At 41.4% G+C, this 72,089-nt stretch overlaps 1 protein-coding gene and 1 long non-coding RNA gene across 2 annotated transcripts; both read left to right on the forward strand.

Moving 5' to 3' along the window:
- The first annotated feature begins 17,572 nt into the window (after positions 1 to 17,572).
- DACT1 (dishevelled binding antagonist of beta catenin 1) lies at positions 17,573 to 28,274 on the forward strand. Its single transcript, XM_027554227.1, has 4 exons — positions 17,573 to 18,010; positions 20,207 to 20,339; positions 21,428 to 21,583; positions 25,291 to 28,274. The coding sequence occupies exons 1-4, from the start codon at positions 17,666 to 17,668 to the stop codon at positions 27,069 to 27,071; spliced, it is 2,415 nt and encodes an 804-aa protein (XP_027410028.1). The 5' UTR covers positions 17,573 to 17,665; the 3' UTR covers positions 27,072 to 28,274.
- Positions 28,275 to 39,688: 11,414 nt separating this feature from the next.
- LOC113900441 lies at positions 39,689 to 46,410 on the forward strand. The gene is made up of 3 exons (XR_003513139.1): positions 39,689 to 41,014; positions 43,110 to 43,242; positions 44,872 to 46,410. It is a non-coding gene; the product is annotated as an uncharacterized LOC113900441 (long non-coding RNA).
- The last annotated feature ends 25,679 nt before the right edge of the window (positions 46,411 to 72,089 follow it).

Here is a 72,089-nt window from a genome sequence, read left to right on the forward strand (position 1 = left end):
GGTTGGATCTCCTTGCAGTCCAAGGGACTCTCAAGAGTCTTCTCCAACACCACAGTTTAAAGGCATCAATTCTTCGGCGCTCAGCCTTCTTCCTATGATCGTTAATCACGTGTTAAAAGTAAAGAGACCAAGGAACCAGGAACAAAATTAAGAAGCTTGCTCAAGGTCGTGTTTTAGTCGCTCAGTCATCTCTGACTGTTTGTGACCTAATGGACTGGAGCCCCCCAGGCTTCTCTGTCCATGGTATTCTACAGGCAAGAACACTAGAGTGGGTGGGCATGCCCTTCTCCGGGGGATCTTCCTGACCCAGGAATTGAACCCAGGTCTCCTGCATTGCAGGCAGATTCTTAACCATTTGAGCTAGCTGGGAATTTTTATTCACTTGCTCAAGATTGTGCAGCAAGTAAATAAGCAACCCAGGATTCAGCCCTGGTTATTTGGTTCTTAATCCCTGCTCTAAGCCACTAAACTTGACTGCTTGACTCACGACTGAGGTTAGAGCCAATCTTCTTTTATTTATTTATTTTCCTTTGTAAACAATAGAAGCCTCCCTCTTTTTAAAAATGAACTTCGGGACATCCCTGGCAGTGCAGGGGTTAAGACTTTGTGCTTCCAGTGCAGGGGGCGCCGGTTCAATTCCCGGTCATGGAACTAAGATCCCACATGCTGTGCAGCACAGCCAAAAACAAGAACAAACCAAAACAAAAAAATGCGCTTTCTTGTGGAGTGCCAAAAATATCTTGTCCTGGAGTTTGCTCTTACTGGACAGCAGGAGCTGATCAATAACTGCCTGCTTTTAGAGAGCCTCTGCTCCTCCTGGGTCCCTAGCCCATTAGACCCAGCATCCTGCACAAAGGCTTTAGAAAGAGGAAGAGTAGAGGTACGGAAAATAGGAAGATTGACTTGTCTACGTCAGTTCTGGGAGGTTAGAGGTATTGTCCTATTAGTGTCAACAGAATAACTCAGGATTTTCCAATCTGTACCTCCGCGGTGTGTGTTTTGGGGACCCTCTCCCATCCTTTGAGAATAGCTGATGCTGTGGTGCTCTTCTGTGACTGATGAGAGAGGGTCTTATTAGGGGAACAGTGGGAGGTTGAAGGCACATTGAAAACCCAGGGATGCGTGACTTCTCATAAGACCTTCTTTTGCCTCCTGCCTTGACTGTCTGTGGCCTTCATGATGTCCGTCTGGAGCCACAGACAATGCCAAAAAGAGGCCTCACAGTCCTCAGGCTGTGGATCCCTTTGAGCATCCACCGAGGTCAAGTTTTATAGACCTCTAAGGGCTACTGTGACAGTGTTGAGGAAGTTGCCTTCCAGCAGCACCATTATTACACCATCTCTTAAAAGAGTAGAATAAATATTACTACTTCTCTTCCCAAAGAACCTGCCTGAAGTTGCCAGATTCAAAGGGCAGTACCTGGGGTATTTTGTTTCAGAAAGTCCTGGAACGGAGCAGTTTATAAAGTCATTTTGCCAAACCTTTCTTTTGCAGCCTCTCCCATTCCCAGCCCTCAGTAATAAGCTGGAGGTTTGGAGATCATTTGCTCAGGCCAGCCTGGAGGTAGCTTTTCCCCAGTGACTCCTCCAGGTTCCTTCTCACTGGGGTCTGCTTTGAATTGTTAATTTCCTCTCTGAGGGCACTTTCTGACTTTGTTAGCAGGTCTGACACTGTCTGGCTGCTTGCAAAGAGCAACCAGTGCCAATTAGGTGCCAGCACTGTTCTGGAAGTGGGAGACATAAAGGGGAAAAGATCCTGTTTCTAACCTCAAGGTGTCCGCAGTTCAGTGGGTAGACAGCCAGGCAAACATGAGATTACACTATGGTGTGATATCATATTATAATTGTCAAAGGAAGGCTATAGTGGAAATGAGGCAGAAGGATGCCTCATTTACTTGGGAGAAGCAGGGCTTTTTGAGAGAGGAAACCTACAGCTAAGACTTGGAAAGAAAGAACTTCAGGGATATATGTGTTAAGTTGGAAGAAAACCATTGCCAAGGATTTTGTGGCATCATGCCATACGTGGTATCTAAGGCGCTGAGCTGTGGTACCTAAAGAGAGAAACACTGGGTTCCTATACCTGCTTCTCCACTATCAGGGCAATCACATATTAGTTTAGAAATTGATCATTACTTCCTTTGAACTCTCACCAGAACCTCCTTGAGAACTGGTGCTTTTTAAAAAATTTCTCTCTTTCCTGTCCCACCTCACCCCCAGGAATAAGTATAATAATTTTGTCAATTAGCACTAAATAATGGGAGCCGAGTTAAACAATGCAAGAATAAAATGGGAAATAAAAGATGGAAATTAGCTGGCCAGGTTGTGGGACGCCTTCCATATCAGTAAAGCTAAGGAATGTGGGTTTTACTTGGAAGCAGACAGAAGACTGATGAGGACTAGAATGAAGGAGGGACAGGTTAGCGCTAGAGATCAGGTTTAGGCCATCATCAGTATGCAGTGAAGAATCCGTTGAAAGCAGCCAAATGGTAAAAATTCTCAGAGTAGAGAGAACCAGAAAAAAAAAAGAAATGAGAACTGCAAATATAATCTTGAGGACACCACAATTAGAGAGCAGACTCAGGAAAACCTGTCTTAAAGTATTGGCTTCCACGTATGTAGATATTAATAGCACCACCCAGTCTGTCTGCTCCAAGGATTTATTGAAATAATACAAGAAAAGTGCTTAGCATAGTGCCTGGTGTAGAGCACTTAATAAATATTACTCTTCATTTTTATTATAAAAGAGTGATTTCTTTTTTACATTGAGATTAGTTCGACTGATGTACAAATACTAATTGTTAATATATGCATTGATGATTTGTTGCCCGGTAACTATGATTTTTGAAGTGACAAACTCATTTCAATATTTGCCTTTTAATTAAAATGGGTATTTTGGCATTTTAAAATTCATTTTTGAAGGAACCCCCTACTGAGCTGCAGCATCTCAGGCACAGCAGGCGTATACTACCATTTTTAAAAAGCCAGCTAACGATTAGTGTCATAATTTTGTATTTATCCTGCTAATTACGGCAGAGACAAACCCCAGTTTGTCCACGACTGTGCAAACAAACAAAGAAGTCTCAGCACCAAGAGGCAAGTTACTTGTAAATTTGCATATTAATTACTGTTTACCGCCTCTGCCCCTGTGGCTGATTACTTCTAACAAAGAGCAGACTATACAGTGACTTGGATTGTCTGAGACCACCTGAAATGCAGCCACTCTAAGCAGGACTGGAGAAGGACACCATGTTTACTAATGGTGACATGAACAGAAGGGAACAGGTCCACACCCCTGTCTTAAGGGATCTTTATGTGAAGAGTCATCAATTTCTAAGACTCTTTTTCTTTTTTTTAAAATGTATTTGGTTGTGCCAGGTCTTAGCTGAAGCATTCAGGACCTAGTTCCCTGGCCAGGGATCGAACTGGGCCCCCCCTGGATTGGGAGCACAGAGTGTTAACCACTGGACCACCAAGGTAGTGCCCCTGAGATTCATTTTAATAAAGACAATAGACAATAAAAGTGGTTCTACAGATTCTCACTCAAGTAAGACCATCTTTGCTAAGGACTTCAGAGCAGTATTATTCTTGATGCATGCCATACAATGTGAAATATAATATCTACTAATTTTTGTGCTTTGAAATATTACTCATACATTATAATTAAACTCTGGTCACAGGACCTTGGAATAAAAGATTTCCTAAGGCTCTGGCACCAACTGTCAGGAGGACAGGGTGCTCTGGGGGGAGCCACCCAAAATCCAGTCCTGTTTTCCCCTAACGGTGTTGAATGGATCGGGACACGTTCATGTCTAACATGGGAATGGGAGTTTAGTGTGTACTGTAGAATTTAAACTTGGTTGTAATTGGAAACAAAAGCCACATTAGTTGATTTAAAGACACTAAAAGCCTGAAAGAAATTCTTTGTGCTCACAATTCGGAAAAAGCGAAAGTATCCTCCTCTTGAGACGAAGGCCCGTCCAACAAAGCCCTTGATGGAGGCAGGAGAAAAATCAATGGAAAAATTTTAATCCTTACATAAGCATAATACATTATGCATGATAATCTTCAGAATTTGAAATCCACTTATAGGCAATCATCTGAAAAAGCAGGGGCTGGTTTACAAGGTGACTTCATTTTTCCTGTAGTTGCGTGAAAAGTGTTCAAAGTGTAAGAACAGAAAAACTCCTTTCTGTTTTTAATCTCTGAAAGAAGAAAACAGATGCTTTTATGTGTAATGTCTCAATAGCCACCCCTTAGGAAAGTCAAAATAATATAACAGTAATAATAACGATAATGATAGCTAACAGTTATTAAGTGCTTACTCTGTTCCAGGCACTTAATATGCATGATCTCCCTTAATCCTCACAATGAGGAGGGTTTTGATTTTTCATCCCCGTGAAAACAGCTGAAGAGACTGAAGCTCAGAGAGATTAAGAAACTTGCCAGAGATCACAAAAGTAGAACTTGGAAGAGCTGGGATTTGAACCCAGGCAGACTGACTCCACGGCTGCCATGCTATGTGGTTCTCATTTTATGTATTAGGAGACTGCTGTTTATTTTCCTAAGGCCTCAAGTTTTGTTGTAAAGTTGGAATTCCATTCTAGTTTTCTGAACTCCAAAACCCATTGTCTGATACTTTCTCTAATTAAAACCATTAGATTTGAAATATCCCAATATCTTACAGTAGAGATCAGTGACTAACTGACAATCTGCCTACTATCTGATTTTGTAGATAAAGTTTTTCTTGGAACACAGCCATGCCCAGTTGTCTAAGTGTTGTCTGTGGCTGCTTTTGTGTTACAGTTGAGTTGTTGTAATAGCGTAAGGTCCACAGGTTAAAATGTTTCCTATCTGGCTGTTCACAGAAAAAGTTTGTTGACTCATATAAGAAACGTTTCTTTTCTTTTTCCTAACTAACCTATGGTCCACGTCTTCAGCAGTAGCAGCTTTGAGTAAGAGAGTAGGTATAGTGATGACTAGCCTGGCTAACTGTGCTTATTTAAAATCTGAGATTGTCTGTTGTTCAGTAGCTAAGTTGTGTCCGACTCTTTGAGACCCCGTGGATTGCAGCACACCAACCTTTCCTGTCCTTCACTACCGCCTGCAGTTTGCCCAAACATGTCCACTGAGTCAGTGATGCCATCAAGCCATCTCATCCTCTGTTGCCCCCTTCTCCTCTTGCCCTCAATCTTTCCCAGCATTAGGATCTGGGGCCAAGTAAATGCAAGGACAGAGGCTTTGTTATAACAAAGTGTATCTGGTCTTTGGTGCTTTCTCTCAACCTGCCATAGAATTGAAGAAAAACAATTCCCTTTTGTATACCCAGCACCTTCAACACTGCCAGAGCTATCATAGACAATTGGTCTGATTGATAGTCAGAAATATCTTGCAATAGACCACAAATTCTGTCTCCAGTCAGTCTCCAGGATGGAGTTCAAGTTCAGTAGCCTGACAGTTGTGATCCTCTCCCCTCCCCCTACATATCCTAGCTCATTTGCCTATGCAACAATTTCTATTTCTTCAAGACTTAACTCCTGACCATTTGACCACTCAGAAAGGCCAGATTTGCTAGGCTGGCCAGATCACAGCTGGCTTTGGAAGAGGACTGATGTGATCAAAATGATGCTTATGATGTGCAAAAGAACCTGTAGGGGGGAGAGACTGGAGGCTAAGGGGTCAATTAGGAACCTATTTGAGGTGATAATTGTGTAGACAGGGGCAATGAGAGTAGAGAGGAAGGGACAAATTGGAGAGAGATTTGAAAGGAAGCATCTTCAGGAATCTGATGACTTAGTGATCTGAGGGATGAAGAAGATAGAAGTGTAACAGTAAGAATTTTAGTGTTAGTGACTAGTAGATGGTGTTGTCATTGACAAAAAATAGATATTCTCAGAAGAAAAGCAGGGTAAAGGGGGTGAAACAAAGTGTATCTGGAATTAAGATTGGGATTATCCTCCTGATAGTTGTGTGGAATAGGAAATTAGTGACACTTTTGAATTGAGGCCTAGAGATTTTAACCTAATAAGAACTGCCAAACAACACTGTAAATCAATTATACTCCAATAAACCTACAATTTTTTTTTTTAAATTGACAGAGGGACTCATGCATTCATTCACTCAGCAAATATTTATTTGAGCCACCACAGTGTGCCAGACATAGTTCTAAGCCCTTGGGATGTATCAGAGAACAAAACAAAGATTCTTGCTTTTATGGAGCATCAATTCAGTTCAGTCGTTCAGTCGTGTCCGACTCTTTGCAACCCCATGAATCGCAGCACGCCAGGCCTCCCTGTCCATCACCAACTCCCGGAGTTCACTCAAACTCATGTCCATCGAGTCAGTGATGCCATCCAGCCATCTCATCCTCTGTCGTCCCCTTCTCCTCCTGCATACATTCTAGCAAAAGAGACAAGCAATAAATAATGAATATCATAAATAAGTATATAGTATAATAATGTGTTAAGTGTATGATTAGGCCGGGTAAAGATTAGGCAGGGTAAAGTGTCTGGAGGCTCCTGGAGCAGGTGAGGGCCTTTGCAACTTTTAAAGTGTTCCCAGACAACACCTAGAGCTCTTTTTCTATGATCTGTGGTTTGTTATTTGTCTTCTGACTGAAGGAACAGAAGAAAAAATGGTAGGGAATTGGCTACTGTGTGATGTTTTAATAAAGATTCTTTGTGTGCCACATCTGGAGGCAATTTTAAAAAAGGGAAACTTCTTATGGTTCCCATTTCCTGAATGAGTAGCACTGCGATGAAATTTAGGTGAGTTGAGGCTGATAATTTTCAGCAATTTAAATGTCGTTGCCTTTCCTAGAAGGAAGACCTTTGTTTATAAACAGCTGGGTCAATAGAAGTTGTAGCTTCGTTATTCACATTCTTCTGATAGGCTCCCAGTCGGGACACAGAGTGCAGAAGGGACATACAGGGGTTTGAAGCATCATTATTTAGCTTCGGGGTTTTGTTCTTTGTGATGAGGGGGGAAAGGTACAGAACTAATTTCTCTCTTTCTTAGTAGACAAATTAGATGGGATGACAAACTTTTCATAAAGACTGAGAATTTAAGCAATTACCTAGTGATGCGTAGGAACATTATCTGCATTCTTCCCTTCTTGGATTATTAACAAAGTCCCCACTTGGGTCACATGCTAAACAGCTCTCAGTTTTCTGTGTTTCTTCAATAGGATATGATGTGCCAAAGAGCCACTTTGATTTCTACTGCTTTCCATTGCCAAGATGCTTATTTAGGGTCCGCAGAGGAGAGGGGATATTTAAAAAGGAAGGAGAGAGAAAAGAGAGGGTGACATGGTTTTTGGACAGTGTCTGAAGACACCATTGGTACAGATTAAGAGAGAGGTATGCACTGTAATTCTAAAATGGCCTCAGTTCTATTGAAAATAGAGAAACTTGATTCTTTGATGTGGAAATGAACTAAAATGGGAAAGGAAAAGGTCTAATTGTAAACTCTGGGTCTTTTTTTATGTGTTGCTTTTCCTGAGCCAGTGAAATTCCCCAGGTGCAGGGGGCAGCCTGATGCTTGAAGGGACACCCATCGAGCAGACCCAGGTTTCCCTCCCTTTGTGTTGACAGAAGCAGCTGCAGCCACAGCAGTTGGCAAGGTAAGATCCTGTCTGCCTTGGAAGAATCCTGGGAAGAGCCCAGCATCAGTTTGCATCTTTTCAGCTGCAGGTTGAGTAGGACAGAAGGGGTGGGTACTGGAATAGTTTTTAATGTAAAACCTTCTGCACTCAGAGAACTGGGCTCACATACAGCCATCCTTGGAAAGGAGTCATTTTTTAAAAAATTTTTACTGAAATATAGTTTACTTACAATGTTGTGTTAGTTTTAGGTGTATAGCAAATGACTCAGTTATATGTATATATGTGTATATATATATATATATACATATATATACACACACACGTACATAATAACATTCTCTTCCAAATTAGGTTACAAAACATTGAGTAGAGTTTTCTGTGCTATATAGTAGGTCCTTGTTGGTTAACTATTTTATGTGTAGTAGTGTATAGATTTTAATCCCAAACTCCTAATTTATCCCTCCCCTGCTCCCTTTGGTAACCATAGTTCATTTTCTATGTCTGTGAGTCTATTTCTGTTTTTTAAATAAATTCATTTGTGTCATTTTTTTTTTAGATTCCACACATAAGCTATATCATAGGAAAGGAACTATTTTCAGTTAGAAGAGCCCTCACCAAAGAATGTCTTCAGTGGAAATGCATTTGTTTAATATTGCATTAGCGATTTCTACCCCTTGCACCTATCCAATTCAACGTTTATTAAACTCCTCATGGGTGCTTAGGACTTTGTGTGGTGCTGCAGACTAAAAGGAAAGAGTAAACTTGAATTAATGACAAAGTAAAGTGAAACGATTTTTTTTTTAGCAATCTTCGTAGGAATTCCATTACAAGGAAGCAATGAGAAAGCATGGACCCCACACTAGTGATAGCCCCTGGCATTCCTTATCCTTTCACACACACATACAAACACCCAGAGATGTGCTCAGGTAGGAATGCTCTTTGGGTAAGAATACCCAGGGCTTTTTACACAGTGCCACTTGTCCTAGCTGGGCTACCCCATGGTGTCATCTCATTGATGAAATGCTGATTAAGTTGCTTTGTGCTCCATCATGGACCAATGGGTCATTCTCTGCTTCTTGTCAACTTCAAACAGGCTGGGCAGTCTGAGTTTGTTTTAACTCTACTGACCCCAAATGCCTTTTGTCTTTATCAGACTTTATTCTTATCTTTTCAGAAATGGAATAGTTTCTCTTTTTCCTGTTTCCTCAATATTTGCCTAAAAGATGCAAACTTACAAAAGATGTTTCTGAAAGTGAAGCCGACTGAAAAAGTACCCAATTTTGTTTCTAAATAACTATAGAATTTTCCAAAGACAGTCTGTCACAGATGGGGGATTCCATCTCAGTCTACCTTGAAAAGCAATCAAATTAAACAAACATTTGGTGAGTATCTGCTTTGTATCTGACTTTGTTCTAGGGGAGTTAGAAAGGAAAAAGGATTTATCCCTGCCCTTGAGGAGTTTAAAGTCAAATTGAATTAAGAGGCAACATTAATTAAGCCAAGAATTTACTTCTGAGTTCTTGAATTTGCATTCTTGGCTTCAGTGTTTCTGAATGGCCAAAAGGGTCCATTAAGTTTAATCTATGCAACATAGTAGATTTAGTTGTTCATGAAAAAGAGCTCTCTAACCCAAATAAAGGAAACTCAGTCTAGACACTGGGGATGCTTTAACTAATTTTCAAGCTAATTTGGCTTAACTAGTTCTTTTCCTAATAGTACTTCCTTCCAGACTCTATGAGCATTAAGCACTCACGCAGTCCGGCCACTTTCCCTGGAGAGGTAAAGCTGAATCAGGCATGAATCCAGCTCTCAAGAAGCTCACTGCCAAGCTCAGCAGGTGAGACAGAGCACGAGGGAAAAAGTCGCTGGTGCACAAGGACAAGAACCACGGGACCAGTAACTGGGGTTGAGAGGTTGAGAGAATCACTCCTCTGCTTTTTCTTCAGAGTAACTTCATCTCCCCATGTCAAAGTGTAGTGTAAGGACTGTGGGGAATTCTTTGTGCTTTTGGATGCAAGGTGTATTATATAAGGTCTGTAAAAAGTTTTGGGGTACATTTAGAAAAAAGTGATAACAGTGATAATAATATCTAATATGTATTGAGTGCTTATTATATGCCTGGCATTAACCTAAAGATGGGAATATAGCTCTAATCTGTAACTCTATTTTATATCTGTTGACCCCTGAATTATCTAAATATTAATTTCTAAAAGTGCGTTTTTCATAATCTTTTTATAATTGTTAACCTGGGTGACATTTTCATGAGAATTCATTAATTCTCTCTACTTTTGTGTCTTTAAATTTTTCATAATCAGAGGCCACGCTAAAAAAGGAAGGGGCCAAATAAACTTCATTACCTAAATAATACCTCTGACAAATGATGAAGGCTAAGAAGTCAACAGTTTTCAGTATTTACTATGAGCCAATCCTTCACATACTATCTGTGAACTAACTGTGATTGCATTTTACAGTTGAGGCAATTGAGGCTCAGAGAGGTTAAAGGACTTCTTAAGGAGTTGAAGGAAAAGGCAATGGCTCCCCACTCCAGTACTCTTGCCTGGAAAATCCCATGGATGGAGGAGCCTGGTGGGCTGCAGTCCATTGGGTCGCTAAGAGTCGGACACGACTGAGCGACTTCACTTTCACTTTTCACTTTGCATGCATTGGAGAAGGAAATGGCAACCCACTCCAGTGTTCTTGCCTGGAGAATCCCAGGGATGGTGGAGCCTGGTGGGCTGCCGTCTATGGGGTCGCACAGAGTCGGACATGACTGAAGCGACTTAGCAGCAGCAGCAGCAAGGAGTTGAATGCTGGTCAAAACTTATGTATGCTCTTTCCAGCATACCATCTTGCTCTCCTGGTCCATATGGTTTCTAAGGACAGGATCCCTGTGTTTAATCTTGGCAGCCCCAAGTGCCAGTGGGTAAAATCATACTGCTACACTTCAAAAGTCTCTCTCTGACCTAGTTCAAAACCAGATAAAATGTTCTAAAAACAATATGACATGTATGCTTTAGGAAACATTTCAAAGAAAGATAGAGAAAACTGGCAAAGCAATGGTTAATGATAATTTGTCTCTGAGCGGAATGTCCTTAAATGTCCCTTCACTGTGTGGGTGTGAATATGGAAGCATAACATTTGGGACTTTGGGGTAACCAACATTTATTTCCAGACATTTCACAACCTCTCTTTAAGGTTATATATAAGGCCCATTTTACAGATGAGAGAAAGGAGGTTGAGAGGTCCAAGTTGGCAACACCAAGTGTCCGCTGAGCATTACCATGCCATGGAGTGTGGTGCAGCTGGAGTTCAAATCTGGCCGTCCTGTCCCTCGGTGAACATCCTCTCACCACAACAGTTAAGTGCTATGGTAGAATCAGATGCTTTCTTCTGTGCAAACACCATCTATTAAAGGCTACAGAGGGTCAACCAAATTCCTCTATGTGGCCTGGGAGCGGGGAAGCATTGGGTGTAACAAAATGGCAGCATTTCTTTGTCATGAGGCAAAACTTCCCCCACTCTGTTTGGATTTATTTGGTCTGCATGGACCAAACTGAACAGAAGTGAATTATCCCATCTGTTGTCAAAACCATCCTCCCTGACTTCAAAGAGTCCCAGCCCCCGGAGGGAGAGCCCCCCAGGGTGCAGAGAGAGATGGAAGCCCCTAGGCCTCCTGTCGCCGCTTCAGTCTCTGGGGGCTGGAGCTACTGCCTGTCATCCCAGCTGACTTCACTTTGAATCTGCAGCTCCTCACCACCCCCAGCCTTCCCCTCAGCTCAAACAGACGAGGCCCGATTTCTGTTTGAAGTAGATGTGCTACTCTTCACACGGTGGGCTCTCCACGGAGGTGCAGCGGGATTAGAGGAAACGGCTCCCCGTGGGGCGAGGCCACCTAAGCCTCCAGCGGCAGTGGCGACAGTCAGAGCTTTCAGCCGCTCAGGGGGCAATAATGGCATTCCGGGCTTTTCCACAGGGGTCCCCAGGCCACCGAGGGATCTTAATTAAAGTGGCTTTGTGGGCCTTGGAGGCAAACACAGGCCCAGAACTCAGAGGGGGTTCTTGTTGTGAGTTCTGGTCTCAGAGGGACCTAGTTCATAGGAGCAAAGGAAATGAAACAACTTGGGCCTACTGTCTAAATTCTAAAGCAAAAGTCTTGTTCACCTGAATAACCCAGAGCGGTCCCCGCAGAGCATCACCTGGTATTTCCTTTGCTGGTGTAGAAATGGTTGGGAAACCAAACTGGAAATTGCTCAAAGTAGAGCTTTCCTGGTGGCTCACTGGTAAAGAACCTGCCTGCCAATGCAGGAGATGCAGGTTTGATTCCCTGGGTTAGGAAGATCCTCTGGAGGAAGGCATGGCAACCCATTTCAACATTTTTGCCTGGAGAATCCTGTGGACAGAGGAGCCTGGTGGGCTATAGTCCATGGGGTCGCAAAGAGTTGAACGCAACTGAAGCAACTTAGCAGGCACACACCATGCATTGGAATGATGCTTTCTCCTCCCTCAGATTATTCTGAGGAAAAGGTAATAAATAGATCTGTAAGGAAATTAGTTATCTTAAAGTTTAATTACATGCGTTAGTTATTACCTTTTCATGATGATAGATGAAAATTTTGAGTTATTTTGCTATAGGGCAAGTATCTCCCCATAGATATTTTAAATGTAGCTCTAAGCAAATATTTTTTAAAAAGATAATACAAAGTTAAATATAAAATTATCTTCTCTGTAAAAATATTTTTTATGAAGATCAATTTTGTGTGTGTGTGTTTGATTTAATTTGAGTATTACTCTCTGGATAGAATCATAGAATATATTTGTTTTGAAAATGTTATTTAAAAAGGAAAAATGAAGTCTGGGTGCCATTTTTAAATAGAATATCAATAATTATATTTTCTCATTAAGATGATACAATTAGATAGGATTAAAAGAAATATTAGTATCCAAGGATAATTTATATTGATGCCTTCCCCTCTGTTCTTAAAGTATGAAATTATTTACACATCCCTCTAATTGGCAGTTGTTTCACAATTTGGAGATATATATACATATATGTGTGTATATATATACATATATATATCACAAATGTGTGCAATTGTTTAATTAGTGCCAATTTTCCTCCTAGACCTTAAGCTCCAAGAAGGTAGGGACTATATCTGATTTGTTTACCATTGTATGCCCAGTGCCAGACATGTCTTAGCTGCTCAAATATCTGTTGAAATACATAAGTAATCACTCAAAGAGATGTAATGTAATAATGATGGTATTTATTTGTTTTTATAAGAGTGCCTGCTTTGAATTTTTTCTCTTAATCAAGAGAATCAGGTAATAAATTTGGACTTTATGATTTTAAGAAAGCACTAATGTTTATCTACAAAAAATTATGACTGAAAATAGTCTATGGATTGTCACATCAGGTATGCAATGGTTTACCAGTTCATACAATTGAGACTTTCAAAAATTGGTGACTGGTCCCAACAAATCAGAGTAAGGGTAAAATTTACTCAATATAATTGTTTAAAGAGTCTACTTGTAGCTGAAACACGTTTAAATTTTGCCTGGAGATGAAGTAGTCTTATTTCATGGTGTTAGTACCAGAGCAGGTAGTTCTAGGGAATTTGCACAATTGCTGTGCTACGCATTTCATCTATAAAGATGACTAGCTGACATGGCAGAGCTAAGGGACTGAAGTTCAAAGTTGGTGTAGACATCTGTGATTGACTGTAGGGAATGCCAGGCACTGCCAGACAGATGTGTTGGGAATTCACCCCCAACCTTCATGGAATCACCTTGTGCTCACTCCTTCAAGAGAAATCTGGTGAAGGGGAACTTTAACAATGCTGAAAAAGAGCTAAACGATAACCTTTTCTTCCAGGAATAAGGATGCCTCTGGTTGTGCACGAGTCAGTGAGAGTAGGAGCTGTCTCATAGCCTTGCAGACAAGACCTGCATTGTCCAAGGTTGCTGTTTCCGCTGCCATTCCCTGGTTCCCCTCTGCCCTCAAAAGATTTGTAAAGTGGTCAGGGCCATGATGTTGCCCAGTTTTGCTACCAACTTTCTTTTCTCTTGATCTTTTGTTTCAATGTCTGCTTTCTTTCGTCTATGTGCTCACTGAAGCCTAATTGTGGGGGTCAAGCTATAATTAGTTTATATATGAAGTTTAATTCACTGTGGCTCTTCTGGCATTAGACTCAAATGGGCTTTGATGTCTGGCTGGAGCTTTGATCCCTGTCCCTCGAATGGTGGTCATCACCCCAACTCAAAAGACTGCCTTTTATTTTTTTCCCTCCTATTAGGAGACAGCTTTTCCCAATTACATCATTTGTGTTTGTTTGGCCATAAAAGCTGGAAGGCATCATTTTGTTGCATTGCTCTATAGCTAAACGTGCAATTGATGCTCCTTACTTTGCTGGGCTGCAAAAAAATGTTCACTGCTGGATAAGGCATTTGTACAATGATGCTCAGACTTTGTGGGGGGTGCTGTTGGGAGTCGTTCTGCCCAAGGGCAAAGCGTCAGACTGTGTCATCTGAGGGACCTTTCCTGGCTTTGCCCAGGAAATGTCTTTAAGTGTAAGCCACATGACTGTGATATATTCAGTCAAGATTCTTTTTCATGCTGGCAACTTTATCTTACTCTCTAGATCCTCCGGGTGGCAGATCCACCCCGTCTTTAATGTCACACATTCTGAGTGTCGATTAGCAGCCTTTCTGAGAAGACAGAAGCCTCCAGGGAAAGCAAAAGAACTAAAGAGAGCTGAGCAATACTAGAAAAGAGATAACAAAGTAGCATTGGTGGAGGAAGAAGCACCAGTACTTGCTTTAAAAAGAAAAGGAAAGAAAAATCAAAACAGTAGGGCAAAGTGAGATCCTGTAGCTGACAGGAAGGAGCAGCAAACAGTGGGTGATTACCTTCAACTGCTTCCCAAATACCTGCAACCAAAACAAAGACTCAAAGAGGAAAGAAAGCCTAAGAAAGAAAGACTAAATTGGAGAGGAGAAATAGGCTGTTGGGTTAAAAAGAGAATAGGGGCAACCCAACCAGGCACACTTAATCTGACAACATTAGTTTTCCTGGAAAAACAATTACAGCGTTGAGCTCCTTGGTTCTAACTTCACTTGACAGCCTGAGTTTGTTTTAATTGGTGCATGAATGAACAGCATTATTTATTAATGTGTAATGGATACTTTGGAAAGCATAACCTCTTTTCCTATTTGTGACCATTTTATTGGTGGAGCCGTTTGAATAGATTAGTTTTAATATTTAAACTTGCTGGGAACACTTTTTCATGGACATGTACAAGCTGTTATGGCAAATGGTTTGCTTTGGGCTAATGAGTCAGCTCGAAGCTGCATTTGGTGAGGAGGGGGCTGGGGAGGTATAGAGGTTTGGAGACACAGTGACTTGTCTGTCTACTTTAACAAGATTTATTAGTAGTGTGTAAAAACATGTTTCGGCTTTTTTCCCCCCTCTCGACTATATAAATATAGTTGTCAATGTGTGACATAACACAGGCCCCAATAATAGACTCCACCCAGCCAGAAGGAATCTAATTCAGAACTAGAAAGCAAGAAACTTGCCTATAAATGAATGGCACAAGACAATGACAGAGGACAAAGGGGTGTGGCATTTGGCAAAGAGGACCAGTCATTATTCTTTAGTGCTTTACTAAAATAGGAAGGAAAATTTGGTTCCTTTATTATCAAGTACTGTGTTTGGCACACAGTAGGCATAAAGCTTAGATGAGCTGAAGAGAATTAATTTTGTATGCTGATGAGCACCCAAGCATAATTCCATTTTTACATTTTTAGATTTAATATACAATCTAGTTAATGGTGAATCATGGTTGTAGTTATAGTTCCAATTATGACTGTGAGGGCAGCAATGGGGAGGTCAATGGAGAGTGGCTAGAGAATTCTTATTTTTGCTTTTTGGTAAATGTGAAATTGTTTTTTGCAGAAATTAAGTTAGTTAGACACTGTGTTAATGAAAAAACAATTTACAACCAACCTGAAGTTTCTTGAATGATTGCAAAGGCATTGTCCTGACTATAGTAATACTTATTGTTAGGTCACTCAATCGTGTCTGACTCTTTGCGACCCCATGGACTGCAGCAGGGCAGGCTTCCCTGTCCTTCACCATCTCCCAGAGTTTGCTCAAACTTATGTCCATTGAGTCGGTGATGCCATCCAACCATCGCGTCCTCTGTCGTCCCCTTCTCCTCCTGCCTTCTGTCTTTCCCAGCATCAAGGTGTCTTCTAATGAGTCTTTTCCAATAGTAACATTAAGAGAAAAATAATCACTGCCTTCGAGGAATCCTAATAATGTAATTGGAGAGAACAGATACACATAAATACCTATGTACATAGTTATGTGTGTGCATAACCGGATAAATAACCATGCAAAGAGCATTTGGTAAGAATCAAATATTCATGCAGTTGACTGGAATTCAGAGGAGAGAAGTGAACTGATCTTGGAGGGAAGAAGGTTGGCCCACACAGAGGGGAGAAAGGAAGAATTCTTAACAGGGGTAAGAAGCTTAAGAAAGGTCTAAGAGTCTTAAATAATGATATAGAATGCATACAACATTGTGCCTGAACTTCAGCAAACTGCAACTGGCTGAATTCAATTTCTGAGTACATCTCTTGGACGTACTGCTTTTAAAACAGATATGGTACTTTTCCATGGACAAGCCGACGAGAGGCATTTCCAGACCCCATCTCACTGAAATGCCCTGAGACCTGTGTCCCAAGCATAGATGACAATATTACAAATGCAACCGCAGGGGGAAAGTTTATTAAGTCCTTCTGGAGGAAGAAAAGAAAGATACAACTTAACTCACATAACCTTTACTCTCTCTGTGCCTGTGCCACTGTAAACACACTATATATATATATTATATACTGTATATTATTATAATTCTTACAACAGGCACCTTGTTAGTAGTTCCATTTTACCCTTGGGGAAACGGAGGCACAGAGAGGTGAAGTTACTTGCCTGCGCAGCTAGTCTTGGCAGGAAAGGGGATTCAAATTCAGGCAATCCGGTTTCAGAGCTCTTGTGCTTGCAGACTAAATAACAACAATAAAAAACTCTTAACAAAAAACCCCAAAGCGCGCAAGCGCACGCGCACCCCCTAAGCCCGGAGCTTGTAGAAGAATTGATGCAACCGCTGGCTGTACAGCGACATCCTCCTGCCTAATTTTAAATGCCTTCCATGAAAAGATTAAAACAACAGCAGCAAAACCAAGAGCTCAACAGTTTTCGGACAACGCTGCACTGTGCCTTGTAGGGCTTGCCTTTACAACTTGGAATCACAAAAGCCAACTCCAAGAAAAAGTCTTTGAATACACTCGCAGTACCTTACTTGGTAAGGTGGAAGAAACCTAAACCAGCCTGAGTGGATACGAACAGTGGACGTGTGGGGAAAGGGTTAACATGGTGGGCTGCAACTCGGTCGAGTTTCAGAAAGTTCTCTGGGGAGCCCAACTGCTGCGTCCCTTGGCGGACCCTGCCAGCGAAGCCGGCTGTAACAGGATGCTGGGGCTCGGGGTGCTCGCCCCTGGCTTTGTGCGATTGTAAAGAACCAATAAGAAGCGAGGCAAAAACTGGGTGCCGTAAACCCGAAAAGGGGGCGAGGAGGCCCGCGGGGAAGAGCGGGGGAGGAGAGAGGGAGGAGCGTGGAGGGCCAGGCGAGCAGGAGGCCGGCGCCGAGCGCGAGCGGCGCCCCTGACACTAGAGGGGGAAGCCGAGGGGGAGCGGGCCTCGCAGCCGAGGGGCCGGCGCGGGGAGGGGGTTCGCCTGGCCGCCGCGCGTGACGTAGCGCCGGGCAGGGCGTTATCAGCTGCGGGGCCGCGGAGAGGGACGCGCGGCGACAGCGGACGGCGCCGCCCGGGGCCCGGACGGCTGCAGCCCGGGGCCGCGCGCGGGTCCTGAGCGCTCCGGGTCCCCGCCCCCGCCGCCGCGCCCTGCCGCCGGGAGGCATGAGCCCGAGGCCGCAGCCCTAGCGCCCGCTCCTCCGCCCGGGCGGCCCGGCTGCGGGGACGGGTGCGCGCGGCCGGGTTGGGGGCCATGAAGCCGAGTCCGACTGGGACGGCTAAGGAGCAGGAGCCGCCGGCGCCGGCCCGGGGAGAGCAGCGCACGGCGGAGCCTGAGGGACGCTGGCGGGAGAAGGGCGAGGCGGACACGGAGCGGCAGCGCACCCGCGAGCGGCAGGAGGCCACGCTGGCCGGGCTGGCGGAGCTGGAGTACCTGCGCCAGCGCCAGGAGCTGCTGGTCCGGGGCGCCCTGCGCGGCACGGGGGGTGCGGGGGCCGCTGCAGCCCGCGCTGGGGAGCTGCCGGGGGAGGCGGCGCAGCGCAACCGCCTGGAGGAGAAGTTCTTGGAGGAGAACATCTTGCTGCTGCGGAAGCAATTGGTAGGTCGTGTCCGGAGGTGGGGGCACGGCTGTCCCTGCAGACGGGCCGGGGGTCGGGCAGGTGGTCCGTGGTGGGTGCCTCTAGCTAGGAGCAACCCTCTGGCTTCCCGGGACCCCCGCCCGGCTCTTCCCTGACCTGGGTTCCTGCGGGTCCCCGGGGGCGCGTGAGTTGTCGACGCCCACGCGATCCCGGCGTGTGCCCGCTTTGTGTCAGGTGAGGGGCCGGAGACCCCGCGCGGACTGCCCGGGAGAGGGTGGCCGCTCTCTCCTCCGGCTCTGCCTTCGGGATTCTTGGAGTAGTCTGGTCGGAACCTGCAATCGCTCTAGTTAGACGAATGCCTGCCCTCTCCCCGAAGGTTTGCAAACCCTCATTTAAAACAGCATTTCTTTGGAGGGCTTCTTGGCTTCAGGTCCTCCCGCCGAGAGGGGACAAAAGCCGAGGAGGGGACTTTGGGGCGCGATTGACTGTCCAGTGCCGAATTTTACTATTACACGGAAGCGGCCGCGGGGAGCCCTGCCTGCCCCTCCCTGGGCTCCCCACCTCCAGCCTGCCAGCTTTTGCCTACTCTGCTGCTTAATTTCAGATAGAAGCCCTTTGTATAAGACGGCTAAAACAGATGCACATGATGGAAATTTGGCTGGAGAAAGTGCCCCCTCCTCTCATAGGTACTGCTCGTTGTGACTTGAGGTGGAGGTGGGCGGAAGGGAAAACCTCCTCTCAGGGAGCATTTATCTTATTGGATTTGTGTCAGCATCTCAGACATTCTCTACCGTCTTCATTAACGGGGAAGAAAAAGAACTTTGACGCTTAATGTATTGATGAACAGCTTTGACCCAGCCTCAGAGAAATGGCGGCAGCTTTGTTTCCATGACCTCAAAAATGTAGTTTTGAAAACAGAAAAAAAAAAAAAAAAATCCTTATCTGACCATGTGATACTATCTGAAACTAGACATATACTAGATAATGTCTCTCCTGCTAACAGAGTGATGCCTTGTGGTTGTTGAGTGTTTTCTTGGATTATCTTTTTTCAGATAATTTGTCTCTTTTTTGAGCATCAAAGTGATTTTACTTGTTTGGTTCATTTTTTTTCCTGAAGAAACTCGTTCTAACAAACAAGCATGTTATGTGTCCAAGCTTTTTAAGTTCAAGGACAGACAAGAGGAACAGATACTCATATGCATCTGTTTTGTAAGGCTGTGTGGAAGTAGTAGTTTGTGCAATACCTCAGGTTTGGCATTTTGCTGTGGTTTTTGGTAGCAGACTGATTTGAGTCAATTGTTGCTGGTTGTGCCTGGTCATTGACATTCTGTGCATTGTGTTATACAATAGCACCTTCTTGTCTTCATGAATCTCACAATTGTGCGTGGCACATTCCTGTTGTTCCCTGGAGAGGGGCAAGACAGCATGTCAGGAGAATTCCTGTCCAGTCAGTGTTTGTGGTACTATTTTCATTTGTAGACTTGGCATTTGTGATTTGAACCAGATGCCTTTGAGTTTTCTTTTCTTTTTTTTTTTTTTTGCTTTCCCAGCAATAGGAAGCACTAGGTGGCGGTGTGACTTAGCACTACAATCTGTCACCTTTGGAAACCCGAGTTGAGTTCAAATCTTGATGGACCTTCCCTTGAGGGTTTTGGATTCTGCCAGCTCACATTATACTTGGCACTGGCTATTAGTATTAGTTTCTCACTTTCAAAGGCCCTAAGACTGATTAAACCCCACAAAGTGACTAATAGAAATCAAAACTCTGCAGGACATTTGGCCAGAAAATCTCACCTAAGAAAGATTATAGTGTATTGTAGGAAATCTGTTACACTCTGACTTCAAATTAAAGAGTTTACTGTGAAGTACTGTTTTGTAATAAATTGGCTGTACACAGAGGTGTTTTTTTTTTTTTTAATCTCAGTGGGTTTTTCATATCCCTACCTATAAAAAGTAAGTCTATATATATATTAGCTGAAACTAAAACCAAGTTTTGTTTTTATGAAGAAAATTTATATCACTGCAAAATGTGAGAAAGTGGAATTAAACAGGACATATTCTTGAAGTTTTTCTTCGCTTCAGATCATCCAGTAAAATTTTGGTTTTGAAAAATTTAGGGAACTCTTCAGATGGTAATTTGAATACTTAGAGCCAACTTTGTAGTTCTTTGTCACCAGAATTTTTTTTTTTTCCTTTCTCTGTTTCTTCCTCATCAGAATTGTTTGAGGAGAAGAGATGCTGGTTTGTTGAACCAGTTGCAGGAACTCGACAAGCAGATAAGTGACCTCAGACTGGATGTGGAAAAGACATCTGAAGAGCGCCTGGAGACAGACAGCCGCCCCAGCTCAGGTGAGTGTGGGGGCACGAGGAGAAACTCTGCTGTCATGAGTTCTGTCTCGGCTCCCTGTGCTTAGCATTCTCAGACCTGCAAAGGACAATGGAGTTTGTTTCCAGTACAGAGAGACTACAGCAAAACAAGACAAGAAAAGTCTGTTATTCAGTTGCATGACAGGGAAACAAAATCAGGCAATAAATTTATTGAAATATAGTTGATTTACAGTGTTGTGTTAATTTCTGCTGTACAACAAGTGATTCAGTTACTTGTATATATATTCTTATCTATCATGGTTTATCACAGGATGTAGTTTCCTGTGCTGCACAGTAAGATCTTGTTGTTTATCCATTTTCTTTTTTTTTTTAATTGATTTTTAATTGGGAGAAAATTGCCATCCATTTTCTACGTAATGATTTGTATCAGCCGATGCCAGATTCCCAATCTATCCCTGCCCACCATTCCCCAGCAACCACAAGTCTGTTCTTTTATATCTGTGAGTCTATTTCTGTTTCATAGATGAGTTCATTAGATAACAAAATTTTTAATAATGAGACTCATCTGACTGAAGTCCCCTGAGTTTAAAAATAAAAGCTTCTATGCAAATTTCTGGAAGCGTGATCCTCCTTTGAAACTTGAGAAAGTCAGAACAGGGCTAGAAAATTAGTCACACTTCAACTTCCTGAGACCACTTCAAAAGTTTTCTTTTTTCCTTTTAAACCATTTGGCTTCTTACATAGATTTGTTTTTCTCTTCAGGTTATTTTTTTCTGAAATGTTTGTGAAAAAGTTGACACTCTCACAGATCTGAGTCTCTTTCCTTGCCCATCTTTAAAGGTGGGGTCAAGGAGGAAGGTCAGTTTGAGAGTGAGAGTACTCTCAACTTTGAAACATACTTGTAGTTATGGGCTTTTTGCCTTTTTCTGAGGATTGCTGGAAACGAAACCCTAAAGTCAAGACACTATATCTCATGAACCAAAATTGCCATCCCTCCCTCCATATTCTCTTTTCTGTCTTTTGTACATGATTACCCCTTTTCCTTTTAAGCACAAATGTGTGTTTTTGCTTGACATGATCTTAATTTCAAATGATGTTTTGATTTGTAGGGTTTTATGAACTGAGTGATGGGGCTTCGGGATCCCTGTCCAATTCCTCGAACTCGGTCTTCAGTGAGTGTTTATCCAGTTGTCATTCCAGCACCTGCTTCTGCAGCCCCTTGGAGGCAACCTTGACTATCTCAGATGGTTGCCCCAAATCTGCAGGTAAGACTTTTTAGAATTGACATTTAAAAAATTTATTTTCAGTTGGAGGATAATTGCTTTACAGCATTGTCTTGGCTTCTGTCATATAACAGTTTGAATCAGGCATAAACATACATATGTCCCCTCTCTCTTGAACCTACCCCCACTGCACACCATCCCACCCTTCTAAGTTGTCACAGAGCACTGCATTGAGCTCCCTGTGTTATATAGAAATTTCCCATTAGCTATCTCTTTTACATATGGTAATATATATATTTCAATGCTACTCTCTCAATTGGTTCCACCCTCTCCTTCCCTCTGTATCCAAAGTCTGTTCTCTATATCTGCTTCACTATTCCTGTCCTGCAAATAGGTTCATCGGTACCATTTTTCTAGATTCCATATATATACATTAATATATGATATTTGTTTTTCTCTTTCTGACTTACTTCACTATATAACAGGCTCTAGGTTCATCTACCTTCCTAGAACTGACTCAAATGAGTTCCTTTTTATGGCTGAGTAGTTTTCCATTGTGTATATGTACCACAACTTCTTCATCTACAGAATTGATAGACATTTTTAATTGGAAGGGGTCAAAGGTCCTTAAAAGTTGTCTAGCTTCAGCCCCTTCTACTGATGAAAAACAAAGACAGAGAACTTCATCTGCTTTTTGCCTTTAGTGCCATAGCTACCTCTAGGATCAAGATCACCACTATTCCCAGTCCTTTTTGGGTGTTACCTGGCTTTATATCCTGATGGTAGCAAGATAGCTTATCTTTAGAAATCCTGTCCCAATATTATAGATCTTGAGCTCTGTTTCTGAATCTTTGCTGTTAACTTGTTTCCGTTTTCAAGATTACTTTAGATCTGCTTTCTTCTTCCTTTAATCATTTAAAGTTAAGGCTTCTCTGGTAACTCAGTCAGTGAAGAATCCTCCTGCAATACAGGAGACCCAGGTTTGATTCCTGGGTCAGGAAGATCCCCTGGAGAAGGATATGGCAATCCACTCCAGTATTCTTGCCTGGGAGATCCCATGGACAGAGGAGCCTGGCAGGCTACAGTCCATGGGATCATAGGAGTTGGACATGACTAAACCACCACCACCAAAGCTTACATCAAATTAAATATATCTGTCAGCTTGCTTAAGAGCTGCTTGGCTCTTCTGGTGGCAGTGGCGCTGCGTGTTCTCCAGAATGCCTTGTGTGATGGCAGCTCTCTCTTCTTTTAGAAGGTGGATGGGGTTAGATCCCCTCGACCATTTCCCCCTTTGGGGCTATTATTGCAGTGATCTCTAGAGAGAATCATGCCATTGTTGGTTCTGGAAGAGTTTCTCCATTTCCACTATGTGTCTCACACACTGCTGTATGCTCCGCGTACATTTCTCTGCTTTGAATCCTCCATACAGTTCTGCAAGGTGCAAGTGTTGTCAGCAACTATTTTATGTATCAGAAAATGGAGGCCCAGTGAGGTTAAGTTTGGTAAGTTGCTTAAGACTATATATAGTGAGTAAGTGGCAGAAGCAGGGTTCAAGCTTAGGACTAACTGCTAGATCCTTGTTTTTCCACCACACTAAGGGAATTCAGAAAGTGTTGTGTTCAACCTTCTCATCAAACAGGAGGAATTTGGTTTTACATGCCTTTTTTCAGAGACTCCTGGTTTGCTGAATGGCAGAGTTGTTGCTGAAATTTGGGACATCTTCCTTAGTTCAGATTTAGTGTGATTCCTCAGAAGAGCAGAGAAAATACAGAGATTAAAGGAGGCGATAGGTTCTGGCACAAGTCACTATACCCTTGGTTTTATGTATTGTCCACTTAGGTATAAGGCTGAATTTCTGAGGTCTAGGCAGTGCAAACATAACACCAAACAACTGAGGCTGCTAATCAGCTGGTGTCTCTGTAGTGTGTGTTGTTAGCAGCAATCATTTGGGGAAGCACAGATCTGTGTTATCTAGAGTGTCTGGGTCTCAAGTTCATTGGTAATTGCTGCCTTTCATTCTGCAGATTTGGTTTCAGAGGGAAATTTTATAAACCCATTAAAGGTACTTTGGTATAGGTTTTCCTTAAGGACAGACTCCTCTATCCCAAATGTCACATCTTCTCATAATTGAGACAGTTGGGTTGGCCTTTGGGGGCTGGGATGTCTGTCTTGTTCCTTAACTCTAGAAAAGAGGGAACAGGGACGAGAGGTGTCATGTAGGTAAATGTGGCTTTGAGTAAGATAAGGATAGGCCTTGGGGTAGTGAGGAAGAATGAGCACAGATATTACCTAGAGAGATTTCCCCTTCTTACAACGAACTGTTTATTGGGAGTGGAAGTGGAAATGGGGACATGACACATTTATTTTATAATAAACTTTTGTTTACAAATGAGTATCATTTCTGGGTCTAGACTGGCCCTGCCACCCAGACTGCTAATAATCATAGAAATTCACAGGGTTTTTCTTTAAACAATTAACATATAATCTAGCACATAGTAGGTTTTCAATATTTGAGTGAATAAATATAATTATAATGGAAAGCAGATTAAATAGGGACAAAAACTTTGATCTTCTGTAACTAAATGTCACACAGAGGACTTGATATTTATAATATATACCAGGATAAGAGAGCAGAATAATCTAATTAAGCAAGAAAGCTTAATTTCATTGTATTTTGGCATCTATGTTTTTAAGATGTGGAAATTTTATTCATTAGTACTACTCCTCAATCTTTTAAAGCCTTATCAAAAGTTCCTTCATAAAATATTGTGCTTTATTTTTTAGTATAACTATTAAAAACATAAGGTGATTATTATTTAAATTTAGTTTTGATTGAAATTAGTTTCCCTGACCTTTCAATTGACAGTTATATTCAAACACATGTCATTAAGAATTAGGTCTAAAAAAAAATTCAAAATCAGGAGAAAGCCCATGAAAGTATAGTTTATCTCAAGTACTTAAAGGGAAACCAGGAATAGAACACAGAAGGGAAAGTGGCCCAGAGAAAGAATGGCTCAAAAAACGTTTATTTTTCCAGTTATAAATGCAGTACATATGTGAAAGTGAAGTGGCTCAGTCGTGTCTGACTCTTTGTGACCCCATGGACTGTAGCCTACCAGACTCCTCAGTCCATGGAATTTTCCAGGCAAGAGTACTGGAGTGGGTTGCCATTTCCTTCTCCAGCATACTTTTATTGAAAAGTTAGAAAATAGAAAAAGAAGAACGTACCATTACTTGCTTTCCCAGCACTTTGAGATGCTACTATTAGCATGTTCACATGCTTCATTTCAGACGTTTTTCTTTGACTATATCCAGTCTTAGTAAAATTATAAAATTATGATTTTCACTCCACTTTAAAGTGTTTTCCATATATTATTCAATAGTTTGAAAGCATTTTTAATGGCTGAATATTTTTCATTCAGAGTTATATCTTGTTAAAAATTCCTTTGTTGATTATTTTTTTCCTCATCTAGTAGTATGAACTGTATATGAAATACTACTAGAGTAGTATTGTCTTATATTTGTTGATTCTTTGTTATTCTCTCACTACCTCTGAAATTGTCTTCATAGAAACTGGCCTGATCAAGCTGGTGCTGACCAGTTCATTTCTTCAGAGTGTACCTTTAAATGTTTTTCAGATCTCATAGGATGGCTGGAATATAAAGAAGGCCATTGTGAAGACCAGGCCTCAAGGGCAGTTGACTGTTCCCCCTCCACACCACAATCTAATTCCCTTGCTGTCATTGCAGATGTGAATCCCAAGTACCAGTGCGATCTGGTGTCTAAAAATGGGAATGATGTGTATCGCTACCCCAGTCCACTTCATGCCGTGGCCGTGCAGAGCCCAATGTTCCTCCTTTGCCTGACTGGCAACCCACTGAGGGAAGAGGAGCGGCTTGGTAACCATGCCAACGACGTTTGTGCTGGATCTGAGCTGGACGCCGTCAAGACAGACACTAACTCACCATCTCCAAGCAGTTTGTGGTCTGCTCCCCATCCTTCATCCAGCAAGAAGATGGATGGTTACATTCTGAGCCTGGTCCAGAAAAAAACCCACCCAGTAAGGACCAACAAACCGAGGACCAGTGTGAACGCTGACCCCACGAAGGGGCTTCTGAGGAATGGGAGCGTTTGTGTCAGAGTGACTGGGGGTGTCTCACAGGGCAACAATGGGAACCTTAAGAATTCGAAACAGGTGCCTTTGCCCTCCGGAGGCATCCCTTCTTTGGACAGTGGGGGCTTCTCCCCACCAAAACAGTGGTCAAAAGAATCAAAGCCAGAACCTCTGGAAAGCAAGAGGTTGCCCGCGCCTGAAGGCTGTTCTCCAGGCACTGCTACCGAACTTCAAGGTAAGCATTTGCCCAAAAATGCCAAGCCCGTCTCCCAGGAACATGCGAGGTGTCCCCCCGCTGGGACAGGGGAGTCCTCTAAGGAAAGCGGGCAGATCCCAGCTGCCTCTCCGAAAGAGAGCCCTGGGAGGGTCCTCGCACCGCTGCAAGAGAACAAAGTGGTCCAGCCACTGAAAAAGGTGCCACAGAAAAACAGCCCGCAGGCAGGCACTCTGGCGCCCCCTCCCGCCGCCTCAGCCCTGCTGCCCCCCACTTTCCCGGCGGAAGAGCGGCCGGCCCTGGATTTCAGAAGCGAGGGCTCTTCTTCTCAGAGCCTGGAGGAAGGGCCGCCGGGGAAGGCGCCGCCCGTCCTGGCGCCGCCTCCGGGGGTCAGGCCACCCCGGGGTGCGCGCCCCGCGGCCGCCCCGAGGGGCTCCGGCGTGAAGCACCGGGCGCTGGCCGTCCACGGGCCGGAAAGTGCTCTGCCCCCCGTGAGGGAGAAGGCCCGGGTGGCCGGCAAGAAGTGTCGGTTCCCCGACGACACGGATACAAATAAGAAACTGCGGCGAGCCCCGGCTAAGGCGCGGCGGGGCGGGGGCGGCCAGCCGGACGCGGGGCTCCCCAGCCGGCCTCTGGGGGCGGGCCACCGCGCAGGGAGCCGGGCGCACGGCCACGGCCACGGCCGGGAGGCGGTGGTGGCCAAGCCCAAGCACAAGCGCACCGACTCGCGGCGGTGGAGGTCGGCCGCCGAGGTGTCGTACGAGGAGGCGCTGCGGCGCGCGCGGCGGGGCCGACGGGAGCCCGCGGGGCTGTTTGCGGCCGGGCCTTACGCCAGCCCCTACGCGTACGCGGCCAGCGACTCCGAGTACTCGGCCGAGTGCGAGTCCCTGTTCCACTCCACTGTGCTGGACACCAGCGAGGACGAGCGCAGCAACTACACCACCAACTGCTTCGGCGACAGCGAGTCCAGCGTGAGCGAGGGCGACTTCGTGGGCGACAGCACGAGCACCAGCGACTCGGAGGAGAGCGGGGGCTTGATATGGTCCCAGTTCGTGCAGACGCTCCCCCTGCAGCCGGTCCCGGCCTCCGACCTTCGCCACAACCCCACCAAAACCTTCGTCAAGATTAAGGCCTCGCACAACCTCAAGAAGAAGATCCTCCGCTTTCGATCGGGCTCTTTGAAACTGATGACGACGGTCTGAGGCACATCCTCCGTGTAGAGTGGGGCTTTCTAGTTCCCCGCCAGTCGGTGGTGTCTTCCTTTTTTGTGTGTAATAATTTCACGGAGTGCTTTCCTTTGGTTAAAAGAAAACCGAGGTGAATTTTTGTCTCATCTTCGTCACGTATGGACACTAGTGCCTTTAATGGAAGGTAAAGAATGTTTTTTTTTTGCTGGTTAGAAGTGAATATTGAGTTTCTTATGGTGGTGACAGTGAGTGGATTTTGTGGTATCAGATGATTTTTCTTTGAAACGGTCTGAGCATCTGTGAAGGCACAGGTTTTGATGTTCAGGTGTTAAGTGGCTGAGACCTTTTGATCTGGAGGTCAGGTGGATGGCATTTGAGGACATGCATTTGCTACTTTTGGTTCTTCAGGGCAGCGTCGCCATGAGGGTTTTCCTGTTGGGGGTATCACATACAGTTGTGTGAAGCAGATACAAGGGGCAGTCATGGTTTTCTGTCATTTTTTATATATTCTGCTTTTCTCAGATGTAGCCCCATTCTGTTTTCTTCTCAGAACTGTTTGGTTTACTGGACTCAGAACTTGAAGACCACACCCTACATCCAGAAAGGTGATCTGGGTAGGGAGGCTGGTAATACCTTAAAAGGATTCGCTAAAACCTTTGCCACCCTTGGTGCCTAGGCCCTGGTTACAGTAACCCCTTCTAGGGCCATTTACCCAACATTGATGCCTTTTTCCCCCCTCTCTAATTTACAGCAGATCCAACCATTTCTCCCTTGGAGACTTGCCTTTGGTATAACTTTTCGTCATTGGGTGCAGAGAAATTCACTCCTAATGAAATAACTCTTGGGTGCGACTCCAAGCTCAGAACTGCTCACAGAGCACTGTGCCATCTAAACATTAGCCCAAACATATTAGTGCAATCCAGTCCAGATTGGACCACTGACCCTGTCTTGGAAGGGCTTTTTTTTAAAAAAATTTTTTTGGTAAACAGTATTGTGTAAAATTGCTTTTTTATACCAATATATGCATGTTTTGTGCATGAGTAGTATTTGTTTTGATATTCCTGTTGATGTTAAATGACTGTATGATATAAACAGTATGTGTTTTTATATATCTTTGTGTAAATTTAATATAACACATTATATGCTGTAATAAACGATTTGTTTTCCTGCTGTTAAGTTTGTTATTTGGGTATAAAACCAGATGTTTACACCTATAAATCTTGTGCTGATTATTGTGGGATTTATATTAGGCCTATTCTAGCATTTGAAATATTATTTACAATAATTAAGGCAGATTTTAAGAGTATTTGAATGGATGGTACATAAACAAATGAGGACAAGCAATTCACTTGTTGAGAATGGTTAAGGTGCTTCTTTAAAATTGAAGGTATGTTTAATAGAGCTCTTCTAAGGAAAATATTTCTGTGAAAACCTCCTCTCTCCCCCAACTTCTAAGTATGCACAATTTTCAACATGCAAAAGTTGAAAGGATAGTACAATAAACACCTGTGTAGCCACCACCTAGATTCAACAATTGTTAAGATTTTGCCATGCATGGTTTAACACTCTATATAAATAGATTAGATTAAACCATATTGCTGGTTTTGTGGGTTGAAAATAGATTTTGGTAATCTTCCCTCTCCCTACTACACTACTACATTATTTTAGAGTAAATTTCAGGCATCATGATGTTTCATTTATAAAAACCAGGTATTTCCTAAGAACAAGGCGATTCTCCTATGTAACCACAACACCATGATCACACCTAATGAAAATTGACAATAATTCTTAATATCAAATGTTTAATCTCTGTTCAATAGCTTTCCAATTTGTTTCAGGATTTTTAAATAGCAGCTTCACTTCTCCGTCCAACCAGGATTCAGTCAGTTATACTCTGCATTTGGTTATAGATCCCTAGTCTTAGAATTTGTTGTTGTTCAGTTGCTCAGTCATGTCCGACTCTTTGCAGCTCCACGGACTGCAGAACACCAGGCTTCCTGGTCCTTCACCATCTCCTGGAGTTTCCTCAAACTCACGTCGATTGAGTTGGTGATGCCATCCAACCATCTCGTCCTCTGTTGCCCCTTCTCCTGCCTTCAGTCTTTCCCAGCGTCAGTATCTTAATCTTAGAATAGCCTCTCCATGTTTTTTTACAATGACATTTAGTTGTTAAAGTCAGCACAGTTGTCTTGTAGAAGAGCCCCATTCTGGATTTGGTTGTTTCTTTGTGTGTGTATGTGTTTTTTTTTTTTTTTTTTTTTAACATCTTCTAGTCCCTCTATTTCCTGTAAACTGTGAGGGCTTGATTGGGTTTAAGTTAAACATTCTTGGAAAGAAAATTTCACTAGTGACCTTGCTGCTTTTATTGCTTCACATCAAGAAACAGAATATCAGGTTACCTACTATTACTGAATTTAAGAGTGATCCCTTGGTCAAGTTAGTGAGCAGAGCTTTCTCCACTGTAAAGGTTTTGTTTTTCCTCTTTGCAGATGGTTAATATTTGTGAGTGATTCTTTGGTACAGTGTGTATGTATATCCTATTCTTCATAACTTTGGACTTAATGGCTTGAGTTTACTTTGCTGATACTTGCCTGAATCAGTTATTGCCTTGGGGATGCAACATGGTGGTTTTCTAAATATCTTTCCTTCTACTTTTATTGGGTGACATGATACAAAAAGGAACTTTCCTTATTTTTTTCCCTTTCTCTCTTTAAACGAGCATGGTGAATTCGTGGATTTTTACTCATTTAATACTTTATAATCACTTATGTGTATTGTTCTTTTTGATGCTCAACATGTCCCAAATTTGGCCAGTGAGAGGATAAATTTCATTAAAAGACTGTGGAGTCAGCTCAGTCTCATATATTTGAAATATGAGAAATTGTACTCTATTAAAATGATTTTTCAGATGCTAAATTTCAATGTAACAAAGATCTGGTAACTATCCATTTTTTATTCTGTCTTGGAAATGGTCTCTTTTTCTGTATTTCTCTCTTATCTCTAAGAAGGCTTTTAACTTTGAAACTATAGCAAATTATTTCTCTGAGGCTTATAAAGATAAGGCTTTTTTTTTTTTTTTTTCCCAACAAGACTTCTTTTTTTAACAAGACACCTCAGACAATTTTTGAAAATGTAGAGTTGCTAGTCTTTTCATATTTGTATGTTTTTACATGTAGTCATTCTTCTTTGACTAGAATTTCTTTGGTTGCCTGATTAAATCTAAGCCAAGGACAAACAAGCAGATGATCTGATCATCTTTTCTAATGCTATGTGTGATCCAATCTTTTGGGGGGCAAGTTATAAAGTTTATTGTGTAAGGCAGCTGTGACCTACAGTCAGTTCTTGAATCATGTCCAGGTTGTTCTCAATAAGCACAGAAGGGGGACTCTTTCTAAAAACCAGCTTCTGAATCATTAAATTTTAGGTGACAGAACACCAAAGAAAGAGAAGTGAGAAAAACAGGATTTTCAAAGAACCTTGGGTTTGTCCACTTCTGTCTGTTGCTTGACTTGTCTGTAGCTAACAGTTGTACTACTCAGTTCAGTTCAGTTCAGTCGCTCAGTCATGTCCGACTCTTTGCGACCCCATGAATCTCAGCACGCCAGGCCTCCTTGTCCATCACCAACTCCCGGTTGTAGTACTAGAAAATTGGAAAATTGGATTTTAGAAAATTGGATTTTGTCCATTATTTTCAATGACAAGTATACCTTGTTATACTTGTTATTTCAGACAAAAGAACTCTTTAAAATACTTTTCTTTATTTAAATAAATTACAAATTCTCATTGTCAGAAGGAAAAACTGTCAGTTTATGTACATATGTTTGCACTCTTAATCTTCCTCAAATCCTACCCTTTAATAATGTTGGTGTGTATATTTCCATACTGTGTTATGTGTACAAACAAATATATTATCGTTATATTTTTTCTTCAAAACCAGGTCCCGGTCTATATTTATCATTCTGTAACTTATTCTTTCATGAATATAATTCTCTGCTTCTAATGGGGTTCCAAGTACTTCCTCACTGAAGAAAAAGGCACCAGATTTTATGGGGCTACTTATTTGCCCTACTTAGAAAAATTCTAATATTTAGCAATAAAAGTGTTACCCAAGTGCTGTACACTTGCAGACCTACTGCCTTTTTAGTTTTCTCATGTGTTATTGTTCAGTGTCCTACTCTTTGCAGCCCCATGGACTGCAGCACGCCAGGCTTCTCCATCCTTCACTATCTCTCAGAGTTTGCTCAGATTCTTGTCCATTGAGTCCATGATGCCATCCAACCATCTCATCCTCTGTCACCCCCTTCTCATGTCCTCAATCTTTCCCATCATCGAGATCTTTTCCAATGAGTTGGCTCTTCGCATAAGGTGGCCAAAGTATTGCAGCTTCAGCTTCAGCATCAGTCCTTCCTATGAATATTCAGGGTTGATTTCCTTTAGGATTGACCGGTTTGATCTCTTTGCTGTCGAAGGGACTCTCAGGAGTCTTCTCCAGCACCACAGTTTGAAAACATGAATTCTTTGTCATTCAGCCTTCTTTACAGTCCAACTCTCACATCCATACCTGACTGTTAGAGGAACCATGGCTTTGACCATATGGACCTTTGTTGGCAAAGTGATATCTCTGCTTTTTAATATGCTGTCTAGGTTTGTCATAGCTTTTCTTCCAAGGAGCAAGCATCTTTTAATTTCATGGCTGCAGTCACCTTCCTCAGTGATTCTGGAGCCCAAGAAAATAAAGTCTGTTACTGTTTCCATTGTTTTCCCCATTTATTTGCAATGAAATGAAGGGACTGGATGCCATGCTCTTTGTTTTTTGAACGTTGTGTTTTAAGCCAGCCTTTTCACTCTCCTCTTTCACTTTCATCAAGAGGCTCTTTAGTTCCTCTTTGCTTTCTGCCATAAGGGTGGTGTCATCTGCATGTCTGAGGTTATCGATATTTCTCCTGGCAGTCTTGATTCCAGCTTGTGCTTCATCCAGCCTGGCATTTTGTTCACTGTATTTTATTATTTTTTACTGTGAGGTCACTTCAGTGGGCTATTATTGGGGGAAATCTTGTGAGGCTTGACTAAGGATTTTGCCATACCGAGGAGCTTTGTCTTTTTTTCTCCTAGGTGCCTTAGGGACATATCCACGCTGGACCACTTTTAAGTTCATTTCTCTGTGTTGGGGTTACCTGCCCACAGAGGTAGTACAAGTGCAAATCCTAAACCCACATGGAAGTACGCTGGTTACGTGTTCTCAGAGGAGACATTTCCCATGGCAGAAGAGCTTCTTTATTTTCATCCTGGGCCAGGAAGTGAAATTTTTTTCTTGGACCAACCCTTCGCTGAGGGTGTATCCCTTCTGTGCCTGTAGAAAATATGAAGAGGGCTCAGTCCCAAATGCTACAAGTCCTTGTCCTCATGTGCCTTGCTTCAGGGACCAGAAACTTCTCCCTCTACTCTCCAGAGGTAGACCGAACTTGGGTGCATTTGTAGTGAAGTCAATACACACGTATGAGGATGTTTGTTAATAGTTTACCCATCATTTCTAAGTGTTTTACAGTGAAATGATTAGGTTATCTAGCCCATCAAAGGGCTGGAAATAAAATCCATACAGGCACCCATTCATTGCCTTTGCCAATAAGTTGCATTCTCATTTCCTTCTCTCATTTTGGTACAGTATTATCAAGGTACAACTGAAGTATGGTAAAATGCACATACTTGAACTTTACAATTTGATCAGTTTTGACATACTTATATAATTATGTAATCATCACAATCAAAACAATGAAACTTCCATCATTCTCAAAAGTTTCCTTGAGATCTTTGTGTCCTGTCTCTCTCTCTTGCCCTCCACCCCTTTCCCCAGAAAATCACTGATCTGCTTTCTGTCACTATAGAATACTTTGTGTTGTCTAGCATTCTGTATAAATGAAATTAAACAGTGTGTACCCTCTTTTGCCTGAATTTTTCATTCTTCATAATGAGTTTTAGGTTTATGTATATTGCTTCATGTCTAAATAGTTCTTTTCTGCTTTATTGCTGAGTTGTATTCTTCTATACAGATAAATAATGATTTGTTTATCCCGTTTACTTGTTGATGGACATTTGGGTTATTTCCAGTTTGGGGATATTATAAATAAATCTGTGAAGAACATTCATGTACAGGTCTTTGTGTGGACAGATGTCTTTGTTTCCTTTGGGTAAATGAAATGTGTTGGTCTTATGGTAGGTGAATGTTGTAGAAATTGCAAAAATGTATTCCAAACGAGTTGTACTATTTTACATTCTTATAAGTGACATAATGAGAGTTTCAGTTGCTTCATATCCCTACTATCATTTGGTGTGCTCCATCTTTTTAGTTTTAGCCAATTTAATGGATGTGTAGTGGTATCCTATTGTGGTCTTAATTTGAACTTCCTTGATGACTAAGAATGTTGAACACCTTTTAATGTGTTTATTGGCCATCTACCTATCTTCTTTGACAAAGTGTCTGTTCACATAGTTTGTCTATGGGTTGTTGGGCTTCTCATAATGCATTGTGAGAGTTTTTCTTTTTTAAAAATTTAATATAAAAGTCCTCTGATGAGTATTGTGAGTATTTTCTCCTAGTCCATGGCTTGCCTTTTCACTTTAATGGTGTCTTATGAGGAACAGACATCTGTAATATTAATCAAGTCCAGCTTTTTATTTTTTCTTTTATGGTTTGTGATTTTAGCATCCCATCTAAGAAATGTTTTCCTAATCCAAGGTTGTGAAGATCTTCTCCTATGCTTTCTTCTAGAAATATTATGGTTTTAGGTTTCCATGTAGATCAAATGACATATTCTGAGTTAATTTTTGGGATATAATGGGAGGTAAGGACAGATGTTCAATTTTCCAAACACATACTTTCAGTCTAGTACTATTCATTGAAATGATTTTCACTTCTGACTTGGCACCTTTGTAAAAAAATTGAAATATATATACATATATATATACACACACACACACACACACACACACACATATATGTTTGGATTCTATTCTAGTTCATTTATCTGTATGCCTATTTTTTCACCAGTATCAACTGCCTTGATTTTTGTAGCTTTACAGTAATTGCTGAAATCAGGTAGGGCAAGTCCTCTCAACTTTGCTTTGTCATTTTCATTCTTTTAAAATCCTTTGATTATTCTTAATCCTTTTCATTATTATTTAAATTTTATAATCAGCTTATCAATTTCTACCAAACAACAAAACCCTGCCAAAATTTTTATTGGTATCACATGGAATGTAGTTCACCATAGATGTATTACCATCTTAAAAATAGCCTTTCCATCCATAAATTTGCAGTATTTATCCATTTATTTAGGTCTTTTAAATTTTCTGAAGCAATGTTTTATAGTTTTTAGTATAAAGGTCTTAGTCATCTGTTGTTAGATTAATTCTATGCATTCTATGATTTTTGGTGATACTGTAAATAGAAGTGTGAAAATTTTATTTTCTAATTGTCTGCTGGTGATATATATATATAAGAATACAATTGGTATTCTATATTGACTGTAAGGGCTTCCCAGCTGGCGCAGTGGAAAAAGTGCCTAACAACGCAGGAGATGCAAGAGATGCTGGTTCAATCCCTGGGTCGGGAAGATCCCCTGGAGAAGGAAATGGCATCCCACTTCAGTATTCTTGCCTGGAAAATTCCATGGACAGAGGAGCCTGGCAGGCTGCAGTCCGTGGGGTTGCAAAGAGTCAGAATGATTGAGCACAACAATAACATTATTGACCTTAAACCCTGCTAAATTCATTTATTAGGTTTAGTAATTGCTTTGTAGAATTCCAATCTTAGACTTTTTGATATTGTCCTAAAGATCTGGAGTGTTGGAGAAGACTCTTGAGAGTCCCTTGGACTGCAAGGAGATCCAACCAGTCCATTCTAAAGGAGATCAGTCCTGGGTGTTCTTTGGAAGGAATGATGCTAAAGCTGAAACTCCAGTACTTTGGCCACCTCATGCGAAGAGTTACTCATTGGAAAAGACTGATGCTGGGAGGGACTGGGGGCAGGAGGAGAAGGGAAAGACAGAGGATGAGATGTCTGGATGGCATCACCGACTCGATGGATGTGAGTCTGAGTGACCTCCGGGAGTTGGTGATGGACAGGAAGGCCTGGCGTGCTGCAATTCATTGGGTCGCAAAGAGTCAGACACGACTGAGCCACTGAACTGAAAGATCTGGAAACCTTGTTCATTTTTCCAATACTTTCTGTTTTTCAGTTTAGATGATTTCTATTGATCTATTTTCATTTTCCCTTGTTACCTATCTATTTTCTGCTATTTGGCCCATCTAGTGAATTCTAAAAAAAATTGGATATTGTATTTTTCAGTTTTAAAGTTTCCAGTTGGATTTTTTGTTTGTTTGCTTTTTTTTTTTTTTTCTTTTTTTGTACTTTCTGTTTCTTTACTGAGAATCTCTATCCATTCATTTCAAATGTATTTTCCTCATGGAGCATAGTTACAGTAGTTACTTGAAAGTCTCTGATCGTTTCAACATTTAACTGATCTTGAGGTTGGCATCTGTTGATTGTTTTCCCCTTGAGATCCGGTCATATTTTCCCGTTTCTTTGGTTGTCAAGTAATTTCAGATTGTATCCTGAACTTGTCAGAGTAATATTGCATAGGTTCGGAGTCTGTTTATAATCCTCAGGGGAATGTTGATGTTTTTGCTTTACCAGGCAGTTAATCTTGTTAGGCTCTGACCCTAAGTTCTTCTCACCTTTGTGGGCAGTGGTTTAACTCTCACTCATTTATATAAACCTTTGCTGTGGTGCTTTGGGTCTGTTGGGTACCTGCACAGTTCAAGGGTTAGTCTGACACTTAGGTTGGTGGTTCCTATCTCATTTAAATTCTCAGAGCCTTTGCTGATGTTGGTTTGAGTCGGTACCTTGCATACTTGACTCAAATGTTAGATTGAGCCAAGGGTTTCATACACAGAAGTGGGGGACCCCCTTTCTCTAGCTTTTTTCTCCTCTGAGGTTTCTCCTACTCACTTCACACCACAGGGTGATCATTTCCTGGTTTCTCTGGCTAGAAAGACGTTTTCTATTGGAATTTTAGCTGCCTATTCCACACATTGCTTTGAAACTGGGACCAATTCTTAGGATGAAGCTGCATGAGAAAAGGAAAAAATGGAAAGCACACCCATCCCCCCATCCAGCTGCTTTTGTTTACTTTCACAGTCCTCAGGTAGTTTTTTCTCCCCGTATTTTTGTCAGAGTTTTTAGTTGTAATTAGTAGGTGGACTCGGAGAAGGCAATGGCAACCCACTCCAGTGTTCTTGCCTGGAGAATCCCAGGGACAGAGGAGCCTGGTGGGCTGCCGTCTATGGGGTCGCACAGAGTCGGACTGAAGTGACAGCAGCAGCAGCAGCAGCAGTAGGTGGACTAGCTGCCATGGTAGAACCAGAATCCACTGACCTATTTATTTTTAATATGGATAGATTTCAAAGATGCAGCAGAATCCTGAAGGAAAGCCAATCATATGCTTCCCCCAAATTCCCCACCCGACTCTGAAAAACACACAAGGCTTTCTGTGTTCTGGTTTTTAAATCTCATGACATAGTAAAAGTCATTAAAAGCAAGGAAATACTTTACCTGGAAGAAGGTGTATTTAGGATTGGTATGGTCAGTTTTATTTTACTTTTTTCTAGGTGCAGACCTTTAATTTGTAGGATAGAAGGGAGCTATATAATTGTTTATTTCTTTGATTCTTTCCTTTGGGGCTGAGTGAAAAATAATTTTCTCTACACATGTGTATATTGCTTCAAAGGTAGCATAAAAGTGCCTTTTGTTTCCTTGAGTCATTTTGTTTAGTTTCAGACCTGTCACTTTTATTTATTTACCTGATCATCATATCTCTGACTATAATATAAATATAGTATATAATTACATTTTTGAAAATGGTTATTTACTTGTTGGCCCACAGTGGTTTTTTTGGAGCTGTTACAACCTATCTGTTAAACATAAGGAGTAGCAGCATGAAGCCCAGAGCTGATTCAGGTAATTATTTTAAGTTGAGGACCATTGCCCAGGTAAATAACAGCTGCTTTGGAATCATTACTGCTCAAGTGGTCAATGAATAATTTACCTTTCCTTTTAACTATAACAGATGAATATTTCAAGGTTACCAAAATATGAAAAAAGTCTTAAATATCACTAGTTCATCTAGCTGTTATATTTTAAGGGAATGTTATGCATAGATACTCGGAGAAGGCGATGGCACCCCACTCCAGTACTCTTGCCTGGAAAATCCCATGGATGGAGGAGCCTGGTGGGCTGCAGTCCATGGGGTCTCGAAGAGTCAGACATGACTGAGCAACTCCACTTTCACTTTTCACTTTCATGCATTGGAGAAGGACATGGCAACCCACTCCAGTGTTCTTGCCTGGAGAATCCCAGGGACGGGGGAGCCTGGTGGGCTGCCGTCTATGGGGTCGCACAGAGTTGGACACGACTGAAGCGACTTAGCAGCAGCAGTAGCAACATCAAAATGATCAGAGTGTGAACTTGGTTTTGGTAAACAACCCTAAAATCTATTTATGTATCAAAAAACTATGCAAAATGTGTTAAGGCTTTACACTGGCAACTTGGGCAGGGAATCTTGCAAAAGCAACTTTTCCCCATGGGATTTTCTTTCTGAATGTATGTTCTTTACTTAAAAGAATGCTTCCCACATTTCTGGCTTTCTATAGGTTCTGACATTTAGTTCTGAGTATTGTATGTAGCCAGGACCAGGATAATGCAGAGGTCTATTTTTAAAACTGAAGGGGGCTTTTTTTCCATTGAAAATATTCTTTTATTATTACAAACACAGTGTATGTGTATTATAGAAAGTCTAAAAAATACAAATAAGCAAAAAGATAAGGCTATAAAAACATGATTTTTGTTATCCAGAGATGATTCCTGCCAACTCTTCATTGCATATCCGTCCAAATCCCCTTCCAGTTACGCTTCTATGTATTTTTGTCCCTCTGTTGTTCAGTTACTAAGTTGTGTCTGATTCTTCAGAATGAGATTATACCTTTCATACTGTTTTGCCACTTGATTTTTAAAGACAAGGATCTCTACCTTCCCACGTGCAATAAATGCACTTTTATTTTGTCTAATATCCAGTTCACATTCATATTTCCCCAATTGTTTAAGGGAACTTTAAAAATTTTTAAAAATTCAAAAATCAATCTTTTATTTCTAGGGGTGTTATTCTAAATATTTGCCTCAATTTGTTGGATTCAGATGATTCATGGGAGGTCTATGGCAGGCCTGATAGTTGGCATTGATAATCATGTGGTCAATTTGGCTATAGATTAATTGATTCTGCTCACAGCTCTAGAGTTACCAAAACCAAAGATCAACCTGTGCTCTGGTGAATTGAGGGACTAAAATGACTCCCATTCTGTCAAGAAGTTCTTAATAAAATTGAGAAAATATACAATGTGAAAAATATAATAGTACTTTATATTTGTAGCATTTCACTTTCTTTTGTATTACTTTATATGATGCCTGATTAGGGTTTACCACGGGAGCAAGTTAGAACCTTTGGAAAGGACCCAGGTAATTGCTGACCATTAGAATGTATCCCATAAACAAGTTTTTTTTTTTTTTTTTTTTTTTTGAGTTTTGTCCCCTCAATGATATCACATGTCAGGAAAGAGTTACAGTTATTCCCAAAGAGCCAAAAGTAGTCCAAGGGAGGAACATTCTTTCACTGGAATCTCATCAGTTGATATTTAGAGGAAAGGATTTAGGAGGCTGAAAATATGGCTTGTTGCCTAAGATACACATATTTTACTCTTCAGAAACAAATTTCTGGAAGAGTATCACTGTAACATTTAGATAAATGTGCCTAATTTTCTTTTTGTCCTTACATCCAAGTTTTTAAATATAAAAGTTGAAAATCTACAAATTAAATGAAATTGAGAAAATAGAGAAAAAAGGAAAATTATCATTACTTTATCTTCCTACTCAATTATTAGTGTTTTGATGTTTCCTCCAAATATTTTTCCTATGCATATACCATAGCTACTACCATATACATGTATACATATGTATACATATACACATATTTATATGAAAGTGCATACCATGCATGTATTTATGTAAGTACTTGCATGTTCATTTTATATACATATAGTGTGTACTTATATTTTTATATACAAATAGATATATAAGTGGAGAAGGCAATGGCACCCAACTCCAGTACTCTTGCCTGGAAAACCCCATGGACAGAGGAGCCTGGTGGGCTGCAGTCCATGGGGTTGCTAAGAGTCGGACATGACTGAGTGACTTCACTTTCACTTTTCACTGTCATGCGTTGGAGAAGGAAATGGCAACCCACTCCAGTGTTCTTGCCTGGAGAATCCCAGGGACAGGGGAGCCTAGTGGGCTGCCGTCTGTGGGGTCACACAGAGTCGGACATGACTGAAGTGACTTAGCAGCAGGAGCAGCAGCAGATATATAAGTATACATTATATGTGGGCTTCCCTGGTGACTCAGTGGTAAAGAACCCACCTACCAACGCAGAAGCCACTGGTTCAATCCCTGGGTGGGGAAGATCTCCTGGAGAAGAAAATGGCAACTCAGTCTAGTATTCTTATCTGGGAGATCCCATGGACAGACAGAAGGGGCATGCAGTCTATGGGGTCGCAAAAGTCCGACATGACTCAGTGACTAAACAAGAACAAATACATTTTATGTACTAAGTACATAAACATATGTACTCAGCAATAGTGGAGCACTGTTCTCTGATTACTACAGCCTTTCTAATCAGCATTTGGTAACGGTTACATAGTGTCTTCTTCCAGTGTTCAATAATTTATTTAGCCCTTCCACTCATGATGGAAATATATTTTGTTCCTATTCAGAACCCAGTGTCTCCTAGCCCACCCACCAAGTGTGCCCGAGATGCTCTGTGGAGGGTTCTTCCTCCCCTTTCCCTCCGGATCTCAGGGCATGGCTCCAATATCCACATTCTAGAATGTTCCCTCAAGGAGCCTGATCTCGGGTCAAGCCTCATTTCCGCTCTTTCACTCTGCTCTACTCTGATGGACTTGACATTTTGAACTCTTCTTTCTCGTTCAGTCTGCCTTGCCAGGAAGTCGGACTCAAGTTCTGCGCTCTTCTCTGCCTCTTCCCAAATCTGTCTGCGTCTTCCCATCTAGTCCCGGGTTTATAACTCTCGCCTGGGCCAGAGTGCTCGGCCTCAGCTCACCATTGGATGGGAATGAAGGTGGCAGGGGAAGGTCACTGGATCTTTAGTTTGTGCCTATTATAAATGACTCTGGGATGAACATTTTTTCATAAAATTTCCCCTCATACTTAGGATTATTTTCTTAGGATAGAATCCCAGAAATGGAATTACTGAATTTAAAATTATGACTGTTTTTAAAGCTGCTAATATTTGTTATCAGCTGTTATAGCTAATATTTAATAACCATTTCTGAGACAATATCTCATCTAATTTTTATACCAGTTTTGTGCACCTCCCTATTGAGAAGACATATATGGTATGGGTAACACTACAGTGCATTGTTTTGGGCTGTCATCGTGGCATCATCTTTGTTTATTCTAATTTAAAAGGCAACAATAGGCTTTGTTAATGTGGTTGCTTAATTCAGGGCGTGGGGAGTAGGTATAGTAGCAGAATAGGTTCATCAAGTAATTTTATTTCTTTTAAAAAAGAACTGTGTTTTGGGTTTGTTTGTTTGTTTTTTTTTTTTTTTGAGCATTATTCGTACAAAAGATCCTCAGACATGAAGACAAAATCTGTTTTAAACCACAAGAAAAGCAGGAGAGGGATCTTGGTTGATCAGGTATTTCAGCACCTAGTAGATGCCTAACTGTGTAGATATTGAGCTGTAATGTAGGCTTCACAAATGGAGGACAAGAGAAGGACCCTGTCTGCTTTGGTGTTTCCAGAGCCAGGATGCTCAGTGCTGGACACTTGGTAGGTGCTCAGAAAATGTTTGTAGAATGAATGAAAATTTTATCAGTTCGAATTTGGGTCATCAGTGAGTGACAGAAACCCCAAAATAATAGTGGCTTAAACTGGATAAGGGGTTCCCAGGAGAAGCTAGTGGTAAAGAACCCATCTGCAAATGCAGGAGACATAAGAGACTTGGGTTCAATCCCTGGGTCAGGAAGATCCCCTGGAGGAGGGCATGGCAACCTGCTCCAGTATTCTTGCCTGGGGAATCCATGGACAGAAGACCCTGGTGGGCTATAGTCCATAGGGTTGCAGAGTCGGACATGACTGAAGTGACTTAGCATGCACGCAAACTGGAAAAGTTTCTTTCTTACGTAAAATAAATCTAGAGAAAAGCAGTCCAGGCTGTTTAAGGAAGGTTCATAATATCAGGGCCCAGTTGCTTGTGTCTTATAACTTTGTATTCCTTGGCATGTTAACTTACTTTAGGGTCCCAACTCACTGTTTGAGCTCCGGCCATTGCATCAACATTTCTAAGAAAAAAGAAAAGAAGAGCATGCTCCCTCTCTTTAAATTGCGTACAGCCCTTTTACTTATGTCATATTGGCCAGAACTTAGTCACATTGTCAATTCTAGGGTGAGGAGGTGACGAAATGTGGGCTTTGTTTTGGGGGCTATATGCCTTAGGTAAAATCAGGAGCTCTGTTACTCTGGAAGAGGGAAAGAATGTATTTGGGGGACCACTAGCAGGATCTCTCATAGTGAACTTAAATCTTAGGAGGTGAAACTATGCGTACATTAAATTTTAAATAATCACATAAAGCTTTTATATTATTGAAACCAAACAAATTGTATGGATGATATGAAGCACAGGGAGACCAACTGAAAGGATATAGTTGAGAACGGCATCATAGCTGAGGGGTGGGACTGGGTACACAGAGAGTGGCAGGCAGAACTGGAAGCTAGTCCAAGGGCAGCAGATGTTTTATATTAGGTAAAGGTGGTAAAAATACAAAAATAAAATCATGTTGCTGATGAATAAAATCTATCTACTTTTGATTGTGAAAAAAAGGTCATAGTAATACAGTTTCAAAATAAATATATTTTATTTAACGGGTACTTTTACTTCCTTGAAACAAATCTTTAAAGTCATGTTACTTGGACTTCCCCCTTCAAGCCTCCTGTGGTTCTTCTGTATTTAATCAGTGGTTCTCCAAGGCCTCAATTTTCTTTATAAGGCTCTTCTGTTCTTTTACGGGGCACAGAGCACTCAAGGAATCCTTGTGGCCAATGGAAATTTCTTCCAGAGTTAGGGCACCATAGTTCTCCCCCCTCCCTCCTCTGCCCCACTTCCCACACCAGTTCAACAACTGTTGTCTCCTAAGTTTCCAGTACAAAAAAAGGGGAATGAAAAACTCTTCCACGTATTTACAGAGAGTTTCCTTCTCTTATTATTATTTTTTAAAAGCACACAGATAATACACATTCACCAAACAATGAGAAAACAGGGGTGAGCAAAAAGAAAAAAGTAATCTGTAATTCCAGTCTCCAGTGTTCGCCACAGTTCTTCTTTTTTTTTAATTGAAATATAGTTGATTTACAATATTGTTTGTTTTTGGTGTACAACAAAGTGATTCAGTTATATATACACATATATATTCAGTTATATATATATTCAGATTCTTTTCCATTATAGGCTATTATAAGATATTGAATATAGTTCTCTGGGCTATACAGTCGGTGCTTGTTGTTTATCTATTTTATATACAGTAGTTTGTGTCTGCTAATCCCAAATTCCTAATTCGTCCCTCCCTACCCCTTCTCCCTTTGGTAGTCAAGTTTGTTTCCTTTGTCTGTGGATCTATCATGTTTTGTAGATAAATTCATTTGAATTATGTTTTAGATCCCATAAATGATATCTTTTAATATTTGTCTTTCTTTGAATAGTTCATATTTTGTTATTAAGCCCTAAGAGAAATTTTAACTCCTTAAAAATATATTTACATAACCATTTATTTTAAAAAAACACTAGCAAATTAATGTTTTATAATTTGCATTTCAATTTAATAATCTAGTGTGAACTTTGGTCAAGATATAACTGATCATTATTTTACAGCTGCCTAATATTTTATTGGGAAATTGTGGAAGGACCAATTTTCAGTGATTCGAAAAGCCTGTGTGCTGTGCTTTTCATCAGGAAGTTAGAACTGAGTGGGAGCAGAAGGCTTGAAAGAAGGTCATCAGCAAAGGTTAGTCATACCCTTGCCCGAGGCTGAAAGACTGAATCTGATACCTGGACAACTGGTGCCTCCCAGAGGAGGCTGTCTGGAGAGGTGGCTGTCAGTGGGGATTGGTATCGCTCAGAGCCTGGGGCTCCCCAAGGAAGCGGCCTGGAGCCCAGGTGAGAGCCTCTTTGAAGGCAGATGGCTCTCAAGCCAGCTGGTGTTTGCAGAAAACCCTCATCTGCCGGATGAGGACCTGTCGTTTCTCCAGTTGGTGTTGGAGAAAAAGAGCTCTGTGTAACTGCTGTAGTTTTAGAACTTCTTTAGCTGCTACCTCATTCCCGTTACCTCACCCCTCATTCCACAGTTGCTTGCATTCCGCTACCACTATCTGATGGCCACGGAGAGCAATGACTTCATGAGCTAGGTATGTGTGGCGCTTAAGCTTTCCCACTCAGGAGCCTTTTGAAATAAAACTCAGATTAGCTAACTGCTAGGACTGGATAATCGAGTACATTTTTTAATGGTGACATAATGACTTTTCTCAGTTATTTCCTATTGTTTGAAGGGGGTCATTATCTCTCTGTGAAGCCACATCTGATATGGAGGCTGAAGTGAATTGCTGAAATACAGGCCCTTACCTCTGAATGGTAAGAGCCCACCTGCCTCCATGTAATGGGCTTTGCACCATCAGGACACTGAATGGATGCTGGGCGCTTGCAGGCTGCCCTGATGTTGTGCATTAAGGTTATATTTCTTATAATATGAGAGCTACATCTGACATAGATTCTGTTCCACAAGAATAAATTTGTTCTTTCTTGAGAATAAATGACCTCGGGGATCGTTGGCTTTTAAGTGTTATAAATTTTTATGACATTATGAAAGGAATGGGGGCTATAGTAAGCCACTTAGTATTATATTTCCATTTTCTGGATAATGGATTAGATATAATGGCCCAGCAAATGTGAGTAGACTACAGAGAGACTAGAAATAGAATAGGACACAAAATATGCACAACAAAATCGCCTAAGAAAGTCAGGTTAGCTCTCCTCTGATACGACCAGTTGTTAAAATACAAAATACAAGGTAAATGCTGAGGAACAGTGTTAATGATTGATGGGAAATTAAGTGAAAATAAAACCTGACTAAGTTCTTAGAGGACCCTAAAACTGGAATTTGGAAAAGGTAAAGGTAGCCAGAATAGCAGAGACTCAGGCTAGATATCAAACAGGAAACTGGGGAAGTGGATTGAGATAAAACCAGAAGATTCAGATGAGATGAATGCAGAGATGTGACCCTGAGGAAGAAAAAGGAGGAGAGAAATGCAGGAGGGAAGGAAAGAAAAACGCAAGAAAGGAAGGAAGAGAAATAATTGCAAATATAATTTCTATGTGGAAATATAAATATTTCATAATGCTAAAGTGTTTTTCATCTAGGAGAGCAGGGGTTTGAAATGAATTCACATATTAAATAGGATTCTGCATGTTAAGAAGGATCATTTTTATTCTTTTTGATAGGAGAAATGGAAAGATAGTGAGAAAGATGCTTCATATTGCTAGGGGCTAATCTTTTTGCCTGGAAGCTGCTCTTACTCTTAGTAGTTACAGAGTTAAAATAAGTAGGCTTTTTTTGTTGTTTGTTTTGTTTTGTTTTTAGGGAAACTGAAGTCGAAGACAAAAGGAACCTTGTGATTTGGTAGTCAAGGCCATTGGCATAGGGCTACGTGTCCATGGGAGCTGGCATTCAGAGAAACAAAATACCTTGAGAAACAGATGGGGAAACAGCCAGAGAACCATAAAGCACTTTGCTGGACATCATATTGCTGAAAGTTGGCATAGCAAATTCTCTCATCATTTAAGCATTATGAAGGAGTTCAGTGACTCAGGGGCAAGTCATAGACTGACTGGCAGGAATTGACTGAAAGGATGTTCCAACGCTATATATTTGGATGTTGTCACTTTATGTCTGTCTCAGCCTCTGTTTCCACATCTGTAAAATGATGGCATTGAAATAGATGATTGTGGCCCTAGTGAGGGCTGGAAAGAGGGCTAGGGCTTTCACAGTTGGGAAAGTTGAGTGTTTTATCTAAGATAATAGTGAATCAGTCTTCTAGGCAAAGCTAACTAGGAGTACCAAATCTATAGGAGTCATGAGGCTTAAGTGGTGGTGGGTCAAAGATAGAAGAGTGAGTTTCTAGGACACAGTCTCCAGACAGGGTCAAATGGCCAACTTTGGCATTTTGTTGTTAAGACCTTCTTTCTTGCTGTGCTCTGTACCTGAGCCATGTCAGTCCTAAAGCAGCTATATATGGGAGCAGCTGTTAAATCCAGATACTGTATTTGTGAGAAAAGTTTGTAAGTATCAGAAAATAAGGGAGCCAACCTAAACAATAAAAGAGAAGTGATTATTAGCAGGGGTGCTTGGCACCTTGGTAACAGACTCAAAGACTGGAAGGCTGTTGGGACTTTCCATCTCTGGTCTTTGTTCCTCTTGTGTCTCTGCTTGGTCTGTTAGGCATAACCGCATTCTCATCAGCACTGTTAGTGCATAGCTGGGATATGGTGTCCAGTCCTGGACTTTACATCCCGAGGGTGCACATGAAGACTGTTCAAATAGGAATGATTAAAGAGCTAAAAAAAATTTAGCCCTGAGAGGAGATGCTAGAGAACCAGGGATAATTCATCAAGAAAAAGTCTGCTGTTGGGCATAATGCAGTTATAAGGATATGATGGATTATTAGTGGAAGATGGTTGTGACTGATATTATTTGCCTTTACTAAGGATAAACTAAGAGCGGATAGACTCCAGTCACAACAAAGGGGATTCAGGCTGGATGAAAAAGGGGGGGGTAAAAGCAATGGAGACTAGAGGCATTTTGATGACTTTCAAGGGAAGGCTGAGACCTCACCTCTAGCAGTTCTGACAAATAGGTGATTCTTATCTCTGTGGAATATTTGCTCTGTCTTCAGGCAATGAGATGACCTGGAAGGGCCTCCAGCCCTTCTTCATTTGCGGGGACAGATATTTGGTTGGGTCAGAGACGTTCTGATTTTTTTTTTTTTTCCTGCCATATCAGTGTCTGAGGGACTTCTTATGCACATTGGTATTGGCTCAGGCTTACAAGTTAAAACTGGACATGGAACAACAAACTGGTTCCAAATAGGAAAAGGAGTACATCAAGGCTGTATGTTGTCACCCTGCTTATTTAACTTATATGCAGAGTACATCATGAGAAACGCTGGGCTGGAGGAAGTACAAGCTGGAAACAAGATTGCCAAGAGAAATATCAGTAACCTCAGATATGCAGAAGACACGACCCTTATGGCAGAAAGTGAAGAGGAACTAAAAAGCCTCTTGATGAAAGTGAAAGAGGAGAGTGAAAAAGTTGGCTTAAAGCTCACATTCAGAAAACTAAGATCATGGCATCTGGTCCCATCACTTCATGGCAAATAGATGGGGAAACAGTGGAAATAGTGGCTGACTTTATTTTTCTGGGCTCCAAAATCACTGTAGATGGTGATTGCAGCCATGAAATTAAAAGACGCTTACTCCTTGGAAGGGAAGTTATGACCAACCTAGACGGCATATTAAAAAGCAGAGACATTACTTTGCCAACAAAGGTCCGTCTAAGTCAAGGCTATGGTTTTTCCAGTAGTCATGTATGGATGTGAAAGTTGGACTATAAAGAGCTGAGCGCTGGAGAATTGATGCTTTTGAACTGTGGTGTTGGAGAAGACTCTTGAGAGTCCCTTGGACTGCAAGGAGATCCAACCAGTCCATTGTAAAGGAGATCGGTCCTGGGTGTTCATTGGAAGGACTGATGTTGAAGCTGAAACTCCAGTACTTTGGCCACCTGATACAGAAAGCTGACTCATTTGAAAAGACCCTGATGCTGGGAAAGATTGAGGGCTGGAGGAGAAGGAGACGACAGAGGATGAGATGGTTGGATGGCATCATCAACTCGATGGACATGGGTTTGGGTGGACTCCGGGAGTTGGTGATGGACAGGGAGGCCTGGTGTGCTGCGGTTCATGGGGTTGCAAAGAGTGGGACATGACTAAGCGACTGAACTGTACCATTACATCGTCTTCTGTGTTCATTAGTCTCAAGTTGACAAAGTGTATTTACATTAGATTTGCAAATTTGAGATATATTTTTTGTTGGTTATTTAGAAAAATGAATTTATGTTAGGTTTGCAGCTTTGTCTAGCTGACACAGTGCATTTATGTTAGATTTGCAGTTTGGGGACATATTTATTGCTGTTTTTAGAAAATATTTAAATAATATGATGTCTAAGCTGCTTCTTGCCTTCGAAGCATCCAGTGGCTATTTCACAGATGTGAGTCTGAACTGATTATTTAGTTTTCAATCACATGATTTGGTTTTTCAAATAAAAATAATTAATATATGCCCTTCAACTGTAAAAGAAAAATAATTACAATTTTTTCCACTTAACTGCTTTAAACTCAACCGTTACCTCATTCAGGTACACGTGACTCAAGTAATTGAAAGCTGCTCAGCTCACAGTGTGAGAGCAGAGGCGGGGAGTCACATTTTGAAATGAGGTCCTTAAAACCAACTCTACGAGTTGGCTGTTTTACATGCTAAATGAAAATCTTCCGATGAAGCAAAAAGTCAGTTGAAACTTTCATTTAGTTTTTATCAGGAAAATGCACATTTCCCAGCTAAATGCACAGAAAAATTATAAGGACCGGGGAAGTGTTTTGGGTTGTTTCATGGCTAGAAAATCAATGGAATAAAACTCGCCCTCTTATTTTGATTCCTTTCCCTGGTGCATTCAGCCCTCAATTGCAAGTCCCTCTCTAGGTTGGTGGTATCTTTGACCAGCTGGAAGTGGTTTTAGTGCTGAACAGGACTCTTCTAATAATACGAAGCTGTCACAAAAAATAAGGCCTTGGAATAACAATAAACTACGTCTGCATCTGATAATTACACACAGAATTTGTATGCACCACACATTCTGACACTAATTGAGTGTCTTGCTTCCAGATGGATGTCAGTTTCAGTCATGCTCTGATGCCTTCTCCCATAGACTACCAACTTCACCACTATTATAGTCCCTAATGATAGGAATTTCATATTGATCTCCAGTTATTACAGCCCCAAATGTTATATTTGGAATAATTTTGCATTGTTTCTCTGTAAGGTTTGGGTGAAATTACAAAGAACTGGGCTCAGGGGTCTGCTACCCAGCCTCCGTCACTCAGGTGCAGGGTACAAAGAACTGGGTTCAGGGGTCTGCTAGCCTTCCCCAGCCCCCATCATTCAGGTGCAGGGTGTCTTTGACGAGAACGCAGCCTGAGCCACAGCTGCTAACAAGGTCAGATGACAGTGGGCTAGGGAGGCTTACAGGCAACCCAGGCTACTGTAAACAGCTTGTGGTGGATGCAGTGGGAATCCAGGGTGTGGAGAGCTGGCTTCTCTTTGAGTGGGGCAGGCAGCAGAAGGTCAGAGGAAAAGCCAAGGGCACAGTGAGGCCAGCAGAGTAGAATTCAGACACTTTTTGATAAACGGACTGATATGGGTTGGGGCCCCAACTGTTGCAGGAGCAATGTTCACCCAAATCCTTCACCCCAGGTTTCCTTGAAGTCCTTTATAAATGTTGCTGTTCTCATTAAGCAGGGCATTTCATCCTGATTTCAGATTATATCCCCAAGCACTAGTCTTGGAACCATTAGGTTTCTGAAAGATGAGATGTTATTTCAACAATAGCTCAAGGCAAAGACTGAGCTCCTGTCCTTCAGTGTTGATCCAGCCATGGAGCCCTTGGGTGCAAGGCCAGCCTAGATATTCTTCCTTCCCCTAATGGTGCTTAGGCTCTGCTTGCAGCTAGGTGGGCATCCCAAATCTAAGAGTAAGCAACTCAATTGGGTTGAGTGCACCTTCAGTGAGGGAAACACATACAGGTTCACTTAGACACAGCAAGCTCACCACATTACACTGAGGATGGCATTTATTCCCCTAACAGGTTAAAAGGAGAACTGCCTAAGATGATTGATCTACTCTGTAGACATTTTTGCAACAGATAGAAATAACTAGCACTTTCCACTGAGAGTAGGCAGTGTCCGAGTCCTATTACTGTACTGTGTTGGGCTATTCCTGTCCCTTGTCAGCTCTGGGGGCTTGGAGCACCCCCAGGCACAGAGTGGGATGGGAATGAGGGTGGGTGAGTATAAGATGACTGACAAAATTCTGAAGTACATATACTTAACTTTCATCTCTTCCTGACGTCCGTTTTTAGATTGGCTGAAGATAGATGGCTGAGCTTTGAGAGCGAGGACAATGGCAAAGAGAGCAGTCTTATTCTTTAAGTTTTTCTTTTCCTGTTGTTTGTTTGTTTGTTTTCATTACTTTGGCTGCCATGCGTGGCATGGAGGATCTTAGTTCCCTGAGCAGGGATTGAACCTGTCCCTGCTGCGTCAGGAGCTTAGAGCCTTAACCACTGGAACACTAGGGATGCCCCAGCAGTCTTGTTAAAAGGTGTTGGGGGGATGGTATTAGATGGCTTCAAGAAAGTTAAGGATTTGCTCCTAAATGTGGACTTGGAGCAGTGGACGTGGAGCCATGTGTGGATGAGTGAGGGGTAAGTCAGCCCAGGACAAAGCACAGTCAATTACCGAGGCGGGTGAGGATTCACCCCTGCTGCCTGACTGATTCCTAGCACCATGTGGTCTCTCCTTCTAAGTAGCTGACTGCATGTGCTCCCGTTTTGGAGCTGGCGAGAAGGTGTTTGCCAGAAGAAGATCCTGGGGAAGTCTCTACCCCAGGTTCTGGAATAAGCAGAAGACAGCCCTGCTCCCCAGCATAGTGACAGCTGAAAGTCACGAGGGAGCCTTCTGTTTGGGTGTCATGACCTTTCCTGTCACATCTCTGCATTGTGGCAGGCTGCTGGGGAGGAGATTGGTGTGACAGGCTCACCTTTCAGCATGCCTCAATCACACCACTTAGATTGCAGGCAGGAAGAGGCAGGAGAGAGAGGCTAGCTGGTCATGTTTCCTAAACACCCTCTTCTCTCCATCAGGACCAGGTCACAGAGGTCACCTGTCATGTGCGAACATCCTGACGATAAGGGGAGGCCTCTCCCTAATCCCTCGAGTGTGGCATTTGCATGGGTTATTAAAGAAGGGGTGTTTATCTCACCTGGGCCATTGTCCACACACACACATCCCAAGCCCCCCTAACAAGCCCCTCAGCTAAGATGCCCGCCTCAGTGAGAATCCAGCCTTCACAGTGGGGAACTCTTGATTTTTAATTATGCCGGAAACCACTTTCTCTTCTCCTTCCTTTTAAAAATGATAAATGACTTAAGGAGAAGCAGACACAATTGTGTGTTTTCAGTATCGTGTAGGAGATTTGGAGGAAGAATTATGATGGGTTGAATTTGAATTTGCTTAGCTTTGACTAAGATAAATTGTCACTAAAATCATAAGTTTGCATATTTTCACAATCAAGCCCATTTCACTTTTGAAACTAGCTATTCTTTATAGGGTTTTTGTCAGCAACAGGGAAGAAATGGGACGATAATGATCAGATTAGAAAAATACCATTAAAAGCACTGAGACAGTTGATTTGCTGGGTTGAAATATTTGGTTAGGATGCTGTTCTCCTTGCTTTCCCTATAGCAGGAAGTGTGAGGAAACTGTTTCTGTGGCCACTGCTGTTGAAACTGAAATTATTCCTTGTCATAGCAAGCGCTATGATGTTCTACAAATAATGGAAATTGACCTTTGTTCACATCATTATACAAAATACATTTCTAAGTCATCTTCATAATGCCCAGATAAAGACAATGGACTTACTCTGGACAAAATTTTCCTAAAGATGATATATTTGTAATTAATTGTATGCATAGACCACCTCTGAAATAATATAGTAGAAACTGGTAACTTTGCCTCCCTCTGTGAAGAACAACTGGATGATTGGAAGGGTGGGCTATTATTTAATCATTTTAAAACTAGCCATTAGAATATTACCTATTAAAATGAAAACTTAAAAATTCTTTTAAATATTTTTCTTTACTGAAAAGTGGATACCATGATGTGACTATGTGTGGTTGACCCATTGTATATATTCAGTCCCTCTGGCTTGAGTTGAAGACAGGCACAGAGATGTAGGCTCAGGCATGAAAGGAGTAACAGAAGCAAAATCTATCAGAATGATTGTCCCAGCACATCTCCCCGGAACATCTATGATTGTACTTGGCTGCATGCCGATGTTAATTTAAACGTGAATTTAAGATCAACCACCACTTATTATTTATCTTATAAATGTGTTCCTAGTAGGACAACATTTAGAAGTGTTGATAAAGGAAGTCACCCATAATCTAACTGCTCAGAAATCATTGTTGTTAACCTTTTAAAATATATCTGTATAGGCCCTTCTCTATGTTTATCTCTTTACATATGTGACTGTGTCTCTGTGTATGGCCACGTGTGACCATATCAACTAAATTCCCTCTAAGGACCAGGCAGATAACATAAATGTGTAAACTTAGAGAATGATGAGGATTATGCTAAACTGGAGAATTTACACCTAGCCTAAAAGTACTCAAAGTTGTAAAAATAGGCTGCCAAATGTAACAATCTGTAGGTGGGGTTTAGCTTGTAGGGCACTGGTTTGTTTCACAAGAGGTCACCAAGATGATTGTTTTCTTCTATATCCTTTCAGAGATATTCTCTGTGTGTGTGTGTGCATTTTATATGTGCACAGACACATGAACCCATTCCTTCCCGCTTTTTTTTGTTAAGCAAGTGGTAGCATGTCAGTTGCAGTTTTAACTCTAGACTCAGCTGAACCTTTTGGCTGCACTATCATCCTGTCTGTATTATCACTTGTTACCTCTCTTCTGATCTCCTCCTTCATTCTTTTTGATCTTCTTCTGGGGGTGTAGGGGTTCAACCCTACTATAGTATATTTGCATTTCTTTTATGGTAAAAAATATCTTCACTTTATACCTTATATAATTTCATACCCTCTTCTCTTCACTTTAAATCTTAAATTGTACCAAGTTCCGTTTTATTTTCTTCCCCCTGCCTTGTTAGTATCACCATCACTCATCAGTTATGATTATCTCCAGATTCTATTAGCATGTTGTTATGCCTGCTGCAAAAATCCTATGAGATGTTAAATAGCACTAAGCCTGAGGTTGACCCTTGGGTCACCCTATTAGACTCAACCACCTTCCCTAAATTGAATACTATGTCATCCATCATTGTATATTCTAAATGCTCTTGCCAACAGCTTTTAGCTATCAGGAGCTCCTTTCAGTATCTACCACCTGCTACCAACCCCCATCTAACCGTGTAACAAATTTAATGAAGAATCTTGTTCCACTAATAAGATTATTAGGCATGCTTCTGTTGACAGTGCACACATTGGCAGCTTTTCTTAAGAGCTTTTTAAAAAATTGCTTGGCTGCAGATAATTTGTATAAAAGAGCCATTTCTTCCAAAGCGCTTAGAGTGAACAAAGTGAATAGAACTGAGTTCTTATCTTGATTTGATTGATGTATCATCTTGATTTAACTACTGAGCCTTGATTTCCTTGTTGATAAAACAGGGTTAATAATATCCACTCCAGTTATGTCACGGGGTTATTGGAATAAACTTACAAGACAAATGCAAAAACGACCTTGTTAATTGCTATATGCGTTGATCCTTTTCCACTCTAGGGCTGCTCCACAGTAAGCTGAGAAAATCAGTAGCATTGGATTTACACTTAAGCTATTTTAAAATTGCAATTTCCCCTTGAAACTTCTTACTTTCCTTTAGCCTCTTCCCTAATACTCTTTATACAGCAGGTGACTTTGACCTGAGACTCTAGGCAAAAGCTTTCTCCATGTCAGTGTCAAACTCCAAAATCCTAACTTTCAGTCTTTCTTTCATGACTTCATTGAAGACGACAGACTCAAGTCGTTCCTGCTGGTGCACCTTATCGTCTATTACCTGCCTTCTCTCACCTCGCTGACTTTGCTCTATCTTTCTTTTTAAAAAATATTTATTTATTTGTTTGACTCTGCTGGGTCTCAGTTGCAGCATGAGGGATCTTTAGTTGTGGCATTCAAATTCTCAGTTGCGGCAAGAGGGATCTAGTTCCCCAACTAGGGATCAAAACTCGGCCCACTGCATTGGGAGTGCAGAGTCTTAGCCACTGGATTGTCAGAAAAGTCCCTGATCTGTCTCTCTAAGGTATAATTTCCCTCCTCCTCTATTGGCTCCTTCTCTCCCTCAAGTGTACTCGTGTTTCTTTTTCTAAAATCCTTTCCTTAATGCAGCTCTTCCCTCAAGACTAGCACTCATTTTCTCTTTCTTATCTCACCACTATATATCTGTTCCTCACGGTCCCTTCCCACTCACTCTGGCCTTAGCTTCTTGCAGTCCATCCCTCCATAATGTCCTGTGGCATCTTGATGCCTTGAAAGCCACATTCTAATATTCAAACTTGCTAGTTTTAACTTAGTTCTCATCTTACTTGAATATTTTTAAACTTCATTTAACATTATTGGCAATAAAGCTTATTTGTTGTTCAGTTGCTCTGTCGTGTCCAACTCTTTGTGACCCCATGGACTGTAGCATAGGACTGCCAGGCTTCCCTGTCCTTCACTATCTGCCAGAGTTTGCTCAAACTCAAGTCCATCGAGTCAGTGATGCCATCCAACTATCTCATCCTCTGTCACCCGTTCCCCTCCTGCCTTCAATCTTTCCCAGCACCAGGGTCTTATCCAATAAGTTGGCTCTTTGCATCAGGTGGCCAAAGTATTGGAACTTCAGTTTCACCATCAGTCCTTCCAATGAATATTCAGGGTTGATTGCCTTTAGGATTGACTGGTTTGATCTCCTTGCTGTCCAAGGGACTCTCAAGAGTCTTCTCTAGCACCAGTTTGAAAGCATCAACTCTTTGGCACTCTGCCTTCTTTATGGTCCAACTCTCACATCTCTACATGAATACTGGAAAAATCATAGCTTTGACTGTATGAACCTTTGTTGGCAAAGTGATGTCTCTGCTTTTTAATATGCTGTCTAGGTTTGTTATAGCTTTTATTCCAAGGAGTAAGCGTCTTTTAATTTCTTGGCTCTAGTCACCATCTCCAGTGATTTTGGAGCCCAAGAAAATAAAGTCTGTCACTGTTTTCATTTTTTTCCCCCATCTATTTGTCATAAAGTGATGGGACTGGATGCCATGATCTTTGTTTTTTGAATGTTGAATTTTAAGCCAGCTTTTTCACTTTCCTCTTTCACCTTCATCAAGAGGTTCTTCAGTTCCTGTTTGCTTTCTGCCATTAGGACTGTATCATCTGCAAATCTGAAGTTATTGATATTCCTCCAAGCAATCTTGATTTCAGTTTGTGCTTCATCCAGCCTGGCACTTTACGTGATGTATTCTGCGTATTATTACATTCTCAATTAAGGCTGGTTTCTCTTTTTTCTGCTTCTAGGTTCTGTTCCCAAACCTTGATGGTCTTATCAAATTACATGTCTTCTATGGATAATCCCCTAATACTAGGTTATATCCTAATTGCAGCCCGCATTTCCAGCAATCGACAAGACAGCTCCATATGCAGGTCATGATGAAGCCATTCAAACTCAACATTTCAAAGTCAAACTCCTCATCTCCTCAATGCTAATCTGTACACTTGTTCTCCCTATTTCCATTCAGATGGTTTTTACTATAAACTGACAATTACTACTAAAGCTGCAAAATGAGGAATTAGGTGGAGAGAAAATCAGGAAGAATATTAGAGTAGTAGTAGGCCAAGTGAAATTAGCATGAACCACAAGAGAAAACTAGGCAGGGGGCAAGAAACTGACATCATGCATTTTGCTTAAAATGGAGTCAGAAGATCCACTAAGGACTTCTTAGTATGCCAGTGTTTGTATTTTGAGTCTTCAGTCAAGGCTCCTGATTGGTAGATACAAAGCTTAGGCCTGCATCCCCAGTAATTTGTTGTTTTAAAACTGCTGTGTGATAAATATATCTCTTTTAGACTATCTAATTCCTTATACTCACATTTAAAATTTATACATTCTTCATTATCCCCTCTTACTATGAAATATTTTAAACATACAGAGAAGTATAGATAACAGATACTTCATTACCATTAATCACCTTGCCACTTTGTCATATTTTTGCAGCCATTTATAAAGCATTTTATCTTGAAATAATTTTAGACTTAAAGATTGCAAAAATAATATATACTTCATCTTACATTCTCAATTGTTAACCCTGTGGTTTACAAAACTATAGCACAATGATTGAAACCAGAAAATTAACACTGATACAATACTCTTAACTAACATACAGACCTTATTTATATGTTACCAGTTTTACCCGCTAATGTCCTATATTGCCTCTAGGATAGCTCCTCATCTTCTTTTTTTTAATGATTTGATTTGACCCTTTAAAAAATACTGGCCAGTTATTTTGTGGAATGTCTCTTAATTTAGATTTGTCAGGGGAAACAGTGGAAACAGTGGCTGACTTTATTTTTTTGGGCTCCAAAATCACTGCAGATGGTGACTCCGGCCATGAAATTCAAAGACACTTACTCCTTGGAAGGAAAGTTATGACCTAGACAGCATATTAAAAAGCAGAGACATTACTTTGTCAACAAAGCTCCATCTAGTCAAGGCTATGGTTTTTCCAGTAGTTATGTGTGAGAGTTGGACTATAAAGAAAGCTGAGCACCGAAGAATTGATGCTTTTGAACTGTGGTGTTGGAGAAAACTCTTGAGAGTCCCTTGGAGTGCAAAGAGATCCAACCAGTCCATCCTAAAGGAGATCAGTCCTGGGTGTTCATTGGAAGGACTGATGTTGAAGTTGAAACTCCAATACTTTGGCCACCTGATGCGAAGAGCTGACTCATTTGAAAGACCCTGATGCTGGGAAAGATTGAGGGCAGGAGGAGAAGGGGATGACAGAGGATGAGATGGTTGGATGGCATCACTGACTCAATGGACATGGGTTTGGGTAGACTCCGGCAGTTGCTGATGGACAGGGAGGCCTGGCGTGCTGTGGTTCATGAGGTCGCAGAGTCGGACACAACTGAGCGACTGAACTGAACTGAACTGAACTGATGTTGAAATTCATGGTATGCATTTTTAGCAAGAACAGCACAGAAGTGACCTCGTGCCCTTTTTGGTCCATCACATCAGGATGTTCTCAATGTTGATGTGTTCCACTACTGGTGATGTTCATTTTGATCACTTGGCTGAAGAGGTGCTTTCCAGGTTTCTCCACTGAGAAATTACTCTTTTTCCCTTTGCAATTGCTAAGTATGTTTAAGTATCTTTTGTAGAAATATACTGACTATGCAAATAGCCTATTTTTCACTATATCTTAAGCATCCATTAAGGACTCTTGTGGCCACAATGATTATGTTGGTTTTTGCCCAATGGTGTTTTCATTCTCTTGATGTCAGACCATATCAACCCTGTATATGTTCTCATTCATGACTTTTATCTTGACTACATGTACATGGATCCATAAATAATCCATAATAATGATAAAATAATCCATAATCCATAAATAATGTAGTTTGGGCATATTTTATAGCACTAAGTGAAGTGAGTGAAGTCGCTCAGTCGTGTCCGACTCTTTGCGACCCCATGGACTGTAGCCTATCAGGCTCCTGCATCCATGGGATTTTCAGGCAAGAGTGCTGGAGTGGATTGCCATTTCCTTCTCCAGGGGATCTAATGTTTGTATATATGTATATATATATATATATATGTATATATATATATATATATATGTATACTTTTACCAATTCACATAGGTACATATGGCTCGACATCTCATTATTTTAACTGCTGTATAATATCCCATTGTAGGATTATATTAAATTTATTTATTTTTCATTGCTTAATAGATGTTTGACTGTACCCAATTTTTGTTGTTATGAGCATGTTCTTTTTTTAAATTGGAGAATTGCTTTACAATGTTGTGTTGATTTCTGTCATATAGCAATGTGAATCAGCCATAAATATACTCTTGAACCTCTATCCCACCTCCTCCCCCCCATCCCACCTCTAGGTTGTCACAGAGTAAATATATTCTTGTAAGCTATCTGCATGAACTGTTATGTTCCACTGGATTACATACTTGAGGTATAATTACTAGGCCTTAATATATGCATGTTCTTAACCTCATTAGCTTTCGTCTCTAAGACGTTTGTTTTTATTTATGCTACTACCAGTCTTGTGTATCCCTATGTCTATACATCTTCACCAAATCTTGGTTTTATTAGACATTTAAGTTTTTGCTTATAGGAGTGAAGTGGTTTTTGTTGTTTTTATCTGCGTTTCCCTGTGTATTAGTGAGGCTGAACATCTTTTAATGTTTATTAGCCATTTTCTCCTGTAAATTGCTTGTAATTTTCTGCCCATTATTCTATTGGATTGTTGTTCTCTTATTAATTTGAAGATTTTTACAAGTTTCACCTACTGGCACTTTGCTAGTTATCTGTGATGCAAGTATCTTCTCTCAGTTGATGACTGGTTTTCTTGTCTTCTTTATTTATTTATTTATTTTTTTATGGATTGTTTTCTAACCTTGCTCAAAGTATCTTTTCATCCTTCTCATTTTAATTCAGTCTTCCAAGTGGGTTTCCTAATTGGGCATATTAATGAAGTAGCCTTTGACATACTACTCATAAATCAATTTCTTTTAACTAAATTTTTTTTACCTAGAGTTTGAAAAAACTGGATGAGTTTAAAATGAATTTTTGGATTCCAGGATCAGAAATGCACTCAGAGATGTTTGAAACAAAAACAAAAAAAGAAAGAAAGAAATCAAAAAGCAACTTTGATCCTGTCACAAGTGAAGTATAGCCTTCATCTATTTCTTTGTAATAGAATCTGAAGCTGGGAAGCAGGGCTCTTTGAAATATGTAATATCCAATTTAAAATTCACTGAATTTTTAGAAATAAAGAACTAGAAGGAATCACAGGGACCATCTGGTTCAACCCTCTCATTTTACAGGAAATAGAGGCTCAGAGAGATGAAATGAAATATTTAGGGTTGAGATCTAATTTCTTTGCCCCCAAAGATTCTGATTTTTGAAAGGATGGATTTAGCCCTTCATTCTCTCAAGGGTATGAGACTCTCACAATTTGACTTGGGCACACATAATATCCTGTAAGTTTCCCTCTTTTTTTGATGTATGACTGTCTCCCACCCCCCTGCCATTTACTATCACTCTTGGAATTGAATATAAGTCCTGGTCAAATGCTTTGGACATATAGCAATTCATATTCTGCTGAACCTAATGGAGATTATAAATCAGTCTGCAGAATGAATGGGGGACTTCCGTTTTCTCTTTGTTTTCTTTCTTCTTTTTTTTCTTTTATTAAGATCCATTTCCCTTCTCTAGGGAGAGAATACAATAATATTCTTTCTCGGAATTAGGAAACTTTGGTTAGAAATAAATCTCTCCGAATGGTTAGCTGAGAGTCCCTTGAGCAAGACTGAAAGGCCCCCATATTTTTTCCCACTTATTTTTCTTATACAGAGTCTGCATCTAAATGGCCTAAAGGTTTATTTTGGTTAAATCAGTTTTCTTTTCTAAATAAAGTGCTAAATGAGGGGTTATGTTTCTAGTTAGAGTCCTTCTTGGTGCTAAATGTCTATGAATCTAGGATAAGATACATCAAAAGGGCTTTGAGAAAAAGCAGAGCAAGCAACTGAATATAGAAATCCTTTGGGATTCCTAGTAATGACTATCGATCCTAACTGCCCGGTGTTGTTAAATCACCTCTGGATTTCCCTTAAGCTACTTTATGTACTAATTGTCAGATTTCTTTGTGTCCTTTCTTTAAATTACAGCTCTCCACAAACAACTTTGCATGCTAGAAACCAGATAGCTACCCCCTCAAAGACATGTCTCCTTTGTTCATTAGTGTCCCTAATGATGACAGTGAGGAAAATGGTGGTGATAAAAATAAACTAGTCATGCTCACTACATGCCAGACCATGCTCCAAGTATTTCATATGTATTAATAGCTCACTTAATCCTTACAAGCCTAGGAAGTAAGTTATCCTTATTTTCTGCATTTTATAGAGGGAGGCATGGAGAGGTTATGTGATTTATCTAGAGTCACACTGTTTATCAGTTAGGATCCAAATAGATCATAGATGGTGCATAAAAATAGTTAACTTGGGAGGGTCTGAGTAGATGAGGGGAGTGAGCAGTCAATCAAACTCTGGAGGAGAGAGGTATGCAACAAGGTATGCTCCTTGCAAGGAGCAGTGATCTCTGGTGGGTAGAGGCACTGTTAGCCCATGGCAGCTTTTCAGGGAAGGAGCCAAGGTAATAAACACCCTAATCCCTTTCCCATCCCTCTGGGCTCCAGCCAGGAGTCTTCAGTGGTAGACTTGGGCAGACTTCATCAGAAGTTCCAGTTTACTGAAGCCTGTTGATGTCATCTACACAGCCTAGCATCAGAGCAGAGATGCAGGGTTCATCTGGCACAGATCACACAGTAAGTAGGAGCTAGGATTTGAACTCAGGCAGTCCCACTCCAAAGTCCTTAACCACTATGCCATATAGTGCCTTGTAGAATGAGGAGGCAGCGTAGCGCACACCGACTAGCATGTAACTAGAATGTGTAAAATAACTAAGCTAAGAGGCAGTGGCCTGCTCTATAGCACAGGGAACTCTGCTCAGTATTATGTAACAACCTACATGGGAAAAGAATTTGAAGGAAGAATAGATACATGTATATGTATAACATGTATGTGAATCACTTTGCTGTACACCCGAAACTAACACAACATTGTTATACTCCAATATAAAATAAAAAGTTAAAAAAAGAGGCAATGATTGGTTCAGTAAATCACTGAACAGGTTCACATACCACTAATATTTGTTGGTGTTTGTTCTGATGGCAAAAGAACCAACAGTACCATATTGATTTCATTATTTATTTGTATGTGCCTAACAATTCAGAGAGATTTGCAATCGCAAAGAGTCGGACACGACTGAGCGACTGAACTGAACTGAACCGAACTGAACAATTCAGCAAGGATTCCAAGCTATTGGACTCATCTTCCCCTCCATCATTAATCATGTAATCATCACTTAATCATATAATCACATAAGATCATAATCATGATCTTTTCCTTTTAGGTTGAGCAAAAAAATCTACTGATTTCCCTCCAATTACATATGCTTTCTTGTAGTTGTATTCTCTTGTTGAATTATTCCAAAATAATTGGATTAATGTAAATTGAGCTGAGTACAGAATCAAATTTTATAAGCAGTTACCAGTTGCTTCAAGAATCACTCATTGCTGCAATAAAATATTTTGATATGATTGGTGTTTTCCAGTTAGTTTCTATTTTACATGATAAAAAAATCCTGGGGCACTGTGTGATAGCTCTGGAGTACAAAAACTGGCATAAGGAATCTTTGATTCTATATGAAAAGTAATTGAGGCAAGGAATAGTGGGTAAGTTCCATCCTGGTAAAGTGGCCTAAGGGCAGATTTCATATCAGAGGCTTCATCAAGGAGGCTGCCCAAAGGGAACACAGCCTTAAGGACAGAGGACAAAAAATAGACTTAGGAGAAAACAGAGTGATGTTTGAAAAAGATATGTATGTCTTTGATTTTCTTTTTTAAATGTTCATGTTTGAAAAACTGCCAGTGGGGATAAGAATTCTGATTCAAATACAACTGTACAAGTGGCAATTTATTATAAAGTTTCCAAAGCAAAGGGTAATGCAAGAAAGGTAGTTACAATGCTCTCTGGCTTCTTTAAGTTATACGTACTATCAGCATTTGCCCAGCTGCTCCAGAGGGAAAAATCCCTAGGACTCAGAGAGCAGGGAGTTCTCTTTAAATAAAGGAACTCACTGTATAAGAAAAGAATCGCTAAGGTCCTATGGTTGAAGACCTTTCCTCTCAATTACAGAAAAAATAACAAAGCAAAGAATAGAAGTGTGCTTCACTCTCATTTTTTGAGATGCGAGCTACATTAAATTGCCAAAGAATGTGGAGGTCAATTCCAGCCTTATGGATTGATCGCAAAGCAATGGTGAGGATTGCTCAGGACTCAGTGAACTGTCACCAAAGGGATGACACGCTGGAGCACTGGTATGTTCAGTGGGTGGCACCCTGTCAACAAGGTCTGGGAGTGGGGAGCCACTCTGTGGAGTGTGGTGGGCTTGCTGTAGCAGGGGAGCTTGTGGCCAGAGATTACAGTTCTGTGTTCCTACCTCTTCCCCTTCCTTCAGGAAGAGAAAGTTGCCAGCTGCTTCACATTCAAGCAAGGACAGAAACTAGTTTTGAAGCACCGTTTCCTTATTCTTTAACAGAATCGCTTGTGTGGCCCCACTGGAGTTGTGTGCGTAGATGAGTAGGTATTGTGATATGGAGAGAGAGATGATTGAGGTACTGGGACCCGACCTCACTCAGCCTTCCCAGAGTTGGCTGGCTCACTTGGGTGTGGCTATTTACATGAACTAAAAAACTGATCACTAGGAGGGTAACACCCAGGGCTCAGGTCTTTGAGGAGGGGTCTGATGAGGAGGAAGAGGTCACCTTGTCTTGAAGAACTACCAGGAGGAATTCTCTTTGGCATTCATGGCAGGCAGCTAGAACTCAGGCCTCAGCTGTGGCATCTTGCTTCCAACTCTCTTCTTTGGATAGCTTTCTTGGCACTTCCCCTTCCTCTGCCCTGTATCTTCTCGGTTGATCATGGCCTGAATTTCCATTTCCTCATGTATGTGAGACGACCTATGAAGCCTCCCCACCTGACTCACCCTGGATCCTGGTAGATGCAGCAGAGTAAGAAAATAAATGAGCCAGAATCCAAAGGGTACTGGCTGATTTGGCAGGAGGCCTCTTTATTGAACTTAAACATGGGGAGTGAACATCCTAGTCCTAAATCACTGCAGCCACTTTAGTCTCTGTGGTTCCTATGGGAACCAGAAACATCAGCCAGCTTCTCTGCACTAGGAACATGATTCATTAGTCATGCCTCATCAGCAGCGCCCAGGTTCAGTCAGTGCCTGTGCTAGACTGGACTTGCTTTCCAGATACCTCAAGGGCCTGAGTGACTCCAGGACAGAGCGTAGAAAGGGTGTTTGGGTCATGGATAGACCAGAAGTCATGCAGTCACTGCCTCAATCTCTAGGAATTACTGGTGTGAGTTATTATTTTTTAAGCTTTTTATTGGAGTGTAGTTGTGTTAGTTTTTGCTGTATAGCAAAGTGAATCAGCTATATGTGTACATATATCCCTTCTTTTTTGGGTTTCCTTCCCATTTAGGTCACCGCAGAGCACTGAGTAAAGTTCCCTGTGCTATACAGTAGGTTCTTATTAGTTATCTATTTTATACATAGTAATGTGTATATTTGTATCCCAAACTGTATAGATTAATCCTTGTTTGTAGAGCATGTAGTCCCCACTCTGATAAAAGCTCCTCTATTTTTAAAGTTGTTTGTAAAATAATATAAAGAATGGTTAGACATTTTATCATGTGCCAGGAGATTTAAATTCCTGGGTGGAATGGATTGAATGAGTAAAATTTTAATATATGTATTTTAAAAGTAATTTTATTTACTTATTTTTGGCTGTGCTGGGTCTTTGTTGCTACGTGGGCTTTTCTCTAGTTGTAGGGGCTACGCTCTAGTTTCTGTTCACGGGCTTCTCATTATAGTGGTTTCTCTTGTTGTGGAGCATGGGGGCTAGAATGCGTGGATTTCAGTAGTTGCAACACATGGGCCAATAGCTGTGGTTCCCAGGTTCCAGAGCTCAGGCTCAGCAGTTGTGACACATGGGCTTAGTTGTTCCGAGGCTTCTAGGATCTTCCTGGATCAGGGATCAAACCCAGGTCTCCTGCATTGGCAAGTGGATTCTTTACCATTGAGCCACCAGGGAAGCCCTAATCTATTTTTTAAAACCCAAAAACTATAGGACAAAGGTCAAGGAATAAAGATCCTTTATAATATTGCTGTCTTTGCAGATTTTTTTTTGTTTGTTTTTGAAATTTGATTCAGAAGCTGCCAGGCTTCTCTTGGAAAGGTTTCTGCTGGTCTTGACATTCTTCAGTGAGCATTTGTGGGGAGCTGCTTGGTGTCGCCTGGTGCAGATTCCTGAGACAGACAGCACAATGAACATATTCCTACTTGGCAGAGTGATTGATGCACTCAGTGTTACGTAGGTTGATGGGGATACCCAGATTGAAATGGTGCCCTGCCTTATGATTTGCACCTGTGCAGCAGAGCGGACTCAGAATAGGACTTTTCAGAGAGGCTGGTACCTTTTCAGCACTAATGCTCTTTCCCTGAGATCATTAGATCAAAGAGAAAGTATTAGGATTTAAGGACAATGAAACTGGATTGAATTATGCAATTGCATACTGTGCTGAGGAAAAAGAAATCACCAGGTATGCTCCAAACAACTGAGGGAAAATCACCTTTTTCGTTACTTTGAAGAGAGTGGGCTTGAGCTCCAAAGCTCCTTCGTTTCCTTAAATTGGGAAGGAATGCTGTGATCTCTTTTGAGGTGACCTCAAGTCACTGCATTTGAGTTTTAAGCAAGAGCTCTTCTAGAGCAGGTCACTCCCTCCGACATGGGTGTGGAGTTCTTTCTCTCCTGTCAAGTGAAGATTTCATGAGAGTGATAAGATAAGAGTGGAACTGGTGAGACATGCTGTTCACTGTGCACCTGTGGAGGGACCCATAGGAGGTCCAAAAGCCATGGGCATTTACAGGTCCTCTACGTGTCAGGCAAGAGGAAGGCTATATTATACTGTCCCTGCCCTCAAGGCACTCTCTCCTTACAGTGGCTTTGGAGACCTGAAGCTGCTGGCGCTTCAATTTGGTAATATTAGGATATGATTAAAGATTAAACTCAAAGTATTTATTAGATATAAATAAATCTTGAGCCAAGTGACATGTTATTACTCTTCAGAAATTATCCTAGCCTTCAACAGACTTGAACCTGAGACAATAAGGGATCAGAAAATAATATCTGAGCAAATACTATTGAAAGCTTTAGTAATCAGGCAGCTGAAGGCTGCTACTGCCTGAAGATTTTGTTGCAATGAAGACACTATTGTGGTTTATGGAGGAAATCAGATCTCTCTAAACTTCCTTTCCTCCCTTTGGTCCCCAGCTGCAGAGTTGCTTCAGTGGCTTTCTTTGTAGTAGTCATTGGCTCTGAATACTGTCCACCTCTTTTCTAATTCATTTATTCTTATATATGTTCAATAACTATATGAGTGCCTCCCATATGTGACATACTGTGCTAGGCGTGGGAGAAGGAGCATAAAGCAAGGTTATGCTTCCTGACCCGTGGAACTTACTTTCTTGCTGGAGAGACAGATGTTAAACACATAATCACATATTGAGCAAAGTGGATGTGTTAACTGGGTGAAGGCAAAATACTTGTTGTAAGAGTGTATAACGGAGGACTTGCCCTGGTCTGAAGAAGCAGGGAAGCTTTTTAGAGTGAGGGATGTCTGAGCTGAACTTTGAAAGATGAGTAGGAATTAACATTTGACAAAGGAATAGGGGTAAACATGTCAGCCAGAAAGAGCAACTTGTGCAAAGGCCTGGAGCAGGAGAGATCAGGAAGGGGTTTGATGGAGATTAGCCTGTATCACTGCTATGATAATGAGAAGCCTTCAGTGGATTTTAAGTTTCATTGAAACATGAACTAATTTGCACTTGAAGCTTAGGTTACAGAGAATGGTCTAGAGGAAGGAGAGACTGCAGGCAATCATGCCGGTGCAGAGAAGAAATGAAGTCTCCTGAAACAGTGTGTAGGAGATGGAGGAAGTGAACAGATTTGGGAGGTGCTTGCTGCTGCTGCTAAGTTGCTTCAGTCGTGTCCGACTCTGTGCAGCCCCATAGACGGCAGCCCACCAGGCTCCCCCATCCCTGGGATTGTCCAGGCAAGAATACTGGAGTGGGTTGGCACTTCCTTCTCCGTGGTGGGTGCTTAGGAGGTAAAATAAGACTTGGAGATTGATTAGGTCCAGGGGTGAGCCAGGCTATGTTAGAGAAGGACCAGGTTTGGTGGGAAGAAGGAGATGATGAGTTGAGAGCTAGACTTGAAATTTTGAGGTGCCTCTGACACAAGTGGAGATATTCAGTAGACACATGCCCACTAGAAGAACATTGATAGCTGAATAACCCAATAGTCATTCCTAACTCCCTCTTTCCTGTCTCAATTCTCATGATCGAATAAACCAGAAACATCCTTTTTCCAGTCTCACAGACAGAGGTGACCATGTCACTAAACTGTGACCAGTGAAACAAGGGGGAAGCATATTGGTGGATCTTTGAATTCCCTGATGAAAGGAAGAGATGCAAGAGAGGAATTGCTTCATCAAGAGAAATAAAAGCATATATTTACACAAAAATGTGTATACAAATGTTCATAGTAGCAATATTCATAATAGAAAGACAGTAGAAATAACATGAATATTCAACAAAATAGGTGAGCAAAATGTGTCCAAATGTGTGGCAGATGATTTCAGTTTTATTGACTTACCAAGTCCCTCCACTGAATAGATTTTCAGTTTGAAACAGAAGTGGGGGAGAGAGTTATCAGAAGGAAAAGCGGTAAAGAATGGGATAAAGATATCAGTCAAGAGTTAAAAATGTGATATTATCTCAGATATGGCAATTTATAAACAGCATGCTCACTCCTTTCACTGTAAGTTGCCAGTCACCAACAAGATGAACAATGTGCCTTTCTTTAAGAGAAATTGGAATCTTCATATTCTGCATGTTTTCTCTGAGATATACTGTAAAGCAAATACTTCAGACACATTGATTCAGCCTTCCAATGTGATGGTTCTCCTTAAAGCCAGGTGTTCACAGCTCCCCGTCAGTCCTCCCTGAGGTGGGTGACCTGTCTAAGCAACTGCTTTGACATCAGGAGGACTGAATCCAAATACCAGTCAGAGCCAGGGAAAATACACAGTAAGCTCAACATCTAAGTGTCAATCGAAATGGTAAATATGTGACGTGCATGCTATTAACACACACCTCTCTTCGCCCATGGCAGACATCACTAATCCATTGCATTGCTTTTTTCCTACCAGATCCAGACGTGGCTTTGGAACCTTTCTCCAAAAGGGCCTTCAGACAATTGATCAGTTTAGCTCATGAGGAGAATCCAGGTTGCTGTTTTTGGTCCAGGAGGTCAACTTAAGAAGTCCAATTTTTTGTAACCACTAATGTATGATAAAACATTTTAGTGTTGTCCATTTAAGTCACTTAATACAGACACTTTACCTTTGGACCCTTCCTCCTTATAAATTCTATCCTTTGTAAGTTGGGTTTCCCAGGTGGCACTGCTGTTACAGAACCCACCTGTCAATGCAGGAGGCATAAGAGATGCGGTTTTTCAATCCCTGTTTTGAGGAGATCCCCTGGAGGAGGGCATGGCAACTCACTACGGTATTCTTGCTTGGAGAATCCCATGGGCAGTGGAGCTTGGCGGGCTATAGTACATAGGTTTGCAAAGAGTGGGACACAACTGAAGCGACTTAGCCTCCTTTGTAAATTAGGGACAGTGGGTGCAGTGGAAAGCTATTGCCCTTTAGGTTAGAATGCCTACTAATGACTGTGAGTCAGCCACTTAATGCCTCCTGACCTCACTCTTAATCAACTGTAAGATGGGGAGTCTTCAGTAGAAACACTTCAGTGTGTCTGGACAGTGACATTTATGTAAAATTCATAATGTGTTGTCTGTATTTTTGGGTCACCAGCAACTATAAAACACTCCATTTAGCTTTTGAAAAACGATTTGGAAAGCTTTGCCTCAACTTGCCTATTCTTGGTCAGGTTTTTCTGACTTAATAGTCTTGTTAAGCACCACTTAAAATCTAACCAGAATCCAGGGCTCTTATTATCTCTTAATCCTTACATTAATTGCATATATATTAGACAACCTGGTTCTATTTGCTTAAAGTTTACACCACTTTCCCCTTCATTGGCATTCAGCCGAGCATCTCTAGAATGCAGTCATTCTGCACAAATGAAGGGAGATGTGAGCTCAGCTCCCCTGAGCTGAATGCTTTCTCAATTATACCCACTGACTTTTTTTTAAATTTAGCTTTGGAATATTTAAAGTCAGACATTTGTTGACCTGCTACTTTCACATGGTTTCAGCATGGATGCTAACTCCAGGGTCCTGTGGGATAAAGAAAACAAAATAATTTTGATTTCTTTTTTGGTGCCTTTAGCCCATTCCTCAGATACTGTTTTGGTACCATCCCAGGGATACTGAGTTTCATGGTTTAAAAGTAAACATGATTTGTCTTAGAAACAGAAATTTACATCTCTTTAGGTGGTATTTATAGGGTATAACTCCTAGTCAATTGTTTAATTAGAGTGGTCAGTAAATCCTGCTAAGTTTTACACATTACACAGGGTCAGAAGGAAAGTCAAGGTCAGTAACCAAAGTGAGGTGTTGACTGTTGCTTGGGTTGTGTCTAATCAGTAACCAAAGCAACCAACTGACACACATGTAATGGAGTGTGATTGTCAGACATTGGCTGAGCATCAGGCTAGGTCCTGGGGATGTCCAGCGTTCTGAAGGACAATGAGAGAATGAGTTTGTTTGGAGCCAGGGTTCACATAGGGTGTTAGAAGAGAGGACTTGGGACAGCAGGCTGGGGCCAGGCCTCAGATCCATTTGAGTTCTAGGCCGTGGCATTGGAGCTTTTTCTGGTGTGTGAACAGCATCTGTTGACTGCTTTTAGATGGCGTTAAAAAAAAATAATCTCTCAGTGTTGTGAGGGATGAACTGCAGTTGTGGAGAGACCAGAGCTAGGGGAAATATTTAGGACAGATTTAACTACAGTTTTAGTTGCAATATTAATTTTTTTTCTTTTTTAAATCTAAGGGCAAAGAAACAAGTTAAATGCCATCAAGCAGATGGGATGAAGGAAAAACCAGGCAGCCAAGAATTTACCACTGTGAAAAGTTTTCATTTTGACTGACTACTTGTGAGAAATAAAGGATTGGATCTGGACTGTAATAGACTCGCATATCCACAGATCATCTGGGTTTGCAAGTGGGTTTTAGTATTAAACCTGAGAGTTTCCCATGTGAAGACAATGTGCCCTTGTCCATCTCTGCATCTTCAGAGCACAGTGCCCGGTCAACTCTGGGGCTTGACACATTTCCCTGAGTAATTGAAAGCCATTAAAGATAAGAATGGATAAACAACAGAATTGCCAGAAGAAAGATAAAAGAAGAGAATAAAGAGGCGATCCAGAGAAACAGGAAAGAGGTCATTCCAAATCCTCCCTATGGCAAAAGCTGGAGACTAAGAGGTATCTAACTTGTCAACACCCACTGTATTGCAAGTGGCAAGGTCAGAGTCAGGTCTGCGTACCTTAGTGAAAGGGGAGTTATGATAAGGATTCCAAGGAAGATCAAGGAAGACAGGAAGTGACCTTGGTATAGTTAAGTCTTTGATTTTCTGGTCACCTGGTCATTTATTCAACAAAAGTTAACCAGCTCCTACTCTGAGGAAAGCTAAGCAGTTGGGATGTTTGGGTTAAGGCAGCATTTGCAAGTCATGACGGATGAACAAGCAGGATGTTAGCAGATAGGCAAAGTATTGGGGAACTGCTGGAGCAAACTACAGACCATCAGCCTACAGAAGTGTGGTGTTTGGCTGATACAGTTACATGGCCTCCCTGAGTGGTCTGGGCTTCTTCCCAGAGTGACTGTTGTGTTCCCAGGGCAAATGTCACAGAGACAGGAAGTGCGGGCTCCCAGTTTCTTAATGCTTGGGCTTGGAAATGGACCCAGCATCACTTCCACCATATTCTATTGGTCAAGCAGTATTACGGACTGAATTGTTTACCCCCCAAATTCTTATGTTGAAGCCCCAATCCCTTGTATCTCAGAAGTGTGTTTGGAGATAGAGTCTTTTTAAAGAGGTAATTAAGTGAAAATAGGGTCATTTCAGTGGGCCTTATACCAATATGACCCGTGTCCTTACAAGCTGTGTGCACATAGAGGAGCAGCCATGGTGAGAGCATGGGGGGAAGATAGCTGCCTGCCAGCCAAGGAGAGAGGCCTCAGTAAAACCAAACCTGCCCACCCGTAAATCTTGGGTTTCTAGTCTCCAGAACTATGAGAAAAGCAATTTCTGTTGTATAAGCCACCGAGTCTATGGTATTTTGTTATAGCTGCTTGAGTGGACCGACACACCACTGAAGGGTTTGGGGTCATGGTGGGGGTGACTCCGTCTCTCCCCTTCTCTCTCTGGGGCCAGCATGACTGTTGTGCTGAAGGCTAATGGTCAGAGGCTGGAGTCCAGATAAGCAGTTCTTTCAGTAGTCAGATGAACGGGCAGGTAATGAACAGATATATTTGGAATATGAGGACCCGACAAAGCAGATGTACAACTTTAAGATGTGAAATTGGAAGTGTTTGGTGACTGCATATTTTAGGTAGTGGTTGATGCGGGGTTGCAGGGGGAAGTTCCTCAGAGGGAAAGGCCAATGAATACCAGATGGAGAATAACAGGGTCCTATGGAGGAGGAGTTTGGTTGGCCACATTCCAGTAGAGTCTTTCATTGACAGAAATTGATAATGACGGAAAGTAATACAAAATGCATATGGGCGTGCCTCAGAAGTTAGAGCCCCTTAATTAAGCTTCCTCCGTGTAGGCTAAGGCTCAGTTTCATGGAGTGGGGGATGGTTGGCAGAGGGCATCCTCTCCTTTTCTAGATAACCCTCTGCCAAGGGGGCCCTGAACACACCCCTACTATACCCAGGATGCACCAACCAGAGAGGGTAGCTCTGTGACCATCTCGGCTGGTCTCTGGCCTTACAGACATGTCCAGGAGCAGGGACAGAGACAGAACCTCCTCTGCCTCCCTGCTGCTGCCAACCAAGCCAGCTCTGAGGATTCCATCACCATTCTATTGATGCCCTGGTTGACTTTGTTAATAAGGCACCACTGCAAAACAGCTATGATGGTAAAACCATAGGTATGGGGCAATATTTGACCAGGGAAAATAGATTAACATGGAATCTGTGATCATTCTTAGTAAGAACTAAAGTTGACCTTTTCTTTAGAAATATTAAGGGGAAAAGAGGGGGGAAAAAACGAAGCAAATGAATAGAACAGAAAAAAATACCAAGAAGATGTTTACTTCCTCTAGGAAAGGAAGTGTTTTCTGGTGCTTTGGAAAAGGCATTTGCATATAACAAAGCCCCTTCTGGCTGAGGCCAGCATGGCTCAAGCTACCGGCTCAGAGTTAATTATAAGTCATTTCTCTTCTTTAACTAAAGCAGTGTCTCTCCCACTGCACCTTTCTTGCTTTGATGCTGCTTGCACTGGAAACTGAGAAAATCACTTTTCCTCATTCATGAATACCATTTCATACTTTCTTAATTGAAGCAGATTCTCTTTCTCAAATACTGGAATACAAATTAGGAAGCAGAAAAAAAAAAGGATGAAAAGAATTTACAAAATGTGAGCACAAATGAATGTCATTTGATCTATTCTCCCTCAGACCCCACTTTTCCTAATTTCTAGTTTCTGCTAGGAGGCCTGAGCTGGGTGCAGTGCCCTGGGCTTCCATGACCTGTTGACAGCCAGCTAGAGTGCTCCTCTTTCCAAATAGTATCTCTGCCAAGCTGCAAACCCACTATGTCTCACATGGCAACTGTACCAGGAATTCTTCCCCTAAAAGATGGAAGAGGTGATGTATTTTGATTAACAGACAAAAGAAAAAAAGAGTCTGGATAGTTTCACTTAAGATTACAACCCCCACCACTCACAGTGTGCACATTAGAGTGCCACTGGGGCTTTCTTTTCCCGACCCTTAGATCACTGGCCAGCACTTTTATTCTAACGTTTGGACGTGAACACAGTGATGCCACTCTGGGCACAAACAGTACTCAGCTCTCACTCTCTCTTTTTTTTTCTTTTTCTTCTCATATCTGTTTAAACCTTTCAGCTCAGCATGAGATGTGTCTGAAAATGGCTTGGATGTAATTACTAACAGTGTTACCTCTCTGCTGAAGCCTGTAATTCCCTCTTGATTAAGATGGCGATATTGATTTGGCTGGGAGTGCATGCAAATAAACCGTGACCTGGGGAGAGGTGTAGTTTTTCAGTTTGCTGTGTGTTTGTGATTGTGGGCTAGTAGTCAAGTTTACCCCACCCATATGGTTTGACTGCAGTGTTTGCATGGATTAATACCTGTCTTCTAGGCTCATATGAAAACTACAGCCATCAAAAGTTCTCATCTGGAGCCTTTATTTAGCTTGTGCCTATCAATCACAGCCATCTCTGCACTTAACATATATCAAAGACCTTCAAGAAGAATGGGCTCTCTCAGTCAGGCTGGCTGTCAAAGGTCATGGTACTTCAGAAGGAGACAGGTGGAGGAGGGGATTGAGAAAGTATGTCAAGGCGATGGAGTGATTTGGTAATTGACGACCACAAAAGAGTCTGTACTATATTCGCCAGTTAGGCATTGAAGCACATGATCTCTTAAAATAAATGACCACTAGTTCATACTCATTTAGGACAAAATTTGCAACCATCAGTCCTTTTAGGGCTAAGAAAAGGAAATGCTTCATGAGGACATAACTATACCTACCATTCAAACAGACATCATGTTACCTGGAAAGAAGGATCAGATGGATGAGTGCCATTGAAAGTGAATCTGGGGCCTGTGGGTTGGCAGGGATTCCTTGGTGAAAGTAATTTAGAAAATATGTAATTTAAATGAAATAGGTGTCTGAATTAAAATAGGTGCTTTTGGGGGGGATTTTCCCCACCCCGTGGTATTATTTTGTTTGAAATTAAGGAGACAAAAGAGACCTGACAACTAGATGTACCTAATAACAAAAGAGAC

Source organism: Bos indicus x Bos taurus, chromosome 10 (genome assembly GCF_003369695.1).
Source record: "Bos indicus x Bos taurus breed Angus x Brahman F1 hybrid chromosome 10, Bos_hybrid_MaternalHap_v2.0, whole genome shotgun sequence".
Classification (NCBI taxonomy): Eukaryota; Metazoa; Chordata; class Mammalia; order Artiodactyla; family Bovidae; genus Bos; species Bos indicus x Bos taurus.

What these genes read in the sequence shown, in the direction of transcription:
- DACT1 (XM_027554227.1), top strand. Translation starts at nt 17,666, where the DNA reads ATGAAGCCGAGTCCGACTGGGACGGCTAAGGAGCAGGAGCCGCCGGCG. An exon ending in TGCTGCTGCGGAAGCAATTG is followed by an intron (nt 18,011 to 20,206) that starts GTAGGTCGTGTC and finishes CTTCCTCATCAG; the next exon opens with AATTGTTTGAGGAGAAGAGA. An exon ending in TGGTTGCCCCAAATCTGCAG is followed by an intron (nt 21,584 to 25,290) that starts GTAAGACTTTTT and finishes CTGTCATTGCAG; the next exon opens with ATGTGAATCCCAAGTACCAG.